At 42.2% G+C, this 70,922-nt stretch overlaps 1 long non-coding RNA gene across 1 annotated transcript; it reads right to left on the reverse strand.

Moving 5' to 3' along the window:
- Nucleotides 1-34,321: 34,321 nt before the first annotated feature.
- Nucleotides 34,322-60,725, reverse strand: LOC139623202 (uncharacterized). Its single transcript, XR_011691447.1, has 3 exons — nt 59,711-60,725; nt 41,248-41,457; nt 34,322-41,041 (listed from the first exon to the last, which is right to left on the reverse strand). It is a non-coding gene; the product is annotated as an uncharacterized lncRNA (long non-coding RNA).
- Nucleotides 60,726-70,922: the final 10,197 nt, after the last annotated feature.

Here is a 70,922-nt window from a genome sequence, read left to right on the forward strand (position 1 = left end):
AATGAGCAATTTAAAACAATTGAATTCCCATAAAATGTCCAGTTGTAAAACAGCATCAGAGCTCGAGAAAAATGTTAAAGTTTTATGGTTAATGGTTAAAGTTAATGTTTTTATGTTGTCAGTAAAATGAAAACCACACACAGACACTACTAAAACAATAGTAAGCCATGGTAGTATCTCTGTGAAGCTGTACTGTACTGCCACAGTGGTGCTTTGAGTTATATGCTAATGTCAACATGCTAACATGCTCATAATGAATATAACATGAAAATGTTTAGTAATGTTTACTGTATTAAGCATCTTTGTTTAGCATGTTAGCTTGCTGAGATTAGTGAATTAGCAGGTATTCCATTAAAGTGCAAATTAATATTCTGACCCAGTACTGGCATTAGAAAAGTCAAGCTCATCCTCAAGAGAGCATGAATGTGTGCACAATATTCTGTGCCAATCCATCTTGTAGATCTTGAGATACTTAAGTTAAATAAATAAAACTTTGACAATGCTATCTGAAAAATCAAAGGACGACCAAATTCATTAAAATTGGTCCTCTGAGGACCATGGATATCAGTGTTAAATTAAAAGTCAGAAGATCACCAATATCTGTAAGGTTCACCCTCTGGAATCATGAATGTGGCTTGAGGAAACAAAGTACTGCTGATTCTTGATAATCCATCAAGTCTTTTTGCTGGGTCCAAAAACTGCAGAAGAGACAGAATATTTTGTAGCAAAGGAATAGCACAGTACCATGATAAGAAACTACATTTGCTAAAAAAACAAAACAAAAAAAAAACAACTCCCATATAAAGTGTAATTGTTAATTTCTGGAAAAGACAAAGTGGCATTTTGTCAAGAAAGGCCCTGAAAGTGAAAACCATATAAACAGCGTCCAGGAAAAAAGATCAAGAGCACAGAGAACTGCTGAGCAACAGCATTTCATTTAGTCTCCTGCATCTCTTAGACCTTCAACACAGTTTGTACAATGATACCAAAGTCTGTTTTTTACAAAACTCTTGATTGACAGTAACAACATAAACACACACAAGCATAAACACAATGTTCTTTCATTTAATAAATGAAAGGATAAATGAAGTATTTATCTGATCTTATCTTTAATTACTTTTTATTTATACAGAATGGATTTTTGAAAGTAAATTTGACCCTATACAGGTGTGTGTGTGTGTGTGTGTTTGTCTCTGTGTGTGTGTGTGTGTGTGTGTGTGTGTGTGTGTGTGTGTTTGTCTGTGTGTGTGTGTGTTTTATAGCCTGTGAAATGAAGATAGGGGTAAGGTGACACAGGGAGGGAGAACGGGGTCATGAGATAATCAACCCCCGATCAACTCCACCAACACATACCCACACACACACATAGACACACATTGTGTCTCTTGGGCCTGAGATAACCAAGTCAAGGGCCTGGGGGTCAAAGGTCAGGGCCCTGGCTCATAGGGAACACATGGAAAGGATAAAGAGGCTCTGGATTCCATAAAGCATGAGCAGGGACGGACTTATTTATGGCTGCACGGAAAACATCACAACCAAATCCCTCTTCTCCTGTCCAGTCCACTCCCTTACTGACGGAAAGAGGGATATTGTGAAAAAGAGAAAGAGAGAAAGATGAAAAAATCTTCTACAAAATACACACTGGTTGCCTCAACTTGCTGTCCATATGGCTTCATCTCAACGGCTCTCTGAAGGGGGCTCAAACTTTCCCTCAGCACTGAAAAAAGGGGAAATTTTAAACAGTTAGACACTGACAGCCGCAAACTGAACCAGTAAAGAAAAGCCATGTGAGCGCGCACTAAAGCAGCAGGATATTGTGACAAGCAGTGGTTTTTATTTAGCCCACAGAAACTGATGGCACGCTGTTTTCTCACTAAAAGGCACACAGCCAGTCTGCGTTTGGTGCACATTAAAGTCACTGCATGGACGGACTCACACACAGTTTCATCCTCATACACACTCCTGTCATTTTCACATTTGGTGCTTGTTATCCGTTCACAGAGTCTCTGCAGGCATTTCCTATACACTCCTGTGCAGTGTTGCTTTCTCTGACGGGATATGTTAGTGATGAAGCACAATGAGATGTTCCAATAGGAGAAAATAACATTCGCTGTCTTACGTTTGGTGCTGTGGGCAACAGCTGTCTGCATTTGGAAATGATGCTGATAAGAGCAGTGGCAGTGAAATGGGTCAGGAAACCAAAACAATGAGCTGAAAGACACTAACAAGCTCTACACTACAGCTAAGGGAAATTGCATTCAGGTGATAATTCTCTCTCTCTCTTGCTTTCATATTGTAGTCATTTTATACATTATGTAAAAATGCGGGTCTGCATGTTTTCTGCCCGTACTGCTGTATGTGATGATGCTCTTGTGTTCCTGAACGCATCTGTGAGTGAGACGACCCGGTGACAGCTGGATCTTATCTGCCTTTGACCACAGTGACGTCTGATTTTTTGTGCGAGTCCCTAGAAATGTGAGTCAAACATTCTGTGTTTATGTTCCACACTGTCAGTGTTTATTTAGCCGCGAGTGTATTTTTTCTGAGTCAATTGTTTCTTACATGACGTGATTCGGAGCTAGCAGCTAGCTTGTGAGTGGTGTGTTACTGTGTTCTGCCAGCTACTTTGGCTGGACAATGTGGTGGCTCTTTTTGTTTACACTGCTTGTTAAGCAGCGACTGTAATCAGTGACTTGTCACTCATATGTCGGGCAGTTCACATGCTTATTCAGCATTTGCGAATCTCCTGTATCTCCTTTGCAAATACTAACTTGAACCAATTTTTTAAAAAAGTACATAAATGTTGACTAGAGCAGCTTTAAATATTTTGGCCATATTTGTGAAAGGCTATTTCCATTTTTGAAAAGGCCAATGTTATTCCCGTCAGTACCACAGCTAAAAGCTTTGTAAGATTTACCCAGCATAAAAATTATTTTTGTAAACCTTAAGTTGTGAAAGTTGAAAAAGGTTAGTTAGTGTGAATAACAGAAGAAAACAGGGACAAAATCATTTTTTTCTGCACTGACTTAAGAAGAAGATCTGTGAGGAGAGGATTTTGGTCACTTGGTCAGAAGCTGAAAGGATTTAAAAGTTGTGATGGAAACAAATACAGGAGAATAAACGAAAGTAAGATATACAACAGGAGAAGAATGACTTGACAGTCGCCATCTGGCCTGTTTTAGCCTTTTTACTGTAGCTCACCTAAGGGTGGTAAACACACACACACTCACACACACACACACACAGAGAGAGAGAGAGAGACATATCATGGTCATTACTATTTTGTTTTGTTTTCAACTCTGTTTGTCTCTCAGTGGATACATCTGTGTGTGTGTGTGTGTGTGTGTGTGTGTGTGTGTGTGTGTGTGTGTGTGTGTGTGTGTGTGTGTGTGAGGTTATGTGTCACCATGGGTGTTGTCAAGTTGTTATGCTCATCACCTAAGGATCCTGAGACAATAGCAGTGAGATAATGAAGTCAGGAGCCAGTTATGGAGGCTGATGGAGAACAATGCAGCGGTAATGGCTCTGGCACAGTCAGTGGAGTTTACTGGTCCTCACTGGGACGCTTCCTTCCTGTCCTGTTCTATCAACACACAGGAAAGAAAACAACAAATCCTCCTCCTCCTCCCCCTCTCTACCCTCAGTGACTCTTCTTTTCCTCCTCGTCCTTCTTTTCTTTCACTCTCATGCTCTGTTGATGTTTTTTCTTGTTTTATCATCTCTTTCTTTGTTCACTCTTGAAATGCTCTTTTAATCTGGTTTCTTTGCTCTCATGTAGTTCCTCCGTTCTCCTTTGTTTTCCTTTTTTCTTCTATAATATTCACTTATTTTGAGCTTTGATTCACCTTTTTCCCTATTTCTTCATTTTTCCTCTTCCCTATACAACTAAAACACCAACATATGTGCCAACATATTCTGGCAAAATTGAATTTTTCATATGTTAATTCCAGTAGATTTTTTTTTTTTTTTTTTAATCATTGTCCTGATTGATGTTAAGCTAGCATAAACAAGTTTTTTCACATTAAACGTGTGACTGTGGGAATTTTACTGTCAAAATTCTGGAGGAAGCACAAAGGTGATAGTAGCTTAACATTACTCAGAGAAAAAGGCAAAGGGAAGCATCTGACATGACTCTTGCTGTGCTGATGAAGTTAGCACTGTGGAAATGGAAAAGTTATACTGAACTTATCAAGACAGCAGATAAACATGGAGGAAGTTTTGTGTTTGCATTCACTGGGAACCAGAGGAAATTACCAATAAACCCCTCTCTCTCATAAAACCTGTCCCAGATAAAGGCCTGACTCTCTCTGCCACTGAGGTTCATAAAGGTCTGGTCCACTATTTGAGAATTTATGATTGTCCTGCCAAAAGCTAACTAGCCTAGCTGAGATGTCCTTTAGATTGTCTAATCCTTAGCATGCAGTATCTGATTTTATCTGACGTTTTTCTTTCTTTTTGCAGAGGAAAAGAAAGTCATAACATTCATTTTACAACATATTTGTCTGTTATACACTTCAGCTAAGCAGCTTTTTCTCAACTTTTTCTCTCTGTCTGTCGTTACTGAGGTAAACTGCCCTGTTCTTTTTCTTTTCTTTAACTTTTGCTATCTACAGTATATTACATCTCTCTTTTCTGTTTTCTCATCTTCCTGCCCTTTTATTCTCTACTGTCCTGATTTATCATTTTCTTGTCTCCACTTTTCTCTAGTTTTTATATTATTCCTCTCCTCTCCTCCTCGTCTTTCTCAGCAGCACACAGGAAGAAGATGGTGTTGTTCCCTCCCTGTTTTCCTTATCAGTGTGTTTTCATTCTCCAGGGGGAAGAAGGAGACCTCTTCAATATGGGATGCTGCATGCTGTTTGTGTGTGTCCCTCCCTCCTTGCTCTTCCTCTTTATCCCTTGTTTATCTACGCTTACCCTCCCTCTCTCATTTCAAAGCACCCTGAGGTGGGCTGGGAGGGGAGTGGAGGGAGGAAGGCCTCTCTGGGGTTACCATAATAACTTGGCTCCCTTCTAATTCATGAGCTTTGCTGCCTGTTTTACCCGAGGCTGACAGTGTGTGTGTATGTACAGCCCTGACCCTTCCTCATCCCCATATTACAAAACGTTGTCTGATACTTCAAAGATGGTGGGATTGTTGCCCTTACACCCTCTGGAGAGGCAGAGACAGTCAGACAAAGAAGGAAAGAGCTGGGTAGAGCTGAGGCTCTCAGGATGTTGTGTTTGCAGAGGACAGGAGGTAAAGGACAGAGAAGGAGAAGGACAAGAGCGTGATGTGGTGGGGAAAGTATTTTTAAATATTTTCCTGACTTTGCTGCCTCCAGAGAGACAATGATATGAGTATTGAATATTCACAGTAACAGTTAGCTTAATTTTAAAGTAGTAGCTCAAGTCACTTTTATTTCTCTCAATGATTAATAAGCACATTTCCCCCTTCTCTCTCTCTGCTGCTGCCATTAATTGCTTTGTGCAATATTTCTGTATTTATGACTCTTAAATATTGCGCAAAGAATTGTGTGGCAGCACCAGAGAGAGAAGGAGAAAATTATTATATTTTAACTTGATACCATGAATACTCAGTTCTCATATCAATACCACTGCTGACCCATTAAGTACATTTTCTCCTGTTCATCCAGATCCTGCATGGTCACAGTGGCAACAGACAAAGCAAGCAGCCCAGATGTCCTTCTTCCTAGCCTGGCCACATGGGTTATGTAGGGGTATAATGTGTCCAGTGTGCTCTGGATAAGCCCTGGACTCCTCTCCCTGTTGTACATGCTTGGAAAACCTCTAAAGGGAAGTATCCAGGATATGTTCCTTCCAGATGTCTGAGAGCTTTAGATCTCTAAGGCCCGGGATACTCTAAGTCATACAATATGCTGTCTAATCATGTTGGAAATAAAAAGATGGGGGAGATGCAATATTGCTTAAATAGGGAGATAATGGTGCACAGTTTCAGATCTCTAACACACTAACAATGTCTTTCTCTCCTGAAAGACATCAGTGTTGTGTAAGAAATGAGTAAAGAGAGCTGGAATGAATAAGTTTTTAATCTCACTCACCAATCACACCATGAAGTGGGTTGTTCATTTCAGAAAGTTACAAACAAGGATGGGCATGGATCCCCCCAATCCGACATTGGAAAGGTGTAGAGGAAGGGGGTGTCTGAAGCTCTCCAACCATCTGACATGCATTTCAGATGGGCTATATTGGTCCCTCAAGAGGGTCCTCAGACCAAAAACAGCCCTGCGTTAAAACAATGCAAGGAGATATGTGGCCGCCCGTTCCTTCAAGTATGGTCAGTATCTGAAACAATGAAATCTGATCCAGGAAGTCCAGCTGGAGTTACAGTAATGCATTTAAAGTCTTAGCAGATGCCAAAAAACTGGAGAGGTTTATATAAAGCAGAAAGGAGTTTACAACTCCGGAAAGTTATCGTGACAGCAACAGTTTTTTCATTGTGACAATAGTAATACAGTGTTAACCTAAAGAATGGATGGCTGACCATTGCAGTGTCCTGCCTGATGATGTCACATTGTGGTAAAAGTTGGGAGAGGTTCAACTTTTTTGCCAGAAGACCCTAATATTTTTTTCTGGAGCTCTCTGCATTGGCACTACAGCTGTGACACAACATTGTGTGACAATTCAATGAATGAAAAGGGTTAAAGTCTGCCTGATCACAGCCTAAGGGTGAGCCCAGCCACCTTGTGAAAGAAACTCCCAGTGTAACATAATTTACATTGTAAAGGGATGTTTCATGGATGGACTGGCTCAGCTTGCTTGCTTGTACAGCTGACTGTACTGTTCCCCCTGTCCATGTTCCATCTTACCCTCACTCATCAACAAGAACCAAAGACACTCAGAGTCCTTCACCTCAGGCACCAACTCACTCCCGAGCTGAAAGGAGCAATCCACCATGGTTTCATTTCAAACTCAAAAAACAAAGTTGCAAACCTCCCCAGAGACATCCTGGAGATCACAGGTTGTTGAGGCTGGCCGAACCCCATGAGCAAAAAAATAGAGGTTGCCTGTATTGGAAAATCTTCCCAGCCTGGACATATCTTGAGATTCCGTCCGTAAAAATCAGCTAAGAATGAATGAAAAGGTGCAGCTTTGGCAGAGCCCAACACCAACTAAGAATGTGCTCGATTTCCTGCCAAGAACATGGACACAACTCTGAGTTATACAAGGACAAAATGTCAAAATGTCTTGTAGCAACAGCCCTGGCACTGGTGCTAAGGCTGATTAATTTTACTGTTTCAGACTTTTCCGACTAACAGTCTGTCAGTTATTGATGTCAGTTATTGATTGATTTCAGTTTTTTTTCACCACTACAGTACGGACATGTGGACGTCCATCTTCAGCATGGTTAGCTGGTGGGAATCTAACCTGGAACTGTGTTCATGCTTGACTCCATCCACTGAGGCATGGATGACTGGGGCGATAGATGGATGGATGGGAGGTTACATGTTCGTCAGTTGCTCATTTAGTAAACAAATCAGTTAGTGTGACATTGTTTTGGGGACAAAGGCCTGGTTTGAAGACAAAGACATTCTTTCTGTCAGATCCTTTCTTCACTTTCACTCAGTGCAACCTGTTGATTGATCGCAGAAAAAAATGATTTGGTTAAAGTTTAAACTAACATGCAGGGTTGCCACTGCCCTCATCATGGGTGACACACACACACACACACACACACAGAGCAGCATAGTGTGCTAATCTCTTTAGCATCTCCATGGAGATGTTGGTGTGAAGGCTCTGTGGGGGTTTAGCAGTGCCCTGTCCTCAAACCACTGAGGCTGGGACTGTGGGGGAGAGCTAGGCACTGGGCCATGAAAGTGTGTGTGTGTGTGTGTGTGTGTGTGTGTGTGTGTGTGTGTGTGTGTGTGTGTGTGTGTGTGTGTGTGTGCACATACGTGCATTTGTGCGTGACTGCCTGCGTGCCCTTTTGCATTTTCATGAAGTTAATCCCAGCTCGGCCAAGCGAGTCTGGCTGTGCATAAATAATCACTTTAGGAGAAGTTCAAACAGCATCAGTATGCATGACCCTCCATCTCCCTGACACTACACTAGCAACCAGGACAACAGGCCTCTGAGCCACCGTTATCCTCTGGACCAACACATGTCTGCTGGATGCTACACTACTGGTGTTACTCTTCATGAGGAGGAGAGAGTGAGAAGGGAAGATTAAGAGAAAGGGAAAGAGCCAAGGCATACTGATGCAAATACTGAGGGATACCTGACATGCAGATTAATAATAAGGGATCATAAGCAATTTTCTAAACACCAAAAAATGTCAAGCAAGAAAGAAAGAAAGAAAGAAAGAGAGAAAGGGATTTAGAGCTTAGAGGAATATACCTCTCTATGGTGTCCACTCTCACTATTGGCCCATGGTTCGCTCCAATGATCTAAGCCCGACTCCCCAGCTTGGTCCCAATTGGCCCTCCATGGGTCAAATTAGCTCCAACACCGAGAGCTTAGTTGGGCTTGAAGAAACAGCTGGCACCGTGTGGGGCCTTGTGGATCCAAAATGGCCGGCTGCTAACAACAGTAATGCTCACACTACCCTACGCATTCCTCTCCCACAGACTTAGCTTAGTCTGGCCCAAAGTGGGATATTTGAAACACAAACATGGAGATGTTATTCTGTTCCGAAATGGGTGAAACTGTTTCCCATGGTGGGGCAGTGTGGATGGGATGATAGTCGGTTTTTTGGTTTGTAGACCTTGAGAATGTCTGGCCAGGTCTTATTCTTACCATCTGGGAAGACAAAAAACAACATCTAGGAACATGTTTTGTCTTTGCCATGATGAAGGTATAATATGTTTGCCCTCTGCTATTAAAAGCTTCTTAACTTGCAAACACAAGTTCTTGGATTTGTTAGACACACATTTTTAGTTCCTGAAGAGGAAAGAGGAAATTTCCCATTGCAGACAATTAAAATCTTATCTTAAAACTTCCATCAGCATCAGTGTACTTTGTGTTAAGTGCATGCTGATAGGCTTAACCGTAATGGTAAAAATGTTAAAGTTGTACCTGCTAAACATCAACATGTTAGCATTGTGAATTTGAGCATGTATGCTGATATTTGCATTTAGTTTAAGGTGTGGCCTCACATAGCTGCTAGCATGCCAGTAGACTCTTATTAGCATGCATGTATGGTCATCATTTGTCTTTATAATCGTTTTAGTGAATTTCCCAGCTTCCAAAATGACCTCACGTCTAGGAATACCTGTGGCGCTGCAAAATGTATTTCCAGTCCTGTTGCTTTTAATCTCATTTGTAAGGTTTAGACAAATACATCGACGCACATTCATGTCCACTTTAGTATATCATTTGCATCCAACCCTGATGTCATTTGATATAATGCATTTTCAAAAACAAAAAGAGTTGAATTTTATGTCAAAATATTTTTGGAACCACAGCTGGACTCAGCAGTGCCAAACCCTGACTGCATGTGAGCAGTAACATTGTCCATGCCTCTTGTGTGTCGCAATGCTTATGTTTATGTGGATCAAGCTGTCATTCACAAGAAAATATAGCCTACTATAATTTGACATGCACATACTATTTTCCAAAGACTTCTTTCACTACTCTTGACACTTTCTGGTAATCTTCATGGGATCCCACATGACATGCAGCTGCACAGTCGCCAGCAAAGTTGGACAAAACAAACTTTATTTGCCAATGCTACATTCAGTGTCGTGTGTAAAGGCTGAAATAAACAAATGGTCAAGAAAAAGCAAGACAGGAATGTTGGGGAAGGATTTGTACCGATCGACAGATGGAGGGATGATGGAGAGAGAAAAAGAGGAAAACGGATGAAGAGGAAGGAGACACAGGAAAGAGACAGAGAGCGAAAGAAGTTGGGGAACATGTGCTGCTGTCAGTCTGTCTTTAATCCTTTTGGATTTTTTCTGCCTCCCTTTCCCACGTTCTCAGTGTTAATTGATAAACACAGGGAGGGAATGAGACCCCGTGACTAATCATTCTGGCTGCTGCTGTGTTCTGCTGCTCTGTGTGTGTGTGTGTGTGTGTGTGTTTCTGCAGGTCACTGAAGTCTGCAGGCCCCACTGGAGTGGCACTAGTAAGAAACTGGCAGCGTCACCAGTCTGCTGCTGTTTCATGCCAGCACCTTATTGTCTGGTTTTTCCTTGAAACAGAACCGTTTCAACATAACATGAGCCAGAATACAGTTTGCTCCATGACTCAATGAAAATGTTGTCTGCTCTGACTATAACTGTGATCAAACAAGTACACAGCTCAAATAGGTATAACTGTTGTCTCTACTTGCATCAGAGCATTTAATGAAGTATGTTTGCTTTCTGTTTTCCTTTGGGACTTCAGAGCATGTACCAAGGCACACCTTTCTGTTCTTACAACTCTTGCCTGAATACCTGGAAATGAGAACATTGACATGTACTAAGAATTCTCACTAAAACTGAATTGGTTTACCCAGGAAAAACACATGCAGGATCCCAAGATTTAGCACATGTGCACCTGTGTGTATTAATCAGCCTTGCAGAATGAAATCAAAGTGCAGAGCAACGTGTGACTGATGGAGAAGATGCACTAAAATTACAACCAAATGTCCAAAAACAAAGCTCTTGTGACTCGATCTGCTGAGAAAAAAACATTTTCCTCGCCTGCTCCTGCATTCAATAAAAACTCAGGTCAGTGCTATAAAGAAGGTCATGTTCTCATCAGGGCTTTTAAAACTGGTAAGACGATACGCTGAAAAACAGAGGACCAAACAGTTCTGCATGGTTGGCATTGTGTTTTATCCACTTCAAAGATACTATGGTGTTGAAAAAACATGAACATATCAAATAAACATAAAACATCAAAAAGCAAATCAGTTAATGTCCGCAGTTCTGTGTTTCATACCAAACTTAACTAATAGAGAGACCAATAGTGATGTATAACTGGAGAGTAACAATAAACTGAAATTACAAGAAACCATTCCATCCAAATCTCCATTTACTTGGAAACCACCCCACCCCCACCCCCAACTGCAGTGTTTTTGCCATGACACATAATGTAAAATGGTTTTAGTTTCATTTCCCCTGTAAGATCGAGATTATTATTAAGATATTTTGATCATCATTTGGTGCCTCTTGACAAAATATTGTTGATGTCAGTGCAATCCATGGTTCAAAAATGGTCTTAAAGGTTATTGACACTATCAAAATATCACAACAGCTTAAAGAGACAGTTTGACGTTTTTGTAAATAGACTTATGCACAAGAAGCAGTGGGAAAAAAGTATGGGTTATATGAGCCGGACTCTTTCTAAAACAAAAAACACAAGTCCTTAAGTTTGTAGGAATTCAATTACGAGATATAATGTGGTAACTACTGAGCCTCAGAAGTGCTTGGATGTGGCCTTCTACCCCCCTCTTCTTTATGCCATGCTGAGATAACCATCTTCAGGCTCTAGCGTCATATTAAACAGATATGAGAGCAGGAATGATCGTCTCATTTAACTCAGAAAAAAACCCCAAATAATCTTAATTTCCAAAATGTCAAGCTGTTCTTTTAGAGACCTCCAAGACAAATCTCTCAACATTTACCGTGAAAAAATGTGAAAGTTTATTTTTGTTTGTGAAGGACATCCTAACTTGGTTAAAGGAATAATCTTATTCTGTTGTGGTCAGTGTCTGCACAGTCTCTGGCTCCGTCATGAAAACTGGCCAATCACATGTTACCATCTCAAACACACCCCTCCCTCACTCTCTCGCACACACACACAAACACACACACACACACACACATGTACAGACTCATAAGTTGCCCCTTAGTCATACTCTTGACCACAGGGCTCACACCCACATATATTACTCCCACTCACACACACCCACTCACACACACCAGCCACGGCACTGACTCACTCACATAGCCTCACTGCCGACTCATAATCAGGAAATTACTGTTTGGATCAAACAGTACAACGGTTCATTCAATGGTTTTGCAGTGAAACTTGAACAAAGCTTCAGCAAATGTTTTCTTCCCTCTTTGCATCCCAAGCGGTCTGCTCCTCTTTTCTCCTTTAGCAATAACAGCCTCTGACCACTGAGAACAAAAGGAAGCCCCCAAAAGAGAAGGAATTCAAGCCTCTATTATGCTTATTTAAATTGTTCTACGTTGACATGTGGACAGATAATTGATGTATTTTGTCTTGAAGTTACAAAATGTGGTGAGCGGTTGTATAACGAGACGAACATAAAAAAAAAAAAAAATCTGCATTTAGATTAGTTCAGCACAGATGTTTGGACTGCCATGAAACTTGGACTGAGATCAGCTGGGAGTAAAAGGAACTGACAGCCTGATACAAACACACAGTTGGACTGTAGGAAGAGATCGCACAAGCGACTGAAATAAACAACCAAATTAGAAATAAAGTCAATAAAAAGACAAGCAGATTGGTTGTAACTGCACTGTATGACTTCATGATCCGACCAGGACATGAAAATGAGGCTAGATCTCATTTGTGATTACTTCAGTGAGAAGAAATCATGTAAAAGACTTCTGCTCCTTTGATTCACATCTGTGTCTGTATATCAGCAAACATTAACAAGCATTAGCAAACACAGATGTTTTCATGGGAGACATGAAACTAAAACAAAACCACGAAACCGTTATTATTAGTTTTCAAATTGTTTTTTCGCCAGTTGATTCTTTAGTTTTAGTTTCATGTTGAGATCAAACCCTAACCAAAGTGATGTTTGTACCTTTCCCTGCTCCGAGGGTCAGTTGACCCAAATTGCACATAAAACATTTGTTTTAGTTGTCTGTGGTGGTAGCTGGCTGTGCATATTTTTGGGGTATTGTGTGCTGAGGTTTTGAGATTGCAGTAGAAAATAGAGGTGAATTTTATTTGTGAAACAGTACTGACAACATTTTAAGTAATTTAAACAGCAGTAAGTCTGTTACTGTGGATAATCCATAGAGCTCAATTTTTAAAACTAAACCAATCAGCTACAACATTCAAAGAGGTTAATTAATTTAATATTGAGGCTGATTGGTGCCTGTCTTCAGTAAAAAGTCAACCCAAGTATTCCTGGTGTGTTCTGTGGATTATTAACAGAGTCAGAGTACCAGTCATTGAATTGTTCGGTATGACAATATCAGTTGGTTGGTTGGTCCACCCCTTTTGTCCAGACTGAAATATCTCAACAAAACTTGGGTAGAGTGCAATGAAATGTTGTACAAGTATTAACAGTCTCCAGAGGATGAATCTTCCTGACTATGGTGATCCCCTGACTTTTCGTCTAGCATCACTTCGTCCAGTACTTTGGTCTACATTATATCTGTTATGACCAGTACAGTATAAGCTTCCATTGTTATGCAGATGATACTCAATTATATCTATCAGTAAAGCCAGATGAAGCAGTCAACTGGTTAAACTTCAAGTGTGCTTTACAGACATAAAGACCAGGATGACCAGCAGTTCTCTGCTATTAAACTTAAGCAAAACGGAAGTTACTTGGCCCTTAACATGTCAGAAACATGTTGTCAAATGATATAGTAACTCTACATGGCCTCCAGCAAGACTGTAAGGAATCTTAGAGTTATCTTTGATCAGGATATGTCCTTTAACTCCCACATACAACAAATGTTCAGGACTGTCTTTTTTCAGCCTCCACTGCAAAAATCAGATGCACCCTGTCTCAAAAAGATGCTACTCCATGCATTTGTTACTGCTAAGATGGATTATTGAAATACCTTATTATCAGGCTGCCTCAACAAGTCTCAGTTAATTTAAATATTGCAACAACTTCAAAAATTCAGAGTGGAGCCATCCCCTAATTATGCTGCTATAGGCCTAGACTGCTGGAGGCCTTCCCATGATGCACCGTTCCATCGGTCTGAGTAGGATGTTAATATAAATTATTGTTTATATAAATGATTGTTAATCAGATCCAGGTTGAGTGCAAATGGCACTTTATGTCACAGAATGTATCCGAATTATTCTGCATTGCATTATACTGTTTCATGGATTAACTGTGTAAAACCGCAGAAACTGTTGATTACTGAAACTGAGACTGAGACAGGGACAAACAGACAGACACACAGGCAGGCAGTTAGAGGACTGGTCTTATGCTGCTTTACAGCTAATTGGAGCAATCATAATAAAAGGCCAGTAAATCCCCACCATTAGCCTGTTAAGGACAGGAAACAGAGGCTGGCTTTTATCACTGCTTCTCCCCACTCCTGCCCATACCTGCGGCAATGTGTCAACACACACACACACACACACACACACACACACACACACACACACATGTATGTACAGTTATATACACTTATATTTCCTTTCCTGGCCGTGGGGCTGCACTGGCTCAGTCTATTTTTAGTTTGCTGTGAGCTTTTTTCATTACCGCATAGTAAACACTACCTCTGCTCGTAACTAAGAGGAAAATAAAGATTTCTACTCTCTGACAGGATGGGGAGCGCCAGGGAGCCGTTGCCCCCAGTAATAAGTCTCTCCCTGGGGGTTGGATTGGGCTCTCTGGGGGCCTCTCTTGCTGCGGCCTGGATGCCAACTTAGTGGAAAATGCAGAGCTGCATACAGGCTGGTGAAAGGTCACTGTGCTTTAAGTCGTATCATTCTTTTTCTTTTACTCTTCTCTCCCTCCTCTGTTTGTCCTGTCATTCCTATACTTGAAGGGGGAATTCCCCTATTCTGTGGCCACGGTAGCTGGCTCTGAATGGGCCTGGCTTCGATGAGAGTGCTGGGTGGAGGTAGTGTGAGTGTGTGTGTTTGTATGGGGTGGGGTAGCAGGGGCAGTAATGGTTGAGTGAAAGGCTCTTTTGTAAGAGTCCTGCTGTTTGACAGTGGGGCTATCCTCCCAGGACTCATCTTCAGCCCTGCCACACCCACCCAGCTTTTCATATGGTAAGGTCTCCTAATGGCTTTAACACTCGCTCGATTGCTACAGCCCTCCCAGGCAACCAACGGGCTGCCCCCTGGCAACCAACGGGGCTACCTTCCCCTGCCCTCCTCCACCCCCCTCCTCCCCTGGTAACCAACCACCACCACTGCTGCCCCGGCAACTGCTTCTGCCCCACTGAACCTGCCCCGGCAACTGCTTTTGACTCTCAATCAGTTCAGGTTCATTTCTGACTCCCTTGCTGGAGGGGCTAGGAGGTGGGAACAGAGAGAGGAGAATGGGGATGGGCAGGGATGTGCATGTAGGAGTGTGCATGAGACGGGGTACAGCTCCCACCCATTTTAACATACACATACAAAGTATTGAAAGTGGAATATGTGCTGCAGAGAAAGAAAACTTTTGGAGTAATTTTTCTTAAAAGCCCTACAGCGGTATCTCACAACCAAATACTGCCGCTGTTGTCTTGCTTCCAATAAGAGGTAGAGGCATATTTATGCATGCCCAAGAGCGTGCACGCACACACACATTGAAAGGAATAAAAGTGTGGAGAATAAAGTGTTTCTGTCAGTTGGGGGTAGCATACACACATTGGGACTTGGCTAAATTAAGGTCGGCCTTTCCACTGGGTGCTCGGTGCTGGATTTGCATTTGAATCCAATTGTGAGCGCCTTGATTTATGCCTCTGTGAGTGGTGCCCAGCAGTGCTTTTTTCTGGCTTTCTCTCTCTACTCCATTCTCTTTCTCATCTTCCCTCACTGTGTTGTGCTGCTTATTGCTCCCCTGTTTTCCTCCCCCCTTGTCCCACACAGATACCCCCCTCTTTATCTTGTTTGCCAGGGCAGGACCCATATTTGATCGATTCCGTTTCATGCTTCACACAAAGGCTCTTGGTCATTGTTTTGGTAACACTTCTGTTTTATTTATTTTTGCTCACATGGAATTATAATGCGTTCATACTTAGAGAAGGCATTGTGTCTATCTGTACATTTCAACAGATAAAACCCAGACTGGTCAGAAAGATAAATCTGTAATTTTATGATGAGGGGTGTACAATGGTTTAGAGTGTAGTCCAAGACACTTTGCTGAAAAATAAATTGCATAGAATTACAAAGTCTAGTTTCAGTTTTCACCTCTCTCCTTCTCGCATGGCACTGTGTCAGCCAATCAAGCTCATGCAAGCACACCTTTCTGGTAGATTATTTGTAACGTCAACCAAACCAAACGTAATGGACAAATAAAATGTTTGCTGCTGTTTTAACTTTCTAGGGTAGTAAAATCATAGTATTTGAAACCACTGGGCAGCGTTTTGGCATCTGAAAAGCCTTCAAGTGTTTAGATCTGTTATACAAACTGGGCCTCCTGAGTTATATTTTATTGTCTCACAGCCCCATCATCACAGAGAGGTGTAGGTGCTGAAGCGTCATCCCAGTCATTACGCAAGTGTAGTGTTGTAGTGTTTGTTTGTGCGAACCCACTTTAGTGCTATAACTGGAAATGACCTTCAAACCCAATAGAATATTATATGTTATACCTCACAGGTGCAGTACATTTCTGTGTATGAGTAACAGGAGGCTTTTGAGCCTGGAAGATTTGTGTGTCTGTGTGTGTGTGTGTGCCTACATGCGGGTGTATATGATCGCATGTCCATATGAATCGAGATCTAGTAGTTACCATGGCAATATTTTTCACTTTCACTCTATTTTAAACAAACGTGATCTTGACTCTGATACAGAAGTTCATGGCCCCTCGATGATTTAGCACGAGCACACGCACTTACACAAAGGCCCATACACACCCACACATACACCCCTACAAGTAATTAAAGCAGGGGGAATCTTGTAGCGCTGCTAAGATGCTGCTGTGAGATAAACCAAAACAAAGTCTGGCTTTGTTTAGTTTAGTTAGAGCAACATTTAAAAAGAGAGATGCAACACTGCGGTAGACTTCTGTTGTAGTTTGAAAATGCAGAAGTGACACATTTATGTGGCACACATGGTGGCGTACAATTAAAACTACAGAGGCATTTAGGCATCTTTGCTTTCAGCTTCACTTTGTGTCTGTGTCTGTGTGTGTCTGTGTGTGTGTCCTAATGAAATGAAAGAGATAAAACCAAGGCACGTGGATAATAATCTCTCTGCACAACTGCACCACACAACTCGACATGTTTATGGCTCCCTGTGACTAATAACGGTGAAAAATGTTAAATTACATTTCATTTCCCCAGAAACACGGCCTGTAGACTTGTGAGGATGTCACAGAAATGTCATACTGGTGATTCCAACTTTCTCTGAAAGGAACATACTGTTTAGGTGACACACACACAGACGACATCCACACTCCTACATAAGGCGTATCTTGCTATATGTTCGCCTGGCGTCCACACCACTCCACAGTGGCCTTTGGAAACACTGTTGGACACGTTTTAGTGTAAAAACTCCAGGGTTGCATTATAATCTGGACAGGTTGTGCTTGCTAGCAGAGAGAGATACTCATTGATAAATATAGCAGAAATATAAAACGAACAAAGTTTGTAATGGACAGGCCTAAACCTGAATTAGTGCACATTCCTTCCTCTGCAAAACAAACCACTGGAGACATATATTCCCCCCTCAGCTCTCGTTGACTGATTGACAGGGAACTCTCCAGCATGAATATTCATAACCACAGATCCACCGAGCTTTCTCACAGCTAGAAGAAAAGTAAACTTTGCCAGGGGAGAGAAGATCACTGCTGGCTGCTCACTTCATGTGGAAATGTGGGGCTTCTATTCAGCTCCCTGCAGGCATTTCCAAAAAGAATAAGGAAGGGGTGAGTGGTGGGCCCTGGGTGGTGGGTGGAGGTAGTGGGGGTGGGGGTTGGGGTGTGCCTTGAGTGAAAGTTGACAAGATTTAAGGATTTGCCTGGCTCAACCTTTTGTCTTGGCCTGCATTCAAAAGTGAATATACACGATTCTACATCTATTATTCACGTGAATTAGCAATCGTAAAAACAGAAGCTGGGAATGTAAAAAAAAAAAAAAAGAAGAGAGAGAGCATATCTGGACGAGTTTAGCACACACAAACAACACAAAACATACAATTACTGAAAAAGAACAAAAAAACAAACGCTGTGGAAAAAAACTGTATTGAGATTGATGCGTTGAGGCGACGGGTGACAGCTGAAACCCTGGGAATGGGTAGCGCTGGTGGGTGGGTGAAGGGTTGGGGGGGTGATGAGGAGTTGACAGAGGCCTCTCAGCAGTAAAAGACCACTGTGTGTAATCGCTTTTAATTGGAATGTATGGAAGACAAGGCTCTCCGAGGGGATCAGTTGGCCTTAAACCTGCTTAATTATAGGGGATCATGTTGGGATGGTCGGGTTCGGGTTGAAAATACTGCCGCGAGGATGAAGCGATACAAGAGGAGGAAGAGAGAGGAGGAGGAGGAGGAGGAGGGTAATGCTGGCGAGGCACTTTCCCTATATGGAAAAGTCATTCTAATACAGTGTGAGATTAATGAGATCAATTTATACCTTAGGGTTTTTTTTTTGTTTAATTTTTTTAATTTCCTGTGGTATGATGATTTCTGTGATATTCCCATCAGTAACAATAAAAGGGATTTTATTAGTTATATAATGTTTCTCAACAGTCAATTTCTTAGCGACCATGTGGTGCTTCATGGCCTCCATCTCCTACAGTGTCACCGTAACATTCCCATAACGTTGCAATTGGATGAAGACAGTGTGTCTGTGGTATGCAGTGCTGAGTTTATAGCGAACTTATCATAATTCATCTTCACTTTCATTCCTGTGGGTTTGTTATAATATCTCTGTGGGGATCTAAAGGGTGTCTGTGCTGTCTAGTGATGACTTTATAGTGACTTTATTGACATGTTTGGTGAGTTTCATCTTTATGTCACATGACATTTAAAACTCTTTGGTGATATCTCTATAATGATATACTGAAATATAGCTCACTTAAAGCTCACACTCCCGCTGTCCAAGTAACAGTTTTGAACTTTATCACTTGAAGAAATCGCTCACTTACCAAGCCAGTAGAGCTGTTTCCACCTGCCTCCAGTCTTCATGTTTACCAGAACTAAATATGTCCTGCCTTGTTCATTCCTGTCAGAGGTAACAATTCTGTGCTGATGTGTATACTAATCAAGTTCATCTATGAGATCTAGGAATGTATCAGCACTGATAAAAAATAAAACAGAAAGGTAGACAGGGAAACTCTGAAATGATCATATCCCCAAGTTACCAAACTTGAAATGGAAAGAAAATGATGGTTTTATCTTCAAATAAAGTGGTTTAGATAATCTGAATCTAAATAGTTGGCTTCTTTACAACTAGTCTGATCATCTGAACCAGTAGTTTAAAGCTGCACCCCTTCATAGTGACCCTAACCTTCAGCTTCTTTTACAGCTCAAAATGACACACAGTATATGAACTGACATCATTATAAAGTGAAATAATAAAGGCCTACTCTCAATCTCCCGAGCAAAAGCCTTCAGCAGTCGTTGTCATTTGAAGTACTCCAGACCTTCGTGGGCTGAAAAGGTGCTGTTTGGTCTCAGTATGTCTCTTGACCTTACCTCGCCACCATTGCTGCAACTGACAGTTCTTCCTTGCAGATGAGAAATTCCAGTTTATGACAGCGAGCTCAAGATCACCAAAAAAAAAAAAAAAAACGTAAGCCACGTATCTTCAGTTGTTTTAACCATCTGAGCTTTGGTTTCTCAGACTGTGAAGAAAGAGTTTCCCAGAATGTCCAACTTTTCATTTACTGCTTTGTGCAGGCTGTTGCATGCAGACAGGGTCAGAGATGACAGACTGTCTTACCCATCAGAAGCACGTCTCGCAGCTGCAGCTAACCCCGGGCGTATACATTTGTGGAAGAGACTGCGATTTGTGTTTGTAAAACTTGTATACACATGAGCTCACTAACAAAAATGCTTCATGCAGTGTAACGCAATGTGATGTACTATGTTGTCTCACACGCATAAACAAACTTGCACTTGCTTACATAACGCACTTTGTTAGAGTTGTGTGTCTCCAACACACTTGAATTGTAGATACATATCTTGTTAAGATGCAAAGACTCAGATTCGTGCAGACACACACACACACACACACACACACACACTGTGGGGAGCTGTCAGTATGGACTTTGTCAGTTACATGCTGGCTGCATGGTTTAATTAAAGGAATGTAGTGAAACAGGAGCTCCTCCTCCTCCTCTTCCTCCTCCTCCTCTTCCTCCTCACTGCAGCTTTATTGTCCGTTTTCCATCTCCTCCCTGGACGTTCCTGGGATGAGCACTGTGGTAGAAGACCCAACACTCCCCTCCTTGTTGTCTTGGTGTTGGCGGTTTCCTGTCTGTCTCAAAGTTGCTCAATGTTGTCTGGATGCTCGGTCGACATGGCGACAGGGTCGGTGTCGGTGAAGACCAGCAACTGTGGCGAGTCTTTTTCCAGAGGGCAGGCATGAGTGGTCAGCGGACTTTGGGTTTTAGGAAGGAAGAGGACTAGGGACGGGGGGTTGAAGTGGTCGATGGGGTCTGGCATCTCAATCCTTCTCCCAGCCCTCCACCACCTCCCCACCCTATAATGATCTCTGCGGCAGCGTGACCCGGTTCTGGCTCCCAACGTCTCAGGTCCGACGCCGGGCCACAACGAGACGCATCGACCACTTTCCCATGGACCCGCTGTTTCAGGCCCATCATTACCATTTAATATCCTATAATATAAGCCCCCCTCACCCCCACTCATCTCCAAAACAGCCTCCACCAGAGGGAACAGAGGGGGGGCTGCCCACACCGCAAATAAGTCAGGATACCCAATATCCCCCCTCTTTTATTTGGATCTATCCTGTGCATAGCTGCACAACAGCTCCCAGTCATTTCACACAGGCCACTAAGTAGGGGCTACTGCGAATTAAATAAATAAGCATCAGTGACGATTCTGCAAGAGCATCAGGAAATAATAATGAAATGTTGGTTTCACTCTCAGTGTTGGGAAAAGAAGGTTTCAGAATGTTGTTTGTCTTGATAAATCAGAGCTGGATCAATATTATGACATGGTGGTTAGTGGCGTCATTTCCGAGTTTGTTTCACTGTTACTCTGCCTGTAAATGAGCAACGCTGATGCTTGAGCCACATATACTTACTCCTTATTACAGAAAACAAACAAAGCAGGAAGAGGCCTGAAGCCTGCTGCAGCAGATGAATGTAACTTTAATAAGAAGTTTGAGTTTAGAGTCGACACTAAGTGTTATGTGGAGCTCAAGAGCTCTTTCAATAAAGCCCTGAGGACAGATTACATTACCGGACACCAGCAGACAATTCAGTCACAGAAAGCAGTCATCACAAACACACACACACACAGTAACTAAAACAGTCTCAAACTATTAAAAATATCAACCACTATTTTACGACTTTGTGAGTAATCACATGTGATGTGACAAGCTACCATGTTGTATGTGATTTTGTCTGTTACTTTATCAATAATTCAACAGTCATTTAGTGATCACTTCTGTTGTACTGTGATTTTTTTTACCACAGTGTTGAGGGCTGCATCACACATAAATAACAAACATCTCTGGAAAACTACTACAATACAATACAGCTACTCAGTTTCAAGTTATTATTACAGGAAACTGAGTGGTGCCTGCAGAAATCTCAAACAAATGCAGCAAGAAACCATAATGCCCTTGTCTAATTCAAATGGTGGTAACAATGAGGATGTTGAGGCAGGTGGCAGTGCACCTCGCTGCACATTCATGATGGACATGTTTGAACAAGACCAAGTGTGCGTCAGTGTCATCATTAAGACCATGAGATTAACTGAAATTACATCTTTATTCTGCATAGTAACTCACATTTGGTTCAAGCGAAGCTACGTTTGCACATAGGTGCTGCCACAGGCCCCTGGAGTGGAAGAACTCGTGGTAGGTTAAGTTTTATTACATTTGTGTAGCCATGTGTAATATGTGCCAGTGTGTTTGAAATAAAACTGGAACAATCAGGCAAACATAGGTGTGGTGCTGCTGGCGCGCACTACACCACCATGTTTTTTCTCCATGTGAGAAAATACAATATTTGCTGTTCGTAGTTGCTGCAAAAGCTTCAGTTCAAAGGTTCAACAATCAGAAAGATAACTGACAAATTAATTGATAACCGCAGCCCTGATTTGATGTTTGTTTCCATGGCAACATCTGTTTCTACATGTGCAGTATATGTGAGGTCTGTGTGTGTGTGTGTGTGTGTGTGTGTGTGTGTGTGTGTGTGTGTGTGTGTGTGTGGGATTTAGAGATAGCTTTGGAGGTGTATTGGGTGTCGAGGGGCCAGGAGCTCCTCTGAAGAGCTTCATTCACAGAGCCAGGATACTGATAAGAAGCAGAGCAGAGCTGCCATGAATCCAGCCTCTGTTCAGCCTCTCCTCACTCTCTGTCTCTCCCTCTCTCGCCTCTCCTCCAGCCCTTTATGCTCCCTGTGAGAAAGTTGTGGAGATGAGGATGGGAGGGTGGTGTGGGGGGGAGGAAGGAGCCCTGCAGGCTCTCAAAGTTTAATTAGAAGGATTAGAATCAAGAAGCAGAGAGGAAGAGAAAGAAAGAGAGCGGTAGACAGGGCAAATCAGGAGAGCACGTCCATCTGTAGCTGTCTGCTCGTATCTGTTACTGTCTGAAACAAATGTGTTTTTCACAAAACAGTAAAAACAACATGGAAAAGAATGACCTAATTTTAATTGTTGTTAATAGTACAGTGAACAAATTAATCTAGTGGTAGGTTGTCAAAGCAAATACTCATGTCTTGAATAATTAAAGCTCTGTGATGGAGGATTATAGAACAGGTTTGTAACACACCTACACATCAAATAACATTTCAACTGTCTCCACCTCTTAAGTTTTGTTTATGCCCGATGCAGTTTTGGCAGCGTCAGGGTGCCAAAGGTGATGTCATCGTCTCATTAGCAACGAGGATGTTGAGGCAGGTGGCAGTGCACCTCGCTGCACATTCATGATTGACATGTTTGAAGGCCGACAGGTAAACTACACCTGTAGACATGTCTCCGTGAGCCTTTGTTTAGAGACCACAGGTTCAGGCAGATTCATGGAAAGAGTTGGTTTCTGTTTGATAGCGACAAACACAACAATTCTTCCTCAGACCATCTTTGGTCTATGGTGTTCATTTTATGGTGTTCATTTGTTGACTTCACACAATGCTTTGCTTGTTCACCCCTGGTGTTTCAGAGAAACATTGAGAATTAAAGCTTCTGTGTGCACTTGTTGCTTGTTCACTTTTGAGGCTTTCTTACACTTTGTACACTTCTTCAAACTAGTCAAACTAGTCAAACTTTGACTTTAACTGAGTCTTCTAGCTCAGTTTGTCAGTTATACTGTGTCACTTCAGTAAGGAATAATAGCAAACTGTGTGTAACAGACTACCAAAGTAACACAGAGATCTTTGGCGATGAGAGCCCATCAATGTGAAACATCTTCATAGACCTATATGAAGATAGGGGAGAGGTAAAGGTTGGTCTCAGCAGCTTTGTGAACAGGATTTAAGAGAAAACTTTTAGTCAGAAACTTTTAGGGCAACTTAGGAGTACTTATTGTGGTGAGATAAAATGCTTTGTGAATACAAGCCCAGGAGTATTTAGCCCTATACAACCCATAGAGAAGAAAAGCAGAGCGTGAGAGATCTTCCTTATTGAACTTTCCCAAAGCTTCATTTCAACTCCTTTCAGTGCTTAAAGTTCAGCTGAATCTTGAGCTCTTCAGCACTTTCACTCCAGATGATAGTTTAACTTCACTTGGAGCTCACACTTGAAATGACACTTCAGACTCAGTCATTGCTTACACTTCATCTGGAAGTTTAACTTCTGTCAGTCCTTCTTTTTAACTGCTGTTTCAACATCTTTCAGTATTGCAACAATTTGTTTCAAAATGTTTCAAGTGCTTATTTCTAGCAGCAAAGGCACAAACAAATATGTTTCTGTATCTGTGTTTGTATATGTGGCTCTGTATGCCTCAAAATCCTGTGTGCTATACATGCAGCACAGTGATAAAACTATCTTCTGTGGTGAACTAAGTTTGACTGACAAATCCTCATCATTGTGCTTATTTCTATGATTTTAAATGTACCGGGAAGAATTTCAAAACCTCCACTGGGAGTTTTACTACTACAATTCTTTGGTCATGAAACATCTGCTGCAATACTTTGTCATGAATACTTCACTGACAATATTTTTTCATCCGAAGTATCTCCATGGCAACAGTGTAATCATCATCCCAGCCCTTAAGTCATGGGAATAGTCTGGTCCAAGTGTTGGTTTGGCTTTAAAAAGGGCCAGAGTGACTGTGTTGTCTCTGTTATTTGAGACGTAAGCGATCTAGTGTGTGTGTGTGTGTGTGTGTGTGTGTGTGTGTGTGTGTGTGTGTGTGTGTGTGTGTGTGCACGTGTGTGTGTGCACGTGTGTGTGTGTATGTGTGTGTGTAGTGACCATTGTCCAGTATATCTTTCCATCCTGCACCTGTACCAAGGTCTTCTCCCAACCTTGAAAGGGCAAATCCAAACAGTGTGCACACACAACTCTGTCCATACTTTAAATTTAAACACAATAAAAGCACCAGTTAAAAGCACATATATGTTGTTCAGTGTCCACTCAGTGTCGGACATTCGAGGAGCTGAAATCCCCCACAGGCTGCGAGGACGAGGTCAAGCTAAGTCATATAGGAGGTCACAGCTGCTAAAACACACAGCAAACAAAATTAGTCCTGTTTGTTTTTGAAGGAAGCCTATATTACCCACAGTCAAATAAACTTCTTTCAATCCCCTCCGACCCCCCTGGACTCTCAATCAACCTGCAGCCTTGGTCAGCACATTTCTGCCCCATGCTGAGGCAATCTAAGGCCTGGCCTGTGTCAGTTCTGCTCTGCCTACCTCTTGCCTTACATAAGCTTAATGCCCCCTCCCTCAGCCTGACCTCCATCTCCCCCATGGCTTTAATCAGCACATGCATGGCTAAACTCAGCTCTTAGAGACTGACAGGCAGGCTGGTTGACTGGGTGGTTGGTTAAATGACAAAGTGGTTGGTTTAGTTGCCACTTAACAGTCTGACTGGTTGACTAACTAGTTGGTGACCATTTAATGAGCTAACTAGCTCACTGACTGGAGCACCAGGTAGACTGTTGGCTGACTGATTGTGACTTTTTTTTCTCGGCTGCTGGATTAGCTGCCTGACTGAATAGCGAACAGGTTGTTCAACTGGTTGGCATATTCTCAAACCAGTATTGTAACCAGCGGCGTGGCTGACTGTTTGACAGGCTGTGACCTCTTCACAGAGAGGCTCCAGCCTCATTTAGTCTCATTAGTACCAAGTCTCTGGCTCCCAGACAGGGACAGCACCGCAGCTCCCTGGGGGAGGGAGGTGTGTGTCTATGTGTGTGTATCAATGTGTGTGTGTGTGTGTGTGTGCGCGTGTGTGTGTGAGAGAGAGAGAGAGAGAACTGCTGGAGCCGGAACACGGTGTGTCTTGTCTGTCATCGAAGCACAGATGTCCAGCGGATTACATCACACTGACCGCACCCTGATCTCCCTCACATCTCTTACCCCCCCTCTCTCCCGAAACCCCATTCAGACCCCGCTCCACCCCTTCACATCCACCCAGTCACAACTTCTTCTCACACACACATTCTCCGCCGTAGATAATGAGTTCAGATTTATGACTCTCACTGCTGCTTTCCCATCACCTCCCCTCGCCTGATGACTTCATCTCCCATCACACCTCACCTCATCTTCATTAGGCTGTGAGGCTACGTGGCCCATGATGCACTGGAATTTGTGTTGCGAGGCCTGACCGGGGCAGGGTCGAGCTGGAAGTCCTCAATCCTTATTTAAGGCGGCAGGTTCACTAAAAAACACATTCTTGATCACAGTCACATCCAGGAGGGTGAAGGAAGGTTTACACACTTAAATATCTGCTGTTGAGTATGATCACCACTGGAAAGTCTTAAACTTGGAACTGAAGGTGACTCCTGAGGCCAAAACCCAACAATAAAGTATTAAGGCCTCTCTTATAGAGGCCGTTCAGACTGTCTATGGTCTCACGTGGGACATGGTAAAGGAGGCATTTATCCTTTTGTCTCTATCCTCTCCCAGCCAGAATGTGAGTCTGTCATGCTCCAGTCACAGATGCACAACCTTAACTATGAGCTTACTCCTTCCTTCTTCCTTCATCTGTGCCTTGGACCCTGGAGACCCAAGGGGAAAGAGGATCAGGTCTTGAAGGAGTTGCATAAGGAACAGGAGAAAGAGGCCAAGAGCCTTGTTGATGGTCCCTCAGCTAAAAGGTCATTGAATTACATCTTGCTCTGTTTGTTGTTATGTAGTGAGGTGATGTCATGATTAAAAGTGTTGAGCTGCTGAAATAAACGCTGGCAGAAAAGCTTTTGATTTCCCTCCGGGGCTGAAGATCACGATGGGACCAGAGCTTCTGCATTTAAACAGAGAGAATTTATTTGTTTACCCCGACCACGAATCCCTACTGTCCAACCCCGGGTTCTCTGACCACGGAGAAGAAGGACATGCATGCATGGAGTCGAGTGTGTATTTGCAGGAAGGATTTCAGTCAGTAGAACAAATAAAGTAATCTGATCAGTGTAAGACTAAGCAGCGCAGCACAAAGACCCAGTGAAACATCTTCCTGTTGGACAGTGCTGTCTTGTTGAAGCTAACTGCAGCTCACATCCTGACAACAACAGCCTTTGTACTGAAATCATTCCCAGAAGTTTAAATTCTGCTCTGTGACTCCCTTTTGCAGTTGTCTACAAAAGACCCCTGGAAGGCTTTTCCCATGACAAACCACTACGTTTTGCAAGGGACAGTAACACTAATACAATCACGTAGCTACCCTTTCCAACAATGTGAAGCCGTTAGCAACAGACAATACAGAAAACATTGAGATAAATATGAGTATGAAGGATGACAAGAAGAGTCTACAGGCCTTCTATGACGTATAATGTAAAATATCTGTTTTCTGTTAGCTAATTAGCTAGTTCAGTTAGCATAGAGAGAAGACCTTTTCACATGACATGTACTGCCAGCTTACAGTGGATGACTGATGGGTGTTAAATCAGTGTGGAGTCCTTTTGAACCATTGTATCAATCGCCCCAGACAAAGAATGTGCTGCAGCACACAGAACAGTCTAAAGTTGGTCCAGCGTGGATCCCACTCACCCCCCGTCCACTTTCCTCCATGTTGACCCCCAGGACCACTCTACGCTTTTCAGTGTCGCCCTAATGGCCAAGCATACTCTCCCTCTTTCTCCCTTTCTCATCCTCGCATTCTAACACAATACGGTCATGTCCGGCCGATGAATCGATGGCTCTGTTCAGGCCATGAATGGACGGGAACGACAGAAACTGAATAGAGCAGAGAGGAGAAAAGAGCAGTTTATGTGCAGATAGTTGTAGCGATGAAATAAATGGATGTAATGGACTTGTGCAGATGGAAGACAGAGGAGGTCACTGGGAGTTAGGGAGAAAGATGAAGACAATAACCTTGCTGCATCCCCCAGGGGCTTCTGGGAGAAGGTCAGAGGTCGCCATGCTTGGGCAAGATTCATATCCGAAGCCCTGTTGGCCCTTAAACTCTGAACGCTGGTACCAGCCTTTATTGCTCCAGACGTCCTCTCTCATAACCCCCTGCATTCCCCCTCTCTCTCTTTCATTTCCTTTCTTTTGGTAAAGCTCTCTCATTCTCGTGATGTCTGTACATATGTACATACATGTTTATTAATGTATATATCTTTGTTTAACCACTGAGATTACACATTTCATGTAAAAGAAAGACCTAGCCAGTAAATGCTACTTGTGTGTATATGCGGTCTGTGCCTGTATATGTGTAGGTGAGGGCTCTGTTATATCTCCCCGGCTCCAGCAGGTTTATATTGCTGCTGCAACCGGAGCCCGTCAGACAGAGGGCCCATGTCTACGCCATGCCAGTCAGGCGGAACAAGGAAGTAAACTGGAAGCATTGGGGGAGACGGGGAGACTCTCGGTCGTGGGGATAGCCTATATAACAAACACACAGGGGGGCTTTTGAATTACAGCCTTGGTCTTTGGCGAAGGTCTGTGTTGGGTTAAGTGCTAGTTTGCAGTCTGGTCAGGGAAGAATCGTAAAATGTGAGGATGGCAACCTAAAGGCCTTAAATTTGCCCTTTCAAAAAAATCATAAATCACTGAAATTATGAGTTTCAAGAAGATTAAATGAAATTTTAATCATCTCAGAGGGTAAAACTGGATCCAGGCAGTAAAGTTCATAAGCACTGAGACAGAATGTAATGAATATAGAGCAAATCATGGTGGTGTTGAGTAGAACACAACCATCAATTATAGCATGACAATGTACCACATATTATAATATATTTCCTATGGTTTGCAGGCTATATAAAATAATAGTATTACTAATAGTACTACAGCTTATTGTGAGAAGAAAAAATGAATGAAAACTACTACTCTTCTGTGGTGTTACTGTTTTTCACTTCTCACCATGTAAAACCAGTGGTGGAGTGTAACTCAGTACATTTAATCAAGTGTTTTAATTATGTACATATGAGGTACTTTTACTTTACTTGAGTATTCCAGTTTTATGCAACCATACACTTCCACGAAGAAAAACAAAGAAAATCCACCTGTTGGAGTGGCCCAGTCAGAGTCCAGACCTTAATCTAGTAGAGATGCTGTGGACTGACCTGAAGAGAGCAGCTCAAACCTGACATCCTAAGAATATGTCTGAGCTCAAGCAGTTTTGCAGGAAGAGTGAAACGCCTCCTAAACGTTGTGCAAATCTGAGCAGCAGAAGATTAGAATTTCTTGTGTGTTATTACATGGTTTGTGTTCATCTACACTTGTGATTGAGATGAAGATCACATTTTATGACCGTTGAGAAAACCAGGTGATTTCAAAGGGTGCACTTATTTTGTGTTGCCACTTTTATGTCTTTAACTGCTTTGTAAAAATTCTGTATCAGCAAGACTTTTAGAGTTAAAGTTACTCTCAGACGTATATTAAACTACACACAAATGTTTAACATGTGTTTAACATGGTTTTCCCCACATAAAAAGTGAAAAAAAATCATCTATTACTACTGTACAGATCAGCAATACGAGATTTCTGAACACAATGTTCATATTTTACATGGCAAAGCTTTTTCTTTCTTTAAAACATCAAATTTTACCTCCATATCTAAATCAAATTCCAGCATTTATACTATTTCCTCAGAGTGGGACATTTTTATTCTCTTCACACGTGCACACGCACACACGCCAATTTGAACCATATCATCAATCAACTGTATCTCCTAGAAATTACATTTACATACTGCTAATTTTGAATAGCAAATATGTTTGGTTACACAGGCATCAACATAATGAGGATATATTTTTAAGCGACGCATCTCCCAAGTTGCAAAGTTTTGCAAAGTTTTGCTAAGTGCACATTTAATAACATACTGAATTGGTTTATAAATGAAACAACATGTGACTCTTGGGTAGAAAGAAATGCCAATATTAACTCTTGTGTCTATCATGTTTTTCTTCGACTGAAGTTAGCATGCTAACGAGCTAGCCCTGGCCCATCTCGACACTTTCTGCTAATGATTCATTGCAGCCTCCAGTCTGCCCTGAAGACTTAGTGCTGCTCAGAGGACGTATTATAAAGCTCTTGTTGAGCGATACCACCACCACCCACTCTTGGCATGAAACCACATTCGCTGGCTGAGAAAACTTACAAATAGTTTCTTTAAGACTATTCAATTCAATTCAATTCAATTCAATTCAATTTTATTTGTATAGCGCCAAATCATAATATACATCATATATAATATACATTATCTCAAGGCACTTTACAGGGTAAGGTCAAGACCTTACTTTGTTACAGAAAAAAACCCAACAGATCTCACAAAGAGCAAGCGCTTGGCAACAGGGGGGAGGAAAAACTCCCTTTTAACAGGAAGAAACCTCCAACAGAACCGGGCTCAGGGTGGGCGGCCGTCTACCTCGACCGGTTGGGTTTAGGAGGAGAAAAGGGGGGGTGGGGGGAGGAGAGAGGAGAAAAGAGAGAGAGAGAGACCAGGAACAGCTGTATAGGTAATGGTGTTATCAATAATAATGACAGATAACAGTGGTTAATAGTAATGATGAGTAGTGGTGGATCTGGATCCTGCTGCTCCAGAGGCAGAGATACCTGCAGAATGAGGACAGAGAGAGGGAGAGAGAGGAGAAGCACAAACTACAGGAAAAAAAAAATACAAATTTAATGGCATAAAGTAGTCGAGAGAGAGAGAGAGAGAGAGAGAGAGAGAGAGAGAGCGCTCAGTGCATCATGGGAATCCCCCAGCAGTCTAGCTTTATAGCAGCATAACTAAGGGATGGGTCAGGACATACCCGAGCCAGCCCTAACTATAAGCTTTACTAAACAGGACAGTTTTAAGCCTGATCTTAAAGTTAGAGAGGGTGTCTGCCTCCCGAACCCACACTGGGAGCTGGTTCCACAGGAGAGGAGCCTGACAGCTGAAGGCTCTGCCCCAGGAGGAGGATTTTAAATTCTATCCTGGATTTTACAGGGAGCCAATGCAGAGAAGCTAACACAGGAGAGATGTGATCTCATTTCCTAGTTCCTGTCAGTACTCGTGCTGCTGCATTTTGGATCAATTGGAGGCTTTTTACTGAATTTCTGGGACATCCTGACAATAAAGAATTACTGTAGTCCAGTCTTGAGGTAACAAATGCATGAACTAGTTTTTCAGCATCCTTTAGACACAGAATGGGTCTGATTTTAGCAATATTACGCAGATGGAAGAAGGCTGTCCTAGAGACTTGCTTTATATGTGAAGTAAAGGACAAGTCCTGGTCAAAAATGACACCAAAGTTTCTGACTGTAGCACTGGAGGCCAAGGTGATGTCATCCAGAGTCAGTATATTATCACATAGTGTATCTCTGAGGTGTTTTGGGCCAATTAGAATAACTTCAGTTTTGTCTGAATTTAAGAGTAAGAAATTACTGGTCATCCAGGTTTTTATGTCCTTAAGACAGACCTGAAGCTTGGCTACCTGGTTAGTCTCACCTGGCTTCATGGATAAGTACAGCTGGGTGTCATCTGCGTAACAATGGAAATTTATCTGGTGCCTCCTAATAATGTTTCCTAGAGGAAGCATATATAGAGTGAAAAGTATTGGTCCTAGCACAGAACCTCGTGGAACTCCATGACTGACTTTAGTGTTGAGAGAAGAGTCATTATTAACATGAACAAACTGGAGTCTATCTGACAAATATGACTTAAACCAGCTTAGTGCGGTTCCTTTAATGCCGACCATATGCTCCAGTCTCTGTAATAGAATCTTATGATCGATGGTGTCAAATGCAGCACTAAGATCTAGCAGGACAAGTATAGAGACAAGGAGGCTATGAGGAGATCATTGGTAACCTTAACCAGAGCTGTTTCTGTGCTGTGATGGACTCTAAAACCTGACTGAAAATCTTCAAACAAACCATTCCTGTGCAAATAATCACATAACTGGTTTGCAACGACCTTCTCAAGGATTTTGGAAATAAAGGGGAGGTTGGATATAGGTCTATAATTGGCTAAAACATCTGGATCAAGAGCAGGCTTTTTAAGTAGAGGTTTAATTACTGCAACTTTAAAAGCCTGCGGTACATAACCAGTTGATAAAGATAAGTTAATCAGACTTGAAACAGAGGTGTTGATTAAAGGAAAAACGTCTTTGAACAGCCTTGTTGGAACAGGGTCTAGAAGACAAGTCAATGGTTTAGATGAAGAAACTGTTGAAGTGAGCCCAGAGAGATGTACAGGAGAGAAACAGTCAAAGTATAAACCAGTTACAGTGGACTCTGAGGCTGCTGAACTGGACAGTACATCTGAGCCAGCTGTGGGGAGGAGATGGTGAATTTTTTCTCTAACAGGGGCAATTTTATTTGTAAAGAAGCTCATAAAGTCATTACAACTGAGGGCTAAAGGTATAGATGGATCAACAGAGCTGTAGCTGTCTGTCAGCCTGGCTACAGTGCTGAACAGAAACCTGGAATTACTACGGAATGACAATTACAGCACAAGATAGTATCGGCCCTATCTTAATGATCCAGAGTTCTTGGTCTGAAGCACGTGGCACAAGTACATTTAAGGTGTGTCCATATCACTTTTAAGTTATCATTTTGGGTGTAACATCCAACAAACCAATCAAAGAGCTGTCTCGCATTCCCTTTAAATTGTATTGCTGTTATAATCATGCTATAATGGTGTTTCACAGAATTAGATTCTGTGTGCGGTCAGTTGATTACATATTGTGTCTGACCAGTGAGCCCAGCCCTGGCACACACACACAGCAGAGGTAGAACACATCAACCTGCTGTGCACAGCTCTACAGTGAAGTACCGGCACAAATCACAGTGTTAGAAATACTTTATATTCTGCGAGAAGTGTAAATAAAACTTAGACGATGTATGGGGAACACTGGTGGATTTACCAGGGTAAGTGCAGAGCCTCATGCAAGAGACATCCATGGTGCACAACAAAGTTAATACAACACACAGTATGTCACAAATAATGCTCCAACCTTCTGAGCCTGTAACGTTCCATCTGACTTATCCAAACATCTACGTGCATTGTCAGCTCACTGCTTGTGCGTAACAGGCAGAGTTTATGTGCTCTGTGCGCCCACTTATGTAGGCACACATTACTCCTGTGACAATGCGTCCTTAAAATAACAGCGACCAATAAAAATTGGCCAATTGTGTGATTACTTCAGCAATGTCAGTAATGCGCCTGACCACACCTCATTTTAAGACCAATACGCCCATGGGAGCACAGATGGCTGCAAGTGTATTTGCTATTTAAACAACATGGACGCTGGATGGGAAAATGACAACTGCGTCAGTCTGAAACTTGTGTGTCTTTATAAGATCTTGTTCTTGTACAGAGGGTCCTATGTGTTTAATTCATCAATGTTGAACCTAAATCATAATTATTCTCCAACCTTCCCTGACTAAAGTGCTTCCGTTGCCTAAACCTAACCACACAGAGGACTCACTGACTCTCTGATGTCACAGTTATTCACTCTTCCCACCAGTACAAAAAATATAATTGGCATCGCCTCAAAATTGTTAAAATATTTGGTAAAATCTTGGATCTTGCATTCTTATCCATATCACATTTTATCACACAGCGACCACATGAAAGTGTAGCTCTGTGTGAAAAGGGCAGACTGGAGTTAAAGGCCACGGTGAACTCTAGAGCTCCATGACCCAGACATGGACCTCAGGGTATTGGTGAGGTGTATCAGTGTTGGTGCTGTTTGGCTGTAACTGAGCCAGACTGACAGCTGCTGTCTGTCTGCCCGCGCTCTGTCATCAGCTGCGGCCATGTACCGACACTGTGTGTGTGCGTGTACCAAGCACCAACCACCTGGCTGCATATATATAGCCTGGATCATGGCAAGCTATGGCATGTGTACGTGTGCATGTGTGAATGGAAAGGGAGAATAAAAATATCCCGCTCTGAGGAAATAGTGTAAATGCTGGAATTTTAATTTGGATATAAATTTAAATTTGATGTTTTAAAGAAAGAAAAAGCTTTACCACGTAAAATCTCTTATTACTGATCTACACAGTAGTAACTGTTAAGTGCAACATATAAGCCCTGTATGTCATGTGGTAACGTGACACAGAAATCTATACTAACCTTTATCTGTGTTGACACTGTATGTACAGAATGGGTGTGTGTGTTTCAGTATGTTGAAAACAGCCTGTGTACATAAGGTCATATACAGTGGTATTAACATAGCTATAATCATCAGTCATGTGTCGTGAGCCCAATCTATATTTAAGCGTGCTGTGGGTGTTTTGGGTGGTGCAAAGGTCGGCTGATATATGTACTGTGCATCTGGTCGAATGGCTATGTACTCCACTGCCTCTGGTGGGGCAGCATTAATAGGCCACGTTTGTGACCCCCAGCTCTCCAAGTTCTGAGTGAGGATGGTACCATTGGATGAGGAAGATATTTTAAAGTTGCTGTTACCTGTTTAGGGTGCCTTTAAGGTGAAACCAAACGCACAGGTGTGACTGCAAAAACAACTTTATTCAAGTCTGCAGAGTTTGATAGTGCGTTCTTTCACTCCTGACTAATGTGACTGCTTGTGGTCCTGATCAGTGTGACCATTAATGTTTTTCTCTGGTGAAACCTGAACAGTGAAGAAATAAAGCATATGTTCCACTACGGCATGAGATTTATTCATTATTGATTGATGAATCTGAATTTTACCTTTTTCTTAAAATTCAAAATAAATCTTCGTAAATCCATAGTATTTTTCTTTGGAAGATTAAAAACTAGATATTATGAGCCCTACATATATAATACTTCTGTCAATACACTTTTAACCATTCATAGCAACAAAATGCATAATTGAAACTACTGTAAATGTTGATGCAGGATGAGATGGAGGGAGATAAATCTCTGAGAGAAGGCAGCAGACTGAAGGAGTGCCTAACGTTCATATGTTCTGTGAGAAAGGTCATGGACATAGTTGACTGAAGGGTGTATGAAACATGTGACTGAACACTACTATTCAAATACCACAACGCTCCATTATACCTGTCTGTCAGGCATGCAGGTACAGTGTGTGTGGTAATGTAAATGTAAGTGTACTGTATGGACTATAATTGGATGGTTTTGTGGACCCGTTCTCTTGATTAAAACTGCTGAGAACTGATATTCAAAACTTAAAATACACTCCCACTTTTGGGTACAGCTATGCATATCTAATGTAATGCAGTCCAGCACAACTGCAAACAATGAGCTCAATAATAAACATATAGTTACATTTGTAAAATTGAATTGTCTTTGTAAAGGTAGAGTTGGCTGAGCTGTTGTATTAATCTGCATTAGACTTTACAGGTGGATCTAATAAACCAGCCACTGAGTGTATCTCCAGCTCTATGACCAAAACATCCCAGTATTTTTGTATTGTTTAAAGTTTAGTATTACTCATAGTACAGTAAAAATATAATCAAAAACAAGCTATAAGATGTAAACAGCAGTGACTGTTAAACCACTTCAGCAAAGCATCTCTAACACTAATAAAATGCATGTAAATCAGCAGTGGTTGTGTCTTGGGAGGTTGGGGGTCTGGAGTTGTGGGAGTATCTGTTTCCACACACAAACCACTCAGCCTGGTCTAATCCCCATGTCGCCTCTCCCCTCAGCAGCAATTCCAGCCCTGTCCTCTGGTTAGGGCACAGGGCTGACCCCAGGGGTCAGGGGTCAGGGCAGCTCCTTGGTGTCGGACAATAGCCAAAGCGCCACCTGGAGTAAATCAGCTGCCGGCTCATGCGATTGCCCATGACAGCCACCATTACTGAGGCCAAATAAACAAGGAGGAGGCAAGGGATTGTGGGTAAATCTCAGGGAAGATCTGTGCACACATATACACACACATTCACCATTTCTGTCTGTGCTGAATGTCCAGAGGGCCACAACTCACTGTTGCCCCCGTGTCACCCCCAACTCACCTCCCTCTAACCCCCAACCCCGTGTGTGTGATTAACTGTTGGAAGTGGAGAAGGTGAAGGGTCTGGAGAGAACGAGTGGATCATGGGGGGGTTAAACCTGAGGTGTGTGTGTGCATTTGTGTGTGTGTGTGTGTGTGTGTGTGTGGTTGGGGGGTTTCATTGAAGGGGAAGCTTTGTTTTTGGACTCCTATTTCATAGAGCAGACTTGTTGTTTGTTGGTTCAAATCCACTCCATGTGTTGATGTGAGACAGAGATGGAGCCTGAGCTGGAAATAGTCTTTCTGTCCTTCTCTCTGCAGGTTTGGACGAATGAATGAATGGATGGATAAATATGGATGTATGAACAGTGGATGTCTTCAATCCACATACAGTATCTTTTCATATATGCTAGATTTTATTACCTTCAAGTCTTTCCTGTCACAGGGTCATCAGAGTAGTTGATGTTTCTGTTGTGCACATATTCTGGTTTGGGTGAAACAAAGCTATTGAAACTGTTTAAAAAAACAAAATGAAGAAATGATTTGAATCTTTATATACAGACCTCATGATGTTTTCTTTGTTTTATTTAGATCCTTATTAGCTTTTGCATAGCAGCAGCTGTTCTTCCCGGGGTCCTCAAGGTTTGCATGGTGACAAAACAATAAAACACATGCACACTACTCAGCACAATACACAACATAACACATTGTAATGCACATAACAATATCAGGCTCCAACTGAATCATTCATTATCTAACATAACCTCATTAATTACTAAAGTTTCTTCTACAGTAATGCTCTTCTTTTTAATTTTTTAAAACCTTATATATTATTTTGTTGTATAATGTGATTTCCTGCTTTTCTCTGTAGGTTACTGTACATCGAATTGATATTGTTATGGATTTTGGCAAAGTAAAGCAACTTTCAGCAGCATTCCTTGTTGAGTAATTGTGTATGAATGGTTCATTTACTGTATATACACATATCAGAGAGTATTATAAAGTTGAGTGAAGTGTGATTTATGGTCTTTGGGCCGTATGTTTTCACCAGTTGTAAGTATTTACTGATTCCACTGTTTCCTTTGTCCAAATGAAAGCGGGAAAACTGTGATTTATTGTTCTTTAATTTGAGACTTCAATGCAATAAAACTAAGCTAGAAAGTTTGAGGGTAGTAGAGTAGAGAGTTTATTTCCACTGCGTGTTTGGATGTTTGAATGGCTTTGCCTCGGTGGTGGAGGCTGAGGGGGCTGAGGGTAGGGGGGTTAGCATAACTCTGTTTTGGATACCAGAGACCCAGTGATAACCACAGTGGTCTCTCTGGCTCCAGCTGAACCCCATGATAGTTGGTCAGCATCGGCCACCGCTGGGCTACAGCTATGTTCTGTGCTCTGTGTGAAGATATTCAGCTCAGTTTATTGCACTGCGAGCCTCAGTCTATAAGGGAAAACTGGGGGAATCAGCGGAGGCTGAGGCTGTGGGTGAGACAGTAAACATAAAGCAGAGTTGGGGGAAAGAGAGATTTGATATGTGTTATTGACTTTTGAATTATTTGCTTAAATACACGTTGTCGATTTTGGACGTCTTTCATATGATTATTATGAAGCAGATACTGGTGGAAAAAAATCAGAGGATGTTAGAGATTGCAGGGTTGGGTGCTCTCTGGGTAAAATAGCAATCATGTGGTGAAAAAACAGATATCTAAGGCACTTTAGAAATGTGTTAAAATCTTTTTTTAAAACATTTTTTTTGGCATTTTGCCTTTATGTGATAGTGACAGTGTCAACACAGACAGGAAATGAGGGGAGTAAGAGAGGGATAAGACAAGCACAAAAGGTCATCAGGATGCCCCAGCAACATCAACTTTGTCTTTATTTTGCTTTGATTGGCCAAGTATAACAGATACTGGTGAGTATGACCGGTTATACACAGAGGCTGTATTTGAAATTGTAATTCACAGTTGCGTGGTTTTTAACAGTGCATCAGGTTAGAGGCCTACGGTGGCCCTGAGAGCTCAATGCGCTGCAACTTAGAAAGACATGCAAATAGACAAAACAAAGCAAATGCAGAAAACATCTTCACGTGCTGCAAATACAACAGAGTCAAATAAGTGTTTCCAGGGGACACAAAAAAGTGATGAACCAGGCTGGGACGCACTTGTTGTTCAATGCTTTGTGACTTTTGAAGTTAAAACCACTGAACAACATGTGTTTATGGATGTATTTACATGTATTATAATACATCCATGAAAGTGCATCCCATCCGGGTTCATCACTTTTTAGTGTCCCCTGGAAACACTCCCGTTGTGCAGTGAGTATTTGCCGCACGTGTTGGCAAATTAATGATGTTTGCTGAATTTACTTGTGTTTTGTCTTTTTCCCTTTTTGTTTCTTAAGTTGCAGTGTGTTGAGCTTTTTATGGACAGAAAATCAAAAATACAAAGTAGTAGCTAAAACTAAGATGTTTTTCTCTTGAATGAAGTGGAGTAGTCGTATAAAACTAGCATCACATGGAAAGTACAGTAAAGAGTCTCACCAATAAAGTAACTGTTCTGGAAAATAAGTGGAAGCAGAAACCAAAATAATTTCTATTTCTTGTGTTTATTTATCTTTAAATATGTGTATTTGTACGAGAATTATACGCATCTTTGTGCCTCCATATGTCAGTATTTATCTGTGTGAAAGAGTGTATTTGTTTTCCTAACTGTCTCCATGTCTGTGTGGATCTGCAGCTTTGTATGTCAATACCACAGTTTTATTTGTCTCATGCAGCAGAAGGATGGAGGGATAAGGGGGTGGTTGGTGGTTGATGGATGTTAGTGGCGGAGAATCCACTGGGGCTGTTCGGTGGATGATGGTCAGAGGTTTCAGCAGACCACCCCCACCCCCCCATCTTTTCCCAGCTCTCAGCCACCCTGTCATTAGGGTGACAGTCAGGTCCTGTTTAGCCCCAATTGGCCATGCTAATAACAGTTTTAATAACCCGGGCCCATGTAATATTTCACTGCTGTTTGGACCTCGATGTCACGCTAAGAGCCCAGCGATGGAAAAACAGCTTCACTGCCGCAAGGATGGAATGACTGGGTGAGCTCTGTCTGGGGTGTGTGTGTGTGTGTGTGTGTGTGCATGTGGTGTATCCATGTTTTAGTATATGACAGACTGACCATAGTATAAATTCTACTCTGAATTTCAGCTTAGATTTGTTTGTCCTTGTGTTTGCATGTATATACCTCCACACAGATGAATGTCTGTTTCAACTCAACTCAACAAGATTTGTGTGCATGTATGTGTGCACAGTGTGCACACCTGTTTCTGAGTCTGTTTGTGCAATAGATTAACTCACTGACTGCATGTTAATCTTTTACTGTGTGTAATGTGCATGTTGTATAAGGTTTTTCTTGTTTCGACAGCGAAGCAGGGAGCAGTCAGGGCAGCTGTTGTGCTGCTGTAAACACAAACATGTACATTACTGCGCTTACATGCTCAGGCCCATTCATGACTGTCATCAGGTTGCATCAGAGAAAGGTGAGACTTACACTTCAACTGCAGCTGCAACATGCCTCCTCACACATGGAGGAATTTTTATGACTTATGACAGCAGACTCTGATTGGATATAAAAAAAAATGGCTTCAAATTCCCGAAGTATTGCAAATATGTTTTCAGATTCACTTGAGCCGAGAAAGTCAAAATGATGAATGTGAGTTTGTAACTTGAACTTTCAGAAATTCAAAATATTCTGAAAGTTGAAGTTAAAGGAGCTATTTGAAAGTTTTGCTACTGCTCTATAGCCAGCATTAGCATCAGCAGCTGTCTACTTGCCAATCTAGAAGAAACCTAGCAAGTTCAGCCTCAAAGTTCATTCTTTGACTTGCCCATATGCAAATGTAATATATGCACTTCATTTCCACATGTGACACATGTGTACATATTAAATAAAAGCACTTATGTAAAAATGATATATAAAACCTATTAGAAATTGGAATTATTTCATATATTGACATATATGTCTAGCCCATATAAATATGTATGTTTTTGTATGTATGCTTATATTGTAGACATATGTTACGTGAATATATATCCATCCCAAGGCAGTCTAACAAATGTCTTGTATGCATTTCCATCACTGAGTATTTGCTAAGATGAATCATACATTTTTACACATATGTTTGCTTGATAGCAGTCTTCTGCATTCTTTATGACTTAGTTGTCATCTGCAGTTTAGACCAATTACATGAAATCACTAACAGGAATGTGTTTCGCTTCACCTACATGTTTGTGCACATGCATGAGAAAGAAACAGAGAGATGTCATAAAAAATCCCACTCCATTGTGTTACTCATGGTCAGAATCTCCACAGGGTACCTTTAACCATGGTTTATTGTCCATAACCACTTTTCCCTAACATAATGTAGATACCATGCTTCTTTCTTTTTCTGTTGAAAACATCATTTAAGAGAAAAACTTGGTGTTGAATATTAAAAACGTCACCAAACAATCTGGGGGTTTTGTAGACTCACCCAATGTAAATATTTAATCTGGCGATAGCTTTGCTATATCTTGTGATGTATAGCCCACTTAAAGAGTTATTAGATTCTGTGGGCTCTGGCAGGCCCTGAAGCTGTAAGAAAGTGCACTGTCCAGGTTCTTTGTAAAAATGCTTTTTAAATTCAGCTGAAACATAAGGTTGCAGCAATCTCAGTAAGCCAAAGTGACTAACTTCACCCTTGCAGTCACGTGTAAGTTGATTGTAGATGTTGTGGCAACAAATCCCAACACAACTACCAGGAGACATCAGTGCACAGCAACAAGACTATCTGTCCAGGGAAACAAAAAAAGAGGGATTTCATTTTAAACCTGTTGATTTGACCAACTCAGTGTGCTGAAGCACCTCATATTAGCTACAGCTAAACTTCTGAATGTGTTTTTACACAGAATACAGACTGGATTTTATCTCCCAACTCTTAGATATGTATAGTCTTATAAATAGCCTATATATAGCCCTTCTATGAAGGTACAGTTTCACTTCATCATTAGTATGGACAGAGGGAATGATATAGTGACCCAGAACTTAACATACATATGGCATATTAAAGTTGCATTAATACTGGAAAAAATCTGATCTGAAATCCTATCCTCTAGGAAGTATTATAAAATATTGAATTATTGTGAGAAGTCCATAGTTTCCAATCAGCCGCTCATTCTATTTGAATGGAAAATGCTGAGATGGAAACCCGACTACAGACTCCTCTAGCTGCTTCAGCTCCTTCCACCCATGGTTTTGCCAAAGAGGCAAAGAGCGAGACAGTCTGTGAGAGCAGAGTGAAACCCAATTCTCTGGCAGCCCCTCACCTTCGGTCAATGCTGTGAAAGATAAAGACTCATGGGGAAAATGGGCCTGGGAATCAAGCTAGCATTGGCTTTTATTAGGCAGCCCACATCACAGAGGGGACCTTGAGCAGGTCTTAGCCCACTGGGGAGGGCTGGAGACAGAGGCCCGTGGAGAGTCGGGCCGGCGGCAGCAGGGGGAGCATCAGGGATGAACCAGGGAGCTCTTTCATTCGCTGCCAGCCTGCAGATTGCTTCCAACTGGACCCACAGACAAAACACAACTCCAAAAGAAAAGAAGAGAGAAGACAAACAGTTACCCAGAGGAACCTGTCAACAAATCACGCAATATCAACAATAAACATATGGTCTTAAAGGATCATGCTTGCAGGCTTTAGCCTATTAGAACTCAAATATGTAGCTAAACCACGTCATGAGTTTTAAATTAAATATAATAAATCTAAATGGATGTTTTTTTTATTATCATTACCATTTCAAGCAGCCATCGGTTTTCATTCATTCCTCTCCAGGACATCTGTTAGCAGACTCTTGAAACTTATTTGAGTTGTGTAATCCATCACAGTGAACATCAGGTCTGCACTGGTCTTTGTCAAAGTTGACAAATGCTGCAGAGACTTTTCGAATCAATCCTCTCTTGATCAGCAGACTGACACAGTGAAAGTGTCACCTGGACAAAAACCTTTGTACATGACAGTTTAAACAGTTTCAACAATCTAATAATTGCTTTTCATGCTGTACAGAAAAATACATTTAGTATTTCACTTCCATAACGGTGGATGTCAGATTAAAAACAGAACAATCAATATTGAAGTCGCAATATCCTAATATGGTCACACAACAAAAACCCTGGAGCTTACATTTCTACAATGGCCCCGAGAGCTCGATGCACTGCAAAGCAAATTCAGAGAACATCTTCATCAATTTGTCAACACATGTGCTGCAAATACAACACAGCCAAACACAAACGCACTGCCAATACAACACAACAGAGGTGCGTGGAAAAAAGTGATGAACCCAGCTTGGACGCACTTACATGGAGAATGTATTATAATAAATTTATTAAAATACATCCATGCACACTTGTTGTTCAATGCTTTTAGCTTCAGAAATCGCAAGGAACTCCATCACTTCATCACAGGTTCATCACTTTTTTGTGTCCCCTGGAAACACCTCCTCTATGTTGTGTGTATTTGCTGCACATTTCCCATACTGAAACATTAGACCCTCATTAGACCGCCCCTACCTGATAAACACACTTTTTCAACTTTAGAGCAGATTCATTAATGTATGACCAGCACCCAACCTGTGCCTGTCAGGGTCAGGCTCCTGCACCTGGTCCACTGTCGGACTCATGACGTACTAATATGGTTAATACATCAGTGAAGGCCTTTCTGAGAGTTACTCTGATTTTTTTCACCCATACTGGTGATATTTCTAATGTGACATTCATAGATCACCTCGCACTTTGTTTACCATTGTGGTGTTAAAAAACTGTATCATCACGCCCTTCATTAAACACGCAGCCAAACAAAGCGTTTAAAAGCTTAGTCGTCCATAGAGGGTTTCTAGAGCTGGTGGCCATGGGTCATGAATCAGTCGCCTCTCTGTAGAGTCTTTTGAAGAGAACATGAGCAATTTATGGAGGCTTGCATAACAGAACCCAACACTCTGTTAAAAAGCAGCCTGGACGGCTCTTTAAGGATTTGGTGGGTAAGCAGTGTAAGAACCGGAGCTGAATCAATTAGCCCTAGTGTGTGATTTATGGGTGGGGTGACTGACTGAGCCTGCCTTTTCTCTGTGGAAACACACACACACACGCACACACACCTGTCACAGACAGTAGAGGGGATATAAGCCTGAAGCCAGAGCTCACCAAATTAACTATGCCATCACACTCAGACATTAATCAATGCCTGACACACATCTGCATACACACACAAGAACGTGCACAAGTGCATCCATGCACGCTCAGCATCTCTGTGAGTTCATTTCATTTACTGACTCCGAGATAAATGGCACTCTCCTGATACTGTGAAGCTGCAGGATCCATTATGCAACGCAACATCAGTGGCCAAGTGTTCACCTTCAGTGTGTCCGCTAATACAGCTGGTGTTCTCGGCTCTGTTACTAACCAGCAGACGGGGGTTCGTTTTTAGATCCACCCTCTGGTATGTGCAGTGTTTTCCACTCTCCATGTGCTGTAGATTAGTCTCTTTGTTCTCTGCGCTGCTGCCATAACACTCGCTCATTAATCACACTCTTACAGTAGTCCACTACTCCACCGTTCCTCCCTCCATGGCTGCCAGTTATTCCCAGGGTGTGAACTCTCTCTCTGCTAAAACCGCGGCGTTACCCAGCCAGCAGACAGGAGAGAAAGTGGGTCAACAGAAACCACACTGGAACCACCTGAAAGCAGCAGGAATGCAGGACCACCTCCTGCTCCACTGACTGTATGGGTGTCTGTTAGGACTCACACTACTGTATGTCAGCCTCAGTAAGAACAGATTTGACTTTTCATTGTTTAAACAGAAGCCAGGGCAGAATTTATTTGTCAGGACTACATAAGAACAACCTTTAGCTTAAGTTTCCTCTATGTGAAGGTTTACTGAGCTACGTTCAATACAAAATCATAGTTAGCAAATAACTTACTAAAAGGACTTTGAAGACAAATGACATTAGGCTTCATGCAAGAACATTTTCATATTCCTGCCCTAAAATTCTCTTTTTTTCAATGAGGTTTGTTCATATGACGACTCCGGGTCGGATCCACCAAACTCTCTGCACAAACTTGTATTAAATCACTGCTTTCAGACTGACAAGCACCACCTATTGCACATTCATTAGACTTGATCATTAGCATAACCAACGCTTCCTGTTCCACTTTGCTTGTGGAAAAGTTTCATTCATAAACCTGTCATAGTGTTTTACTTCCACTCCATACTGGTATATCGTGTTGATGTGCTGTACATTGTTATGGCCAGAAAGACCACACCCAATAATTGAAACTCAGAGTACTTGAAATACTCGATTCATTTAATTGTGTGTACATCCCATACACTGAGTGCATCTGTCATCAGAACAGCAGCGTGGAGTGACAGACTAAGGCAACATGAAGTTAGATGCAGAAGAGAGAGAGAGAGAGAGAGACAGAGAGAGAGAGACTCTCACAACAGGTCTGTGCCATTTGGTCAAAGCCACAACTTCTCTTGAGTCGCTTGTTTGTGCCACTTAAGAACAAATCTGTTCGTACAACTGGTTCTTGCTCGAGGCCAGAACCGCTCGGCTGGGTGGTTATATATATTATACCAAGCCCTCAGGAATGGCACTAGGCTGCACTCCACTTGGAAGTACAGGATCAACTGATGCCTACTGAGCCAAAATGACTAAAATGAATTCATTTTCTTAGCATCACAAACCTAAAATGATTCTTACTACTGTCAGAATTTGATCCAGTAATATTTGGAAAGTCTGTTACAGCTGTATCATGAAATCATTCAATCCTGTATCAATCTCATCCACGTCTGCAGGGAACCAACAGGAGGTCAGCTGGTCTAACCAGAGGAAGTGTACAAGGTGTATGTTCTTACCTGGCTCGACTGGAGAAGGACTGTCCTGCACATGCTCTGGACCCAAGAACACCTAAGCGAGTAACACCTAACATTTCAAACTGCAGTGTTTCTTTTAAAAGCATCTGCTTGTGGTTTATATCAGTCTATTAAACTTCCACAATTATGTCTTTTCAGTCATGAAACAACATAGTCTACAGTCGCACCAGCTCTGCATGGACTAGGCAGGTTTCTTTCTATTCCACCTCCTGCCAAAACAAGTTTTAAAGACAATAAAAAACAAAAAAGCAAATTGTAATTACTATAAGCAGAAACAGAGACATACAACTTTCCCTGGTGTCAAAAACACTGGGACAATTAATTACTACCCGTTGCACTATTTTGTACTGAGTGATGCAGCATCAAAGGGCCAGAAAGTAAAAGTCATCACTTATAATAATGTCGTGTTTGCTCTGTGAATAAACCTATAATCTCGTCCTCATAATAATATATTTTTAGATTGCTTAATTCTTTGCTCCACATAAATCACTGTTAAAGCAAACCCAATGGTGGTGAGCGAGGGGCCCTGGTGCTGCACTTTCATATTGGACCTTTCAGAGGCGACTCTGAGCCGTTTGACTGTTTATGTCACTGTCCAACGATCTCTGGGTAAAATCCATCACAACTTTCAGACTTTAAATCAGAGCAGCATGCAACACAGGATTGAGTTTCTCTGTGCAGGAGGCCCCGGAGTCCGAGGCCCCGCTCACTGCCTTTGTTTCCAGCTTGCAGCCGTGCCCCCACTCAAATACACACACACACACACACACACACACACACACACACATACATACACATACACATACACACACACACTCTGTAAGGCCCCTTCCCAAAATATCTCTCACACACTACACTCTTGCCTTTCGTTCCACCTCCACCCCCTGCCTCTTTGTCTTCGCCTACCCCCCCCCCCCCCACTGGTGAATTAGCATTTTTCCACAGCTTTACTTTTGTCTTAGTTAACCCTCCTCACCACTACTGCCACCACCACACTGCTACCCCACCCCAACCCTCTCTATCCACTGGTATGTGGCCTGTCATTAATCTGCTGTGCAGCCCGAAATGACCCCCCAAAAACCAGTCCACAGGGGCCACTGCTTTGGAAAGGGGGTCTCTTCACTTCTCATTAAGAGCCAATAGCGGCCCCCATCCCAAACCCCAACTCCCCCTCCCTACTGCTAGCTCACTGTGTCGCACTAATCGCACACACTCATTAGCATGGCGCCCCCGTTTGGGTCCTGCCATGTATTATTGGGTCAGTCAGGGGGACGGACGCCTCTCTTTTTGTCCGAGCTGGCTTTTAGAGATGCAAAATATGATACCCATTCAGCCTCTTCACCTACCCACCACCTCTTCAGCCCCTCACCCCCCTGCACCAAACTCCCTGCTATGAAGCTGCGTCCCAAAACAGCCCAGCTCTCACCCCTCCCTCCCTCTCTCCACCACCAGCCCTGGTTGAAGGAAGTTTGCCCCTGATACAGTGACCCGTGCCAAGTCTGAGAGAGGACTGTGCCAGTCTGCAGACCCCCCGCCCATACACACACACACACACCTCCCCCCTGCACTCTCTGCTTCTCAGTCAGACGCGTTGATGAGACTTGAAGCCGTCCGAGCCTGGGCACACTGCACAAGTCACAAGGCTCTCAGCTGAGTCAGTCTCAGCCCTCAGTCTGCCACCCAGACTGTGGTGAACTCAGCCTAACACCTAACAAAGCCCATACAGCTTTACTGCACTGTGGTTTTCAAAGGTTTAACTTAACTCATGATGATCAACGAAGGATGAGGCATGGGAAAAACTTGCTAAGGGTTGTAGCACATGTGGAGACACACACTCAATATACTTGGGCACATACACACAGATGTGCGTCGATTCCAGTCAACAATAATCTAATATGATGTAACCAAAATATTATTTCATAATTAAATTCAATAACCGGTGCCAATGACGCCCTGGATTAAACTGTAAATCCCCTCATTTTATGGAAAGTGTTGTGTGACAGCTCAGGCCTGTAAATTACATTTAACACACTAGTCATTCACATTGTCAGATAGTAACACACAGACAGACACACACTGGCCCTCAAGTGTGCAGACACTCTGACTTTGACTTAATAACATAAAGTATTTATGTTGCAGGCCATGTTTTTTTATCCAGCTCTTTGTCATGCATTATCATCTTAGATAATCTCACTTTGATAGATTATTATGTTTATTGAATTTTAGTCTGATTGTGAATGTAATACATGCACTTTAATGCTCAGCAAACACCTATTCAAGTAAATAATCATATTTGATCAGTAATAAATATGTATGTCTGTAGGGATAATTCTGTTTTAGTACAACTTGAAGATTTTGCCTTATTCCTTTTGGTTATAATAACATTGTAATCAGTGGTAACAGCAACAACAACACCATTACAACAGGGTCCAACAAAAACAAGAGGGATCAGATGATCATACATGTTGTTTAGAGGCCAAATGTTTCTGCCAGATTTCAGGCAGAACTTACCTACAAAAGGAGTCGGGTCTCTGGTTACATGATGAATATAAGTCCAATATTCACTCTCTTTTTAGCTCTGGTCTCCACCAACTCCTGAAGGAAATATCTGGCTCTCAAGCTGCTTAACACTCAACTATATTCACCAGCTAGTCGCTAGTCGGAACTTTTTCACATAAAGCGACATTGATAGGAGCAGTGAGACTGAATCAAGCCAAAAAAGCTGTCTGATGTAAAACCAGTGAGACGTTCAAAACCTCTGTAGAGCTGAAGAGCCCAGCAGAGCCGGACAACAATTCTCTGTGGATTTGTCACAATGAACAAGCCCTTTCACCTTACATATAGTCATTTGATCCATTGTTAATATAAAATATGATGATTGTAGCAGCTTTAAGTAAAAATATATGAACATTATCAGCAAAATTTACTCTTGTAGCTGTCAAGTTGGTGCTTGATAGTGTTTGAAATTCTATTCTATACTAATATACTCAAATATTATAAGCTGATGTTTTGTATGTGAAATCTGAATCTGCAATATATAACTGTCAATCTCAGCCTGATTCTGTATTTATTTTATCTTTTAAAAAGACTTTTTAAAGTTATATAATGTCTAATGATACATACTGTACTTACACATTTTACTTATATTTTAATATATGTTAATGTACTAACACCTCTCCCACCACATCATACCTCAATGCACTTGGGCTTGTCATCCACAAAAAGACCCCCCAAAGTCCCTCCTAATGGAAACACTGGATCCCAGAAAACACTGTCAAACTGCTCATTGATATCCGGCCTCTTCATCATGCATGTTTTTTCTTTGGGTGTCAGAGAGACTTATTGTCCGTGCCCCCACAACTCTTGAAAACCACTCGCCCTCCCACCCTTGTGCCCAGATCTGACATGGCTGACCTTGGTGTCACCCCCCCCCCCCCCGCACCCTACCCTGCGACCCCTTCTCCAAGCTGTGGGGTTGACTGCTGCATTATGGGAAACAGGGTGAAAAAGAGAGAGAGAGAGAGAGAGAGGTGGGGTGAGTGTGTGTATACGTATGTGTGTGGGTGTGTGTGTGTGTGTGTGTATGGGGGGGGGGGGTCACATCCCCAATCAGTGATGTAAAACAGATCCATTGTCAGAGTGGCAGGGAAAAAAACCTGATTAATGCAACGGGGTGTTTGTTTGAGAGATGAAAGGGGAGAAAAGAGGGGAGGGAGGGGAGGGGAGCGAGAGAATGTAGAGAGAGAGAAGAATCAGGGCATGAGAAGGTTCTCGACGCATTCGAGAGTCTGTTCAATGTCCAGCGGAGGAGGTCTGGGGGAGAGATATTTCACAGCTGACAAGTGTGTGTGTGTGTGTGTGTGTGGTGTGTGTGTGTGTGTATGTGTGTGTATGTGTGTGTGTGTGTGTGTGTGTGTGTGTGTGTGTGTGTGTGCATGTCTGTGTGTGGAAATATGTTATGTAACCTCCTCTCTGGGGAAAAAGAAAGGCGAGGGTCAGACCAAGGGAGGAGAGGAGAAGAAGAGGAGAGGAGGAATGTCATGAGTGAGGAAAAAAGAAAAGAAAAACTTTCCTCTCAGTCTATTTTCTCAGTATGAGGTATGTATGAGTATGTATGACTTTCAGCAGCCGACCTCTCTCTGTTTCTCTGCCCTCACTCATTCATGTATCAACACAATTTCCTTCTCTCCTACTTACTCCATGCCTCTTATATAAACACCCCAACACATACTATTCCTATGTATAAATACATCTCCAGCCCTTAAATAAACACATTTATACTTTTTCTACTGCTGTCTTTTAGCCCTGGATTGAGTTGCACCAGCTATTTCTAAATTCTATACTAACTTATGTGCAAAGGTTGTAATAGGTGAGACCACGCCCTCAATTATGCATAAATTCAAGCCCTAATAAAAGAAAGAGTTACACAAAAATTCATACAATTGTCATAAAGGAGGAAATTATCTCTAAAGACCAAACCTGTGTTTTGCACCAGGCTGTAAACATGTTTATTTCTGCTGCAAAGTTGGGCATTTTAACATGGGAGTCTATGGAGATTGACTAACTTTCAGAGCCAGCCTCAAGCCATTTGAGGAACTGCAGTTGGACTGCAGTCGTTGGCAGTTCTGTGTTGGCGTCATTTGCCGTTTGGTTTCGACACAATGCTCAGGCAGCCAGGAAAAGTGTCCACAGGATAACAGGCTCACAAGCACTGAGTACTGACTGGTGCATGAACGAATCTGGCTCTCAAGCACGCCAGAGAGTATCCTTCAGCTTATGGGCTGCAGTGAATGAGTTTGCAGCATTGTTCAAGGTTGTGTAGGCTTTTATTTATATGGGTGTCAGTTAGTAACATAGAAAAGCTGCGTAGTACTCTACTCAGTAAAATAAATGCTTTCTAAGTTTGAAATGCAACCAACAGCAGGTCCCTAAACACATCAGTTCAGGCATAAAACTCATATCAACTCTCTGAATGTGACATGACAGCATTTGAAAAACAAACCATCGCCCAGCCTGGACCTCATAAATTGTCAGCACAGACTCATAACTTTCTCTGAAGCCCTTATGGTTGAATGTGATATACATGTGGACGTCAGTTTTACACATCCTGCCCAAACCGACTCATTCAGGTCTCTGCTTTGGAAACCCACTGTCTTTCTCACAGTGTTTCATTTGCCTTTAAGCAATTCTTTCATGATGTGAATGTGTCAAAGCCCCTATGAATAAATGAAATCAAACTCCCCGGGGGTCTTTGGGATGGGGGGGAGGTGGGGGTCTGTTGGCTACAGTTGGACCACAGGTTATTGTCCAAATCAAAATGTAGTTTTGTGTTGAGTAACTGCTCTTGGGCGGCGTCAGATTATTGAGGGATGTGTAATGTTATGTGTCATCCCCCAGGGTCGATCGAACAGTACAAAGTAATAATGAAACCAGATGATGTCATTTTGGTTTTATTATATAATCTTATGTAATTTGCCTTTTATTTAACCCATCTTCTATTTCATGCTTTTATTCTTGTGAATTATTTTGCCTGTTAAAATTTACTCCCATCTGTACAACGTTACCTTTAGTTCTTGTGTTATATAAAATGTGTTGTTGTGTACTAACTGCACTGTGGGCACTTTGAGGCCAAGTTGAGCGAGCAGAAATAGATGAAAGTGGAGCAATGGAGATTCGTTCAAAAGCCACCAAGATCTCCAATCCCCTGGTAAAAAGTGGAAGGAGGGAGAGAAGTAGAATGAAAACAACTTTGAGGACATTTCCTTTCTTTACTCTTCTCTTTAAGTCCTGCAACGCTCAAGTGTAATTTCGGGGGGGGGGGGGGGGGGGTAATCAGCAGGAGCTGTAATGGCTCTCAACTTGGCTTCATTAAAAGAGCCAGCGGAGACGAGAGAAGGGTTGGAGGGATAAAGGGGAGGAGCAGCTGGCTCCCCTAAGCCCCATCAGTGTGTTTATGCTGTAACAGGGGGAAGGAGGGGAGCTTAGTGTGTGTGTGTGTGTATTTTTTCTGACTCAGAGCCGTGCTCTGCGGCCCATAATTAATGGTCCCTGATGGAGGTGGGGCCGGACAATAGGAGCCTTTCAGCAGGGCCATGGGGCCCCAGTCCCGGACCCGTCCTGGCCCGTCCTGCAGGCACATTGTTGCCCTGCTGTAACTTCTGCCAGCTGGGCCGAGAGGGAAGCTTCAACATAGCGGGGGCCAGAGACACTACGGCCCAGGATCCTGTTTCTTTGTGTGTGTGTGTGTGTGTGTGTGCGTGTGTGTGCGTGTGTGTGCGTGCGTGCAGTGATGCTTCTCACAAAATTGGATTACAGAACTAAAAACACATGAGTAGAAAAGAGTGGAGACACAGCAAGAGACCAAAGAGTCAGCAAGAAGATGTAGGACACATAGATATACACACATACACTGGCTCCTCATTATATTACAGTGTCTTTGAGTGACAACTAAATGCTTTTTAATTATCCAACAATCTTGCTGTAGATAATGCATAAACACACTCTCTAAACATCCAAAGAGGAAGTTCTTCAGACAACAGAAAAAAGACGATTGAATAAAGATTTTTGTTTCTGGTGAAACAACGATTATGAAGTGAGACTGTTTATTTCTCTGCTCGTAAGGTTTTCAAATTAACTGGAAGTTTTTCTGTGCTTTTTTTTTCCGGAAAACTTTTTGCCGCACACTAGGGGGCGGTGTTCCTACAAGTAAAAAGAGTAGCAGCTCCACCGCCGCCGCCACCACCACCCATCACCCTGCATGAGTCAGTCTGGCTCTCTGCTCTGTCACTGCAGACCAGCAGCCAGGGCCTGACAGAAAGGCATCTACCCCTGACTTGTCTGTAGTAGCCGTTCTAATGACGTCCTGTTATATAACTCCACTGTCTGTTATGATTTGATTTCTTTATTCTAATTGTGATCACTGTGTCCTCAGCTTGCACTGGAATCAATTGCAAAAACAACAAAGTACAACCAAACTCATTTGACATCTTTAGCCCTAACCTTTCATTCACTGCAATTGTGGTTCTTTGTATGGCTGCATGCATGGAAACATGGATGTGCTTGTGTGAGTCTGTGTATGCACGCAAGTGTACATTTAATCCTGTGCAAGCATGTCTATGCATGCCTTGTGTAATAATAACCCCATTCACTATGGCCCACCTATATTTAGAATTACCAAGTTATGACATCCATACCAGTCTGTTCTCACACCCTCTGCTCTCCACATCAAATGCCATGGATGCAGGTCTGGTGCTGCAAGAGCATGACATTTTGTATGTCAAGTCATTTCATGTCATGTTTAAGTATGTCAAGTCATGTGACATTGGCATGATGTTACATTATATTACAGGATATCAGTTCATGTTGTTATGTATGTCCTCTTCCATAACAGCCATAAATTTGGATGCAGCGGATGTGAGTTACCTAGGATGACAGGGGGGACAGGTTAGGACCTGGAGCCCCTTAATCTGCCGTGTGGAAGCCTTAATCCCATTACTGTGTGAGGGAGCAGGAGCCCCAGGACGCTGTAGCTGGCTGCCCACAGCCCAGCAACAAAGCTCATATCTGGCCTTTGAAGTGGGAGTTGACCTAAAGAGTCCTGGTCTCATCTGGTTTCCTGGAGGTGTGACAGTAGCTATAGACTGGCAGTTATCTCAGTGTAAGGATGGTGACATTTCTGCAGGGAACCCTTATTGAATCTGATCAGGGTGATAATATATATTTATAGATTCAGAATTTCCAAGGTCGGTGTAAACTCAAGCAGCTACAAAAGAAATTGTGGTTCACTGCGCACATGCATCTTATTAGGCCACTTAGTCTCCTTTGAGTTTTAAAATTGTGCTATTCTTGAGGCAATTAAAATCTGGCAGAGTAAAATGTTTCCATATTTTTCAAAGAAAATCTAATTAATTCAAGAATGCCACAAATCAAATGATATTATTATCATGCCACTGCAGCTGTCCACTTATTCCACAACCCTAGCCATTCAGTGGAAACAGTAAAAAGACATGTCGATTTATACATGAAGATTTAGCAGTTACAAGTCATTATCAGATTGAACATGACCTGTAGAAAACAGTGTTTTTCCATTAGGTGTGAGTTCAATCCGACAAAAATACTTTACTGTTTTTATAGGAAATAATAGTCATATCCTGGATTCAGCCCAGTGTATTGTTTGTTTCTGTTTCCACTTTTATTCACTCTGTAGCCACACTGGCATTTGAGCTTCCTGTCCCATGGTGCTGCTGTACGTGAAGCTGCGTTCTCTGTATTCTGTGCCACTTTAGCATTTGTTGTATTTCATGCCTTTAATATTTCTCATAACAGCAAAGAGTTGTTTTACTCACACAGGTAATGTAAATGAAAAGCTCATGTCTCCATTCTCTCGCCCCGATACAGTATATGTCTCTTGACTCTGAGTGTCACACTGAAGGTGTATTGGCATGCAGCAGCCTGTCAGTTTGTACTGAGCTGGGAGGTGTGTATGTGCAGAAGTGAAGTATGTGCGGCTACATGTCGGCCTTCTTATGTGTCCTTAATGTGAGTGTGTAAAAGCACACAAACCTGTTTATGTGAGATGTGGTGGCTGATGTGCAAAAGGGGAGGGCAGCCTTGTCTTATGCGCAACAGGTCTCAACTGGTCTGGGTCTAGGTGTTTGTGTGTGTGTGTGTGTGTGTGTGTGTGTGTGTGTGTGTGAGTGTGAGTGTGAGTGTGAGTCTGACTGGAGGCCTGTGCTGATGGCTCTGCAGCAGGTAGCAGCCTGTGAGGGAGTCTGTGGGTGCAGACTGATTTGTATTGTTTGCCCCAGACTGAGTTTACATTATTGAGGTGTCTATGTGTATGTATATACATATTTGTATTTGTGTATCAGTTTCAGTATGTACAGTACACTCAGTCATTTAGGGGTCAAGCAGGAGTCAAAGAGTGACATAATTTTCATTAAATCCCCAGTTCCTTTTCAGGCTGCACCCATAATCCTTTGCATGTCTCCAGATAATGGTATTACACTGGTGCGCGTGGATGTGTGTGGCTGGATGTATTTGAAAGTGCGGTTAAAGACCTGTGGCTGTGCCAAGCGCTCAGACGGATGCTAACTTTAGCGTAATGTGTACATGTGCCTCTCGTATATACAACCACAAACACACAGGCGGGGGCTTTTCTTTTGTTCTAGTCAAAGCAAAGCAGAGCTGAGGGATGAGAGGAGGATATATATATATATGTTTTATGACAGGAATGCCTAAATTGCAGTGAGGCTGTCTCTGCATCAGACAAGGTCATACGCTATGTTTACATAAGCATTTACATTTTTTTGTGGCCTCCTCTTCTCCATCTAGAGTCTTACATAATCAGCCAAGTAGGTCAGAGCTTCTTAACCAGCGCAAACCAAAAACGGGTTTCGGGAAACCCTGACAAGGTTGCAAAGAGGGTCAAGAGGTACTTTCAAGAGTTCAGTGACAGAAGAATTTCTGCTTTAAGTACTCAGTGTGTTAATGCTTCCATTCCTTTTTGTGTGTCTGTCTGACTGCAAACCTTCACCTGGTATACTCATTGTAGGATTCTCACATATTGCCATTATCTAGGTCACAATCTTGTGGCCAAATAAAACTTAAGGCCTCATGAGAAAGTACTTAAGAACCTCTGCTGTGGGTTGCTGACCTTGAAAATTCAGCTTATGCATGCATAGTTGGGACAGCTTGAATGTGTCAGTCGGAGCGCAGTGTGTGCGTGTGTGAGGTGTAACATTTGACATTTTGAGCAGGTACGGTGGCTGGTGCTCACATGCAGAGTTCAGCAAGAGAAACTGGGTGATTCTCAATGTCTTGCTCTTTGCATTTGTAAATGTCTGCATGAGTGTCCGTCCACGCGTCCTTTCTCAGACCCGTGCACACTCACATACAGCATGTGCTTGGTTCTAATTGTCTGTCCTGTCTGCCCACATTAGCAGCCTGTTGGTTCCACAGGCCTGATGTTTGTCCTGGGCCCCCGTTAGACCAAGCCCGGCCCAAGATGGGGGAAAGGATATGGGAGGGGGGCAACAAGGGAGGGTGAGCCATGTTGGTGAAAGTGTGTGTGTGTGTGTATGGGGAGGTCTTGCCATGGTGCCTGGCCCCTAATGGGATCAGAGGGGAGCAGCGGCATAAGGGGGATAAGGTCAAGCTGATGTGCTGCCAACTCTGGTTAACCACAAGTGGACCCAACTCCAGCAGGACAGGTGCTCTCTCACGCCATCGCTCCCACTCTCCCGTTACCCCACTTTCTCTTTCCGCCCACCCTCCTCCATCTCCAACTCATTTTCCTCTCATTTTATTGTCCTTTTCTCCTTATCCTTCCTCCCCCGTGCCAAACACCCCTCCTGTCTCCATGACGGAGCAACAATGCCGGCTGGAGCATCAATTCTCCAAGGTTAATTTCACTTACTTCAAATCAAACTGAAAACACATACTGTATCGAGCTGTTATTTTCTTACACTCAGGGCCTGGACATCTGCAGTCAAATCACAACAAAACTCCACCCCTGATCAGATCTTTGAAATTTCACATCAGTGCTTACATTCTGACTCAAAGTTGGTTTCCAGAAATCTAAGTTGGTTTCCAGAAACCTTCCAGAACTTTGAAAAAGTCTGTAAATCAGTCTTCTTATTCTCAGCATAGAAACATAAACCCCGTGTTATCTCCCCAACAGCAGGAACAAATCAACCATTGCATTGTCTCCTCTCAATCGTGTGTGTGTGTGTGTGTGTGTGTGTGTGTGTGTGTGTCTGTGTACCTTGTAGCCCCGGCCTTAGCCATGTGCATAAAGTTTATCTATAAACTTACTAAGTGTTTCATGAGATTACATAGATGCAATATGGGGCCTGCTCATGTGATGTCTACATAGCAACCTCAAAACACCACCTCTCTCTATCCCAGCCCACTAAAACATTTGGAGACGTTAGTGCAGCACTTTCTTAAGACTAGCCTCATGACCTTTAATCCACACACAAATCTAATCTGATCTGCAGAGCGAACAATTCAACTTTTGCAAAAATAGAGACGAGTATGCAGGCTGCATTAGAGCTGTCAGACAGTTTAAACTGCTGGTACATGTATGAATGAGGAGGAGTACATGGGAGCAGAAGCTGTCAGTCATCAGCGCACTAAATGACTTTTGGCTTTAACGCTCTTTTCAAGACCGACTTCTAGCGTAGACTTTCCCATGTCAGGCAGCAGAGTGATGTGGGATGATTGTGTAAGAGGATTCCTGACATGCATCTCTCTCTTTGAGTGTGTGTTTGTTTCCTGGAGTCTGTTAAGGTGCTTGTCAGTGCACGCATACAGCATTTGTCTGTGTGAGTCTGTGTGTGAATGCCTGCAGATACTTGTAGCACTCGGGTGTCTTGGCACACACCATTGCAAACACCATCACCCATCTTAATCTAAGCTTGGGCAGGAAAGATTAGCACAAGAGCAACTGCTCAACACAACATTTCAGTTCAGTGCTGCAGCATTTACTGTTGCATCAACATGAGAAGAAAGACGCAGAAGACAGAGGGAGGGATGGAGTGTGTTTGTATGCTGGGGAGGAAGCCACCGTGGTCAGATAAACAGCTTTTATCTGTGAGTGCGAGCGTACTGCAGGGCTGGCTGAGAAACCGCAGTGTACGTAAGAGAGCAGACAGGTACACGAACTGAGTGTGCTGATGTGAGGGAGATGAGAGGATATGATTAACACACCAGCTGGCTCATACACACAGTCCCATGCAATCAGACGTAGAGTACATATGATGAAAATATGCATAAAACCATGACTGCACACCTTGCAAAGTATGTCTCATAAATCTTTTGTCTATCACTCTAATGAGATAAGACAATGTGCTTGTACATGACAGTTATGTTTATGTGTCAATTTTTGTGCTACTATGCAAGTTTGCAAGCGTATGTGTGTGATCCTGTGTCTCTCCATCACTGCCTATTGTTTTTTGTTTTTTTGCATGCATCTTTGCTAACAGTACGCACCTTGTACGTGATGTTTTCTGCTGCTTTGCATTAATCCATGACTGCACAGTGTGAGTCTGTGTCATCTGCTGACAACTGTACGTCACTATTTGTGTTGTGGTCTCCACACTGATGCTATAAGTCACTGCTGTGTTGTATTGATGCTGTTATTCTCATTTCAAACATTCATTATGTCTTAATTTGCATACCTCCGCACTCACACTTGCTGTTTTGAGTGCATAAGTGCATTCGCGGTGACAAGTATGGTAACATGCAGTGCACTATAAGTACCTTTGATGGGCACCATCTTGGCTTTGTAGGGACGGAAAACCAACATATTTTCAAACAGTGACCAAGGAAGGAGGACACATCGTGGCACAGTGATGGCAGCCTAATTATGATGATTGTTGCCTGATTATGATGCGCTGATCATACAGCAGCAGTGTTTGATTTAGGACAACACCACCCTGTTGAAATCTACACACCACTCCAGTTAGTATACTGTGCAAACAGTGAACTACATGTGAGTGTGAAGTATCCAATTTGAGACACGGCAGCTATGTCCAGTGGTGTCATGTCTTTTTCCTTAAAGGAGCTAAATGCAAGTTTTGTTATTGCTACAAAACTAACGTTAGCATTAGCAGCAATTTAGTAACCAAAAGCTTCTGCATTGTTGTGTTTACAGTACAAGAGTTTATAACAAGTCCTCTGAGCAGCTACTTCTTTAGGGCAGACCGGACACTAGTGACCTGGTATCAGAAACTGACGTGACGCATACTAGCTTCAGTAGAAGAAAAGACATGAATGAAATAGAAGCAAAACATCAGTTAACATTGGCATTGCTTTCCACCACTTGAGACAGCCCTTAGTGAGTAAAAGCATGAAGTATGATGATGAACTCACAACATTTATTCTAGACAACAGCTGTTAATGATAACATTAGCTATGTAGCAATAACAAAACTCACATGTAGCACCAACACCTTTTCAACAAGGCAATTGATTATGTGTATATCCAAATTTAAACAGAACAAAACAGAAAGGCTGAGCTACAAACTGGGGGCATGGAGTTTCCAAGATGTGTGGAAAAGAATGGCTGTGAGCATCTCATGAAACATGCAAAAATGAATATTGCATTATGGGAACCAGTGTTTTTAGAGCATAACCCTTTTGTTATGCAGTACTCTTTAATGTATTAGATAAAGCACTTTGAATTGCTTTTGTGCGTGGATGTAACGCGTCATAACATTGCCTTTTCTCCTCCTGTACAGACTGAGGAAATTTTCGCTGAAAGTGTCCAGCACCAGCCATAATCATTGTGCATGGAAATATGGAGATGATTTTAGCCGGTGCATGTCAATAGCCGCAGTGTGCCTGCGTGTGAATCCCATCCACGTCACAGCTTCGTGCTTCGGAGCATCTCATCTGTACAGTCCATGAATGAGTCATCCCATCTTGACTCAGGATGGGAACAAGCTGTCCTCATTCACAACAATGTCTTACCTAACCATCCAACCAGGGGCCACGAAATACCAGAAGCACACAGGGAGTGTCCAATAGCAAGTGGTAATAGATCACGGCTGTGTTTTCTCAAGGGGCTAAGGGCAACGTGATGGGTGTTTGAGGTGGGGAAGCACATATGTGTTTCTCATTCATCTGTCTGGGCTCTGTTTGTCCACACTGAGCCAGCAGACTGGCTGATTGACAGCATGCACCCACACACTGGACATACACAGTCACACTGTATGATGTGTACATTCCCCATACACGCCCAGAGACACATCACGTACACATAGCCACCATGATCTTCATGTACACAAACACTTGTTTCAAGTGATCTCTCTGCCCCACATTTGCCAGTGCAGGTACAGGAAGTGTGCCTGCATTTGTAGTACTTTGGCAACAGTGTGGTTTTGTGTGTGGTGTAGCATCAGCACAATCTCTGCTCACATGTGTTTGCGTTGTGTTTGGGTGTTCACTCTGTTCTTTTCCATATCTCCTGTCAAGCAAACAGTACATATGCAACAGGGTATACTGCAGAAGCGTGTTTGTGAATGCTTTGTCAAGAACGTGTATCTTCTGTTCCACCACATCACTGACAATCCAGCATTTGTGTGTGCGTGCGTGTGTGTGTGTGTGTGATGTGGTTTCAACCATGCAGCATCATAGAGGTTTCCAGTCAATCTGCTCAGCAACCAGACTCACCAACAGATAGCGTTCTAGAGTGTGTTAGTGTTCTGATGTTATCGTAACCCATCTTCATCTCTTTCTATTTCCCTTTCTTGCTTTTTCTCTTTCCTTTTGAAAAAAATGAAATCACTATAATATTTGTTTCCAAAAGAATAAACAGACTTAGGGGAACATGTGATGGAGAGAACTTAATGTATTTCATGGTATTTGTCAGGTGTTTTGGAATCTCTATAATATTCCTACGTGGGTAGTTTCTTTCTAGCAGAAGAAGTTTAGCAGCATCATATCTATATATCTATAGTTCCTATATAATTTCCTATTATATTTCCAACTTTGTTCTTATTGGAAATAAGAGTTTAGGTATGATATTTTTAAATATAATACAGGAATATTTTAGCTCATTATTGTCAAGATGCAAGATGCATTGTCTTTTTTTTCTGTCTCTCTGTTTCTTTTTCCTCCCTCTGTTTCTTTTTCTGTCACCTTCATCTCTCTTTCTGTCACTACATCTATTATGCACAGAGCAGAGCATGCTGCACAGCCGCCACCGCTCCTGAGATCAGCGGAGCACCTTTGAAGAGGTTTCCTCCACTGATGCAGAGACGAATACCACAGGTGATTTGCACGAGCTGTGGGGTGACAGTGACTGGAGAGCACATGACTTACAGGCCTTTGTTACTTTTTTTTTTTCTTTTTTTTTTACAATGTTGGTACCCGTTTTTCACATAAACGCCCCATATTGCAGTAAACAGAGGTGATGACATGTGAGAAAACCACTAATATGAATATCTCCTACACAGTGCAAACATCCTGGATAGACTCCCTCGCTTACAGTAATTCATTATTTGGAGCAGCCGGTTGACTCAGTCATTAATGGGAAATCATTAGTTTTTCATATTAGTGTGTCTTGACTAGCATGTGCACTATGAGCTCAACTAATTGTTTCCAGAGGAATTCCACCCTGTCTTCACAGTAAATGCACTTCATTCTCTGCTGGAAAAAACTCTTTTCAAACAACTTAGGACTAAGTTGTGTTGTTGTTCTCCATCACATACTGGTTTCCTTGTGTGAAATGTCTCTGTACTAGGTAGTTTTATTTCGTATAGATTTGGATATCTATTATAAATTCAAAGTTTTAAGATAACAGATGGCAAAACTCACTTACTTGATGGAGTCAGGGTCTGATGAGAAGACTGATACCAGTAACTGTGTCCTAATTCAGGGGCTGGATCTCTCAGAGGCTGTATTTAAAGACTCGCTGACTGGGATGCTGCATTTCGAAGACTCCTTCAAATGCAGCCTTCTTTTCCTTGGCAACAAGGGCTCCGATGGGTGGATCCTACACGGCCCAACCTATCCCAAAATTCATTGCACAGTGGTAATGAATATAATATGGCAGCAAACAACACTGACAGACATCCCAAGGGTTACACTATTAAATTCAAGTATTGGTTTCAGCACAGTTCACCAGCTAATGGTACAGCTGTTTAAAAACCAAGGGCCTTAAAGCCTCAAGTTTTTGTTTAAAAAAAAGTGACACATTGTCAAGGTTGCTAGGCAACAGTAACTGCAGGCAGAGCTGGTGACGCAAAACCAGACCGTCTCATTTCGGTTCGGCCTTCGCAGTCACGACTATGAAGGCCGTGTCCTTCGAAGGATGCAGCCCCTGAACAGATGTTGTTCAGAGCGCACAACAACAGATGCAACTGATAATGTTAATGATGGCTGAACTCCAATCAGGTCCTGGTATTGAGCATGCTAGCCCATTAGCATCATTTACTGGCACATTTAAAGGGAACAGAGCGATCATTCATGTTATCGGTTACATGTTTACTTTTCCTGCTATAACAAGTTAAAGGAAGACATCACAAATCACAAAAACACTTTGGGATCATTACAGACAGGTATAGTGTTACATGATGATTATTTTTAAACAATATTGGTTAATGGAGTACATGTTATGGTAATATGTAGTATTTTTAGTATTAATATTTTTAATTTCCATTGTTGGAACTATTGAGGGCATAAATTTAGAGCACTACTCACGTTCAAATGAAACGACAGAAATGAGTGATTTTTGGGCACAGCTAAAGTGTTTTGTACATGAATCATAATTAATGTTGTTAGCTACATGCTAAATGATACAAATGATGATGATGCAAATATGTATATATGTGACATAACTTAACACCAAAGCTGATATCATTTGGCAAAATATGAATACAAATATCAAGAGTCCAACAAACAACAAACTAACAACCTATCCCAGAAAAGAATCACAGAACTTGATCCTGTGAACTAAGTGTTCTCACAAAGTGTGTGAACTGATCAACAGAACTAACTCACTGAAAGAAATGAGGCAACCAGGGAAAAAAAGTCTACTAATACAGCAGCTGTACTAGTTAGGATTACAGGAACTGTAGGTGGGTAGTTATTGTTAAACCAGTATTTTTACATAGGACAATTCAACAGTCACTTCCGGTTTCTCTCCAGAAAAGATCCATTATTGCACCCAGTGTGCTAGATTTTTACATCCCCACAGCCACCACCACCGTCCCAGTCCCACAATGGCCCCCTGAGCAGAGCGGGAGCCCTTTATGAACTTGGCAATCCTCTTTTTTTTATTATTGTTTTTTTTTTTTACAGTCTCCTAAATGAATAGGATAGGTAGAAAAAAGAGCTAAGGAGGGAGGGGAGAAAAGAAAAAGTGACACAACAAAAGAGGCGAGCAGGAGGTCCTGAGATCGAGGCTGGAAGAGGAGGAGGGGGTTCTCTTCTCTTTCCCTCCATCAAGGTTGTTTCCCCTCCCTCTGCCTTTGATGTGCAGCGGTATACCAAGAGTTTGTCAAGTGCACTGAATGGAAGAGTGTGTGTGTGTGTGTGTGTGTGTGTTGATGGGGTAGGGGTTGGGGGGTAGTGTGAAAAAGCAAACTTGATGGGCTTCGGAAGTGCAGATAAAAAGAGGCACAGCTGGACTTATGGGAATGATGAGAGCCTCCTCCTCTCCCCCACAACATACACACACCATAAATAATCACACGCAGGTGCACACCCACACACACACACACACACACACACACAGTGAAAGTTTCCTTTCTCTGTCTCACCCACACACTGCAAAAAGGCATACTTGCACATAGACAAACACACTCCTCCAGATTCCCCCTCTGTCTCTTTCTGTGTGTCTCTCCCTCTCTCTCTCACACACACACAGACACACACACACAGTTCCCTGGTGTTGTTGTCAGTCACAGTGGGCTTGTAAAAAGCCCCTCTGTTTGGGCTCCACCCCTATATTCTCCACTAATGGTCAGGTGCTTCTGTTCTTACCCACAGAAATCAATCAGCAGTCTGCTAGCTGTCTGGTTGCCTGAATAGTGTGTGTGTGTGTGTGTGTGTGTGTGTGTGTCTTTTTCTCCCTTTGACTGTATAACTGTAGGTGAGTTATTGCGAAGCCACTAACTCTCAGAAAAGAAAGTGATCCAGCACGGTCAGAAATGACTCACCATTGTTTAAACTGTTTCTCACCCAGCTCATTATTCCTCCACTCGCAATCTCACAGAATAAAAACATTTTTCTCAGATCGACATGTGAGTCATGATCTTCAACCCACAGATTGATTTACTTTTTATCAAATCTTAAACTTGTTGATTTCTTCTTAGAAGAACCAATGAAAAACAAACCAAAGGATTTTGATTTTGCCAAATTCAAAGAAAGTGAAAATAAATCAGTTAAAGATGCTGAGACAAGCAGATTACTGAGAAACACCTCTGGTCACATGTTCATCCTCATGCAGAGATAAAACATTTTTTACAAGTAACTACACTCGAACGTTTTAGTGGAGTATCAAAGTAAGTCTGACATCAAAATAAATTTTTCCTATAGAGACGGTACAAGACTAACAAGATGTTTAGATTTTATTTACTTTCCGGTTTAACAGGGAAACAACATTGTTTGCTACTTTCTGTCGTGAGTCTGTACATTTGTTGATCATAGAATAGTGGGGAGGGCACAGGACGACCCTTTTCAAAGTCCAATTATTTGACTTGCTCAGAACAGGACATTTGACTATCACAACTGGATCCATGAGAGAGAGATGGATAATACGAGCTTGCACCACTCCTTTCTTTTGTGGAGGATTAACACACCGATGAATTTAAAATCAGGCACCGTGATGTTAAGATTTTATTATGGCTTCTCAAGTTAAAACCAGATGGCACCATCCCTCCCTACAGGTTATTTTGACTTGTCTGAAGAAAACTAACATTTCAGGACTCCATTTTGGATTAAATGACTTGGTCAGATGGATGTTTTTGGCCTGGAGTCCGGCCTGGCACATGGACACTGCCAGGTGCCCGCTGCTCAGGGCCAGACAGCACTCTTAAGTCCTGCCACCTTTCATTCACTTTAATAGGTGGCAGTGTGAATGCCCGATGGCACTAACACCAGCCTTTGGTGGGCAGCAGGCCTGGAAGGACAGAACCTCTTATAAAACCAAGAGAAAAGATTGAGAGAGAGAGAGAAAGAGAGAGTTATAAAATGAAAGGCTGACACCGTAAAGCTGTGCTTCAACAGGAACACAGGGGGAAGGCAGAGAATCACCAAAACAACTTACCCACCCTGACACACACACACACACACACATACACTCATCAGCTTGCCAGCCCCCGACATTTACATTAGAAGAGGAAAGACACAGTGGGCCTGTGGAGGAATAGAAGGATGGGGAGGAGAGGTCGGACACGCTATTGGAGGTTGTAAACACTGTAAGACAGTATCTCCATGGAAGCCCGCGCACTGCTCAGTGGCATCCCACCCCCCCTCCTCCATCCAGCTGCCAGAACCCCCCCCTCCCACACCAGCCTTTCCAAAGCCAAGTACCCTGACCACCGGGCCCCAAATCGGCCCCTCGCCTCGCCTGCCAGCCTGGCTGTCCAGCACAGCAGATGTGCACAGAGGAGTGGCCTTGGATGACTGGATCCCCTGGGCTTTACTGAGGGAGAGGGAGGAGGGAAGATGATGAGAATGGCCTTGACAGAGGGCTTGTGTGACCAAGGTCTTGTGTTAGTGGAGAGCTTGTATTTACTGTAGGTGTCCGAGTGTGGGCTCATATGTACAAGTGTTTGTGGACGTGTTTTCATGTGGCCTTAGTTCTTCGTCTCAGTCAGCTGGATAACATTTACACCTTTTCTTGTGGCATTTTGCTTCCATTTTATTGACAGTAAACGCCACATGTTTGTTTTCCATCAGTTATATGAGGGTTTGTTTAATTTTGATGTGTTAAAAGCTGCTGTAATCATTTTTATATGAACTGACTGAGTAATGTGAAAGGGATTGCTCATAGTGACAAATCCACAGAGAGTCAACACCCAACTCTGCAGTTCCCTTCAAATCTACGTAGCTTTTTAGCCACTTTTAACTGATTGTTTTGGTTTCTAGGGCCCATTACCTTGCCTTTCACCTTTTTTGAAAAGTCGATAAAACGCAATTGTGAATTGTCTGTGTTACCATTGAGTGATGGGTTTACTCCTCACACAATATCGTGCCGATTTCAAGTTCACAGGTTTGAATTGCGCAGTAAGCAGGGTAATGGAAACACATCCACTGTCGGCTGCTGTTTTGAACAAAAAAGTTGAACAAAAATGGCAGCGAGTTAGCAGAACAGAGCTAAAAGAAGAGCGAATATTGGACTCATATTTAAATAAGCCACTGGTAGCTAACACATCCTCTATATCAAATTCATAGTATGTAAGTTGTGTCTATTACTTGTTGTGCTACCCAAAGTAGCTAAAAAAATTAATTAAACTTATTAAACTTAAAATTAATAAGTTTTGCTAAATTGGTAAAAGATAGACTTTTTATTTATTCTTTGCTTTGATTTAGGTTCATTTATATACAGTACATGTTGTGTTTACTGTATTGTTTGTCCAGTTTGTGTAGTGCTGTTCTGTGTCTGTGTGTGTAGCTATGTGTGTGTGTGTGTGATCAGAGGCCATACAGCAAGCTATACAGCCCTGGGGCCGCACCCTGCTCGTCTGTAAAGAGAGGATGTGAGGATGGAGAGGAGGAAAACAGGTGGGTTTAAATGGTATTCTGGCCTGAATGAGCCTCCTTTGAGCCCTTTGGTCCCATTATACAGCAGCTATTATGTGACTCTCAGCAGCCAAGTCACTACATGGAAGCTGCTTTAGACTGACAGGAAGGCGACAAACTGACAGACACACATTTATTGACAGGGTGTCCTCAATTCATTTTCAAAGTTTCAAATTAAAGTTTTGAGTTTTAGAATAAAGGTTTGTAATGTGGTAACCATATCCGACTATAAGACCCTGTATATTAAGGATTGCCCCCCTCTCTCTTGTCTCTTATCTGTGTTTATCTCACAGGGTGGAAAGGGACATTGGATGGGGTTTGCTAGTAGATGGATGGATGCCCTGTAAAATAGATTCCCTTTCAGCAGCTCTGTATAAAGGCCTTTTATTGGGAACTCTCTTCGTTAGCCCTCTCACCTCCCGTATTCGCCACTTCACTCCCGGAGAGAGAGTGGGAAGCAGTTGAAAGATACACATGAGGAGGGAGCAGTAGAGAAGTAAAAGGGTAGTCTAGGGGAAAAACAGGCCTTCAGGGCTTCTTTTTTTTTTCTTTGGACAAAAGAAAGAGTTAGAGAACGAGGGAGGGAGACTGAATGCTCAGGGAGAGGGGAGAGTGCAAGAGAAAGCCGAGAAAAGGGAGAGAGGGTTTACAGAGCTAGAGCGGGCAGCGGCTGCCAGGCACTGAGGAATTCATGGTCGATTTGTCCTTGTTCGTGGCCGGTTTGCAATAAAAAGGAGCTGAAGGGGAGAAGGGGCTGGACCGGGCTGGGGGCAAGCAACAGATTGCAGATGCCTCTATTGGAGAGGGCTCCTTGTGAAAAAGTAGGTCCCCCTCTCTGAGTCCCGAGCCACCCTTTAGAGAAAAGAGCCCTTCTCTACTGTAAAGGAGTGCTCGGGACATTGTGGGGCTTGTCAATGGCTCTCGGCTGGGGCACCGGGAGAATACAAGGAGGCCCAGTGTTCAGCGCCGCAGCTCCTTCTATAGAGGCCAGAGCCGTAATGGGGGCCCCGGGGGCTCTACAGGGAGTTTAGAGGGCCCAGTTTCAATGGAGACCAAGTCTTTTTAACTGGTACATTGTGCGACTCTTCTCTCGCTCTGTCCTAGAGATGGCAGAGGGGGAAATTCCTATGCAGATCAAACAGAATGTCTTCATTTCCAAATGAACGTGGGATGGATGAAATTTTGAGGGACACAGTTTGAGACATTAAGGGGGTATTGTTAGTGTAGGGACTCAGGGGCTTAGGTAGGTGTGTGTATGGGTGTATGCACGACTGCATTTCTGCCTGTGTGTGCGTATGTGTGTCAAGTGTTGTTACTGCAGATGGTGGCCAGCAACCGCTCCATCTCAGGTGAGATTAGAGCCAATCATGGCCTGTTAAAGCACCTGTCAATCAACACAGTGGACCAGTGCACCCAGGGCAACCTCCAGCTGTTTTCCAGTGTGTGTGTATACAGTGTGAGACTGTGTTAGGTAAGGTCAGTCATGAGTTCTTAAGACTCTCTTTTCCCATGAAATCATTATTACTAAAGCATATTTAAACTATGTATAATATTTAAACAGAGTATAATCACTTACACACTCACAAACACAGAGAGCTGGCGTGTCAGTCATTCAGGACGCGGTTACCCGCATCCCTGAAAAGACAAACTTTACACAGTCACCATGACCGCTGCAGAATGCCGTAGAAAATGTAGCCGATAAACAAAGTGCCGTCCAATGAGGCGACTGTAGGATTTCCCCCAACCTCACCCAGTGGTCTGAATACACAGCAGGAGCTCAGGCCTTTTTATATCTTTGTTTGTCTAACTCTTCTGGCTGTTTGTCGTGCTCTTAAAAAAGTGCCGTATGAAATGTTAAAGGACTGTACGGTTTATTTCAAGTTGGGTCTTTTTTTTGTAGTTTTGACCATCATTTTAGACAGATGTGATAGCATTGCACTCATCATAGCAATGGCCGCGATCTTGAACATCTGGGGAAGTCAGCAGTTAAAACAGATTATCCAAATCACTAACATCGAAAGTGAGCGCATCCAAAATGTTAGAACATTTAACCACACCCCCCAATCAATAACAAAGAAAATATTTCACACAGACTTAGTGGGGTTCACCAAACATACTGTACATACAGCCAGGAACATGTCCACCTTATTTATACAGTTTGGAACAGAACATTTGAAGCAATTTTTTTTCTTTTTTTTTAACTGACAGCCATAGATCCACACAGCCACCATTACATCATTATGCTCTATGTTGTCTGGCCACATCTGAAAGCAAAAGTGTTTATATCTGCCTTCCAGCAGAGCACGTTCAATCTTTCCTCGAAGGCATTCATGGTGTTACTCTTGTTTATACACACAGAAACTGACAGAAGTAGGTGGTCTGTTTCTGGAAATTACAGAAATTCTGTCGGACATTATTCCTCCAAATCTTGACTTCAGACAGATGTGAGCCATTCCCTGCAAATTGCTGCAGTGTTCACAGTACCTGTGGCTGTTTTACATTTTATTTAAGATATATTCATGTTTTATCAGTGTTTTAAAAGGTATGGCTGTTAATCATAGACTATATATAAAAATGGACGCAGACTCCAGGTCTCAAATGCTAAAGTGCCTTAAACCTGCATTCTATATAATGACCATCAGAGGGCGAAATTGCAGAAAGAGGTCAGATTGTATTCAAATCTATGGGAAAATGGCCATATTTCTCACTTGATTCATTACCTCAGTAAACATGTTCCTGATGAGATTATGGTCTCAGTCGCTAGTTTCAAGTCTTGTTCAATACAACATGATGTTAATTTTTTAAATGGATTGGGGCGTGGCTACCATGTGATTGACAGACTGTACCCCATATGTGGGTACAGAGCAGGTCACATCCACCCCTGACTCCCTCTCACCTCCACCTTCTTGTCCAAATATGGTTTCTTCTGGTTTCAAGAAAACAAGATGGTGACGGCCAAATTATAAACTCAAGGCTTCAAAGCAGCAGTTCACAAACCAATGGGCGACGTCACAGTGGGTTGCCACTTGCTGTTAATGGACAGTATGTGTTATTGGTTGACTTTGCAACACCCTCATTTATTGTGTGCTTGGTTATCGTACATTCATGGCTGCAGTTAAAAAGGTGATGCAAAGCAATGCACTCACATATCAGGTCAGTTGACACCTAGAAAGTTGAACATATAAAATGGACACAGTTTAACACAGAGCTAAAACAGCCTTTGACAATGCGTCCAAATCTATCTGTATTCTTTGGACAACGTTTCTCTTCTCCAGATATGGTAACCTCACAGTATAATGTCCCTGGCTTTTCTTAAATTCAAATGGAAGCATGATCTTGAGCAGCCCCAGAATCAGTGCCTTTGCCTCGCTGGATAAGAAAGCTGTACGTGCAGAAGTATAATCAGTGTGGTGGGTTAGACTTAAACCACGGAGTCTGTGTGCATACTGTGATGTGTGATCGTCTGACTGATTTTTCTTGCCTGTCTGACGTTTTCTTTGTCATGTTCCAACATCTCAGCTGCTGAGTAAAATGTTAGATCCACTAGAAACAAAGGCCAATCCTAAAAAGTAGTAATACGCTGGAATCATCCTTAAAATATCTGAAATAAACAGCGATCTTGTTGTACTAGCAAACTTTTTGCAGTCAAAATGTGTGTGTATACTACTGAAGTTATTGTAAAATGTTGAAGCTACTTTAAACTGAACTCAAATGCAAACTAAATCTGTAGTTGATGCAGTCATGATCCATGAACTCCTGAACAGGAAAAAGGTCTTCCTGCAGAATTCCCTCATCTCACCAGCTGTTTGTAATGTGTGTGTGTTTGTGTGTGTGTGTGCTCTATCTATGCATGCGACAGAGATACAGGGAGATGAGAGAGCGTGACACCTCTGACTGCCGGGTTCCTCCAATTGTTAGGCAGGAAGCCCGCTCCAACTCGAGATAAAAGAAAACGAGAGGGAAATTACTGAAGAAAGAAAGAGAGGGAGGGAGGGAGGGCAGGGAGTACAGAGAGATGCTCACTCACTCCAGGGAGAAAGTAGTGCAAAGGTGAGGGTCGTGGAACAACAGAGAGCCTATGAACAACAACAAGAAAAACAGCAGCATGGTGAGTCAGGCCTGTGGTTTAGAGCCTTCACTCAGCTGGTTCACACTGTGTGTGTGTGTGTGTGTGTGTGTGTGTGTGTGTGTGTGTGTGTTCTGATGAGACTCCACAATGACGCACAATCTTTTGACATCTGTTCACTATAGGGTTCATACAGAACACACATATGTCCTCACAAGCATATAGAAATTAAATCTCTCACAGGTTTACTCTTGACTTTGTTTTTGAGCTAGATTCACATTTGAAATTAGGACAATTTTAACCAAAGAAGGTAACACATGGTTTAAGGATTTAAGGCGTAGTCAGTGAATGCAGCTCATGGCATTTATAGTTCAAATATATGGTATAACGTTTGTTTTGAAACTTATCTTAGAGGGAGTTTTTAGCCATGACGTCATGTCTTAACAAACCAAAAAAACATGAGAGTCGAAACCAAGAACGATTATGAGTATTTACCTCCTGCCCCCAAAAAAGATTCTACACACGTGTAATATGCATGTGTATGTTGTATTAGTAACTACCCCCACGCAGTGGAAACTCCCATGTAATCTTTATTAACAGTGACATTTTAATTACCAGAGGTCTTTCTCATGAATACGTGTGTGGGAGCTCGTCTACAAACAAGTGTATGTTACTTGTTTATGTCCTCACTTATACTACACTTTTTTTTATCTGTGTTGTACAACACTGTTTTTGTACTTTACTGTTTTACCTCTTTTGTACTATACTAATTAGAAGCAGTTGACCCTGGGAGAATGTTAGTGTTAAACAATGATTTCATCTTTCATGGACTTTCACACGCTGATGTAGACGTAAAGGTTTTGGGGGAAACACCATATGAAACCATCAAATTTGAAAGAATAGTTTTGGGAAACACGGCTATTTGTGCTGAGACAGCTAGCCTAGCTTGCCTTAATACATTAAAAGTTGAAAAAAAAAACCAATTTGTGTTTGTGTTTGTGAGATTCATATGCCAAACTGTTTCTTGGCCGGGCACAAAGACTATTCCATTTTATGCTAAGTTAAGCTAACAGACAGTGGGCTGTAGCTGCATGTTGAATGGAAAGATATGAGGGTGGTATCGGCCTTTTCATCCAACTCCTGGCAAGAAAATGTATTTCCCAAAATACCAATCTATTCCTTCGATGACATTTTACATTTTTAGTAACCATGTTGCTAATTGTTGTGGAAAAGTGTTCAACAGGAAGCTGATTTAGCTTTAACATCGTTAGCAGCTGATCCACTGTTCCTGGTGCTGCTTCCTCTTATTCTTTACATTGACAAACAGGCAAAAGACCACACACACAGTATATTTGAATACACATACACAGACACACAAATATATGAACGTATAAATGACATGATCACATGCTACAACACTCAATGCACCACAAACACACACACACACGTCATGTAAACCTCTTCGATGCTAGGTGTTTGTGCACCTCTCTCTGTCAAGTTCAGTTGTCTTCCTTGCCTGAGGTGTTAGTTTGGTGGAGTCAGCTCCAGGAGGATAATGAAGCTTTTGTCAATGAAGCTGCAAATCAGAGATAAATACTAACAGACAACCTGTGGTTTTCTAACTCTGTGGCATAGTGCGGTAAAGCCTCACTCATCTAGCTTCCTGGGCAGGGTTACACTGAGAGCACAAATAAATACTGTATGACTCATGCTTTATGTTTATATGTCTGTTATGTTGTTAAGGCTGGGCCAATATAATTTCTATTGTTGATATTTGGAGCAGAAACTGATCTTCAATAAAAACTAGTGTATCATCAAGTCTGTCGCTGTCATGCACTTCATTCATCATGGATGTTATTCTTTTTAACTTATGTAACTAAATGTAACATATGTATTTTTTTTCTAATTTAGTGTGATTGGGCTTTTAACAAGTACTGTATACATTAAAATGTATTATTTTTCATCATAATTGCTAGCTTGCGAACCCCATGATGTGTGCAGCCTGCACAATAAGAATATCTTTAGTTGAATGCTAAATTTTGCAGTTTTTGAAATATATTTTTGTATAAAGAGGTCAAAACCATCAGTAAGTGGCAGCTTTTATATCCAAAAAGGTTGGTGACATTATTTTTGTTTTCAAAGCCTGTGAAAAGACAAAACCAACAATGACATGATCCTTATAACACACGCTGTTAAAGACTGAGGCACACTGTTGCTG

This window comes from Trachinotus anak, unplaced genomic scaffold, assembly GCF_046630095.1.
Source record: "Trachinotus anak isolate AG129_WGS33_773 ecotype Australia unplaced genomic scaffold, CSIRO_AGI_Tana_v1 ptg000007l, whole genome shotgun sequence".
Taxonomy (NCBI): domain Eukaryota; kingdom Metazoa; phylum Chordata; class Actinopteri; order Carangiformes; family Carangidae; genus Trachinotus; species Trachinotus anak.